This window comes from Mustelus asterias, chromosome 21, assembly GCF_964213995.1.
Source record: "Mustelus asterias chromosome 21, sMusAst1.hap1.1, whole genome shotgun sequence".
Lineage (NCBI taxonomy): Eukaryota > Metazoa > Chordata > Chondrichthyes > Carcharhiniformes > Triakidae > Mustelus > Mustelus asterias.
This window is the reverse complement of record NC_135821.1, coordinates 5985492-6057169: the sequence shown is the minus strand read 5'-3', so window position 1 is coordinate 6057169 and position 71678 is coordinate 5985492. Positions and strand designations below refer to the sequence as shown.

General features: G+C 48.5%; 1 protein-coding gene across 3 annotated transcripts; it reads left to right on the top strand.

The window, feature by feature from the left end:
* Nucleotides 1-15896: 15896 nt before the first annotated feature.
* Nucleotides 15897-69091, top strand: LOC144509042 (uncharacterized). Of its 3 annotated transcripts, XM_078237321.1 has the most exons (13): nt 15940-16027; nt 18588-18717; nt 32764-32881; nt 37532-37653; nt 39503-39578; nt 42887-43014; nt 44324-44460; nt 47441-47577; nt 50775-54794; nt 59823-59896; nt 60409-60672; nt 66715-66843; nt 68665-69091. In XM_078237321.1, exons 3-13 carry the CDS (start codon nt 32788-32790, stop codon nt 68845-68847), a joined length of 5364 nt encoding a protein of 1787 aa, XP_078093447.1. In that variant the 5' UTR covers nt 15940-16027; nt 18588-18717; nt 32764-32787; the 3' UTR covers nt 68848-69091. The 3 variants fall into 3 exon arrangements, with proteins under 3 accessions (XP_078093448.1, XP_078093446.1, XP_078093447.1); XM_078237322.1 differs by lacking the exon at nt 18588-18717 and having other exon boundaries at nt 15897-16027; nt 47444-47577; XM_078237320.1 differs by lacking the exon at nt 18588-18717 and having other exon boundaries at nt 15897-16027.
* Nucleotides 69092-71678: the final 2587 nt, after the last annotated feature.

The following is a 71678-nucleotide window of genomic DNA, read 5'->3' as shown; positions in this document are numbered from 1 at the left end:
GTAATCTCACAACACCCGATTAAAGTCCAACAGGTTTATTTGACATCACGAGCTTTCGGAGCACTGCTCCCTCATCAGGTGATGAAGGAGCAGCGCTCCGAAAGCTCGTGCCACCAAATAAACCTGTTGGACTTTAACCTGGTGTTTTGAGACTACTTCCTGTGCCCACCCCAGTTCAACGCCGGCAACTCCACATTAGAAAGTAGTCAATTTAACATCCACTCCAGGGACCTGGACACAAAAGCCAGGCTGCCAGTCCAGTAACAGTAGTCAGCACTGCTGCCTCACAACACCAGGGACCTGGGTTCGATGCCTGGTTTGGGTCACTGTCTGTGCGGAGTCTGCACGTTCTCCCCGTGTCTGCGTGGGTTTCCTCCCACAGTCCAAAAGATGTGCTGGTTAGGGTGCATTCACCGTGCTAAATTCTCCCTCAGTGTACCCGAACAGGCGCCAGAGTGTGGCAACTGGGGGATTTTCACAGTAACTTCATTGCAGTGTTAATGTAAGCCTACTTGTGAGGTTATCCACTTTGGTAGCAAAAACAGGAAGGCATCTGAATGGCTATAAATTGAGAGGGGAATGTGCAGCAGGACCTGGGTGTCCTCGTACATCAGTCACTGAAGGTAAGCACACAGGTGCAGCAGGTGATAAAGAAAAGTTAAAGTTTATTATTGTCACAAGTAGGCTTATATTAACATTAAAGTGAAGTTACTGTGAAAATCCCCCAGTCGCCACACTCTGGCGCCTGTTCGGGTACACTGAGGGAGAATTTAGCACGGCCAATGCACCCTAACCAGCACGTCTTTCAGACTGTGGGAACAAACCGGAGCACCCGGAGGAAACCCACGCAGACACAGTGAGAATGTGCAAACTCCACACAGCGACCCGAGGCTGGAATTGAACCCAGGTCCCTGGTGCTGTGAGGCAGCGGTGCTAACCACTGTGCCACATGCTGTCCTGGTATCCTCATTGACCTTGGTGTCCTGGTCCATATTTATCCTTCAATTAACATCACCAAAACAAGTTATCTGGTGCTCATTACATTGCTGTTTGTGGGATCTTGCTGTGCGTACACTGGCTGCCAGGTAGCAGGCCGGCACGGTGACACGGGTGGTGAGCACTGCTGCCTCGCAGCACCAGGGACCCGGGTTCGATTTCTGACTCGGGTCACTGTCTGTGTAAAGTCTGCAAGTTCTCCCCGTGTCTGCGTGGGTTTCCTCCGGGTGCTCCGGTTTCCTCCCACAGTCCAAAGATGTGCAGGTTAGGGTGGATTGGCCATGCTAAAATTGCCCCTTAGTGTCCAAAGATGTGCAGGTTAGGTGGATTGGCTATGCTAAATTGCCCCTTAGTGCCCAAAGATGTGTAGGTTAGGGTGGATTGGCCATGCTAAATTGCCCCTTAGTGTCCAAAGATGTGCAGGTTAGGTGGATTGGCCAAGTTATTGCCCCTTAGTGTCCAAAGATGTGTAGGTTAGGGTGGATTGGCTACGCTAAATTGCCCCTTAGTGTCAGGGGAACTAGCTAGGGTAAATGCATAGGGGTTATGGGGATAGAGCCTGGGTGGGATTGTTGTTGGTGCTGATTCGATGGGCTGAATGGCCTCCTTCTGCACTGTAGGGATTCTATGACATTCCCTGCAATACAGGGAGGGACTATCTATTGAAAGTGTTTTGGGATGGGGAGGTTGAAAGGGGCTATATAAATGCACGTCTTTCCCTCTCACACAGAATGAAAGTTGGGTGATGTTTGAAATTTGAGGCATTCAGTCTGGTGCCAGATGACACTTAATTCTAACCGCAAATGAGCTGCATTCTTAATTTAGCCATCACCCAATCTCCCCTCAGTAAACAGGAGCAGTGCTCGGGAGCAAATAGCCAGGATTGCGTTACCTGCCTGCCTGAGCACAAAGGGTCTGGGAAGCAGAACGTTTACTGACCTTGGCTACAAGAGGAAAGCGGTATCCTCTATCTTCCTCTGTTGTTTGCCCGCTCCCTTTAATTTGCCCAGTTAAGATCCCGAGTGTCTCAGATTCAGCATCCCTCTCATCCGAGGACTCCGCCGGCCCCAACTGATGGGAAGAGGTTATTTTCCAGTCGGCTTGTGTGAGAGACAGAAGGAGCGCAGAGGCTGCGGGGCTGGAGGGAAGTGTCACAAAAGGTATCAGCTGATCAATCAATTCCCATGGAAACAAGACATGGGTAGGACCCTTAAAGTGACGGCTTCAGGGCAAGTGGAGGAGGATTTTATTTTTGCCCAACGTCTGTGGCAGCACGAATTCTTCTTAAAGGGGAGGTGCCCGAACCAATAATGTTAACTGCAGGAGTGAATTGTCAGTCTTAACACGATTAGCTTTGGGATTAATAACCTGAGACAGCGAGGAGCTACAGAGGAGTCTCCACAACAATCCCGGAATACTAGGCAATATTAAGTTTTAAGTTTATTTATTAGTGTCACGAGTAGGCTTACATTAACACTGCAATGAAGTTACTGTGAGATTCCCCAAGTCGTCACACTCCGGCGCCTGTTTGGGTACACCAGGGGAGAATTTAGCACGGCCAATGCACTTAACCAGTCCAAAGATGGCGCAGGTTCAGTTGATTGGCCACAGTAAATTGTCCCTTAGGGGGATTAGCAGGGTAAATAAGTGGGGGTAGGGCCTGGGTGGGATTGTGGTCGGTGCAGGCTCGATGGGCTGAATGGCCTCCTTCTGCACCACAGGGATTCTATGATTTCTATGACTGTGGGAGGAAACCGGAGCACCCGGAGGAAAGCCACGCAGACACGGGGAGAACGTGCAGACTCCGCACAGACAGCGCCCCAAGCCAGGAATCGAACCCGGGTCCCTGGCGCTGTGAGACTGCAGTGCCAACCACCATGTCACCCTATACGTTTCATCTTCTCACTCAAGGAGGAGTAGGAGAGTGTCACAACTTGATTTTCTGTTTCCTACATCAAAAAACACAATCAGGGAATAATACGGACACTGAAGGAGGCCATTCGGCCCATCGTGTTCTTTGAGAGAGCTTTCCAATGAGGCTCTCCATAACCCTCCAATTTGTCCCCTCTAGTTTCCTCATGAATGTTCTTTTCTTGTTCGATTCATTCATGGGATGTGGGCATCGCTGGCTGGGCCAGCATTTATTGCCCATCCCTAATTGCCCTTGAACTGAGTGTCTCACTAGGCCATTTCAGAGGGCAGTTGAGAGTCAACCACACTGCTGTGGCTTTGGAGTCACATGTAGGCCAGACCAGGTAAGGACAGCAGATTTCCTTCCCTGAAGGATATTAACCTGGCGTTGTGAGACTTCTTACTGTGCTTACCCCAGTCCAACGCCGGCATCTCCACATCATGGATGTTAGTGAACCAGATGGGGTTTTTCCAACAATCGACAATCGGGTTTCATGGTCATCAGTGGATTCTTAACTCCAGAGTTTTTTTTATTGAATTCAAATTCCACCATCTGCCGTGGCGGGATTCGAACCCGGGTCCCCAGAACATCACCCTGGGTCTCTGGATTACTAATCCAGTGACAATACCAAGTCACTGCCTTCCCCCTATCTGCTACCACTGACCTTTCAGGCAACGCATTCCAGATCATAACAACTGGCTGTGGGAAAAAACAAAATTCTACTCATCTCCCCTCTGATTTACCTTAAATCTTGATGGAAAATTCTGGAAAAACTCAACAGGGCTGGCTGCATCTGTGGAAAGAGAAACAGGGTTAACGTTCCGAGCCTTCTATAAGACTCTTGGAAGAGTCATGTGGGAGGCGATGATCTAGTGGTATTATCGCTAGACTATTAATCCAGAAACTCAGCTAATGTTCCGGGGACCTGGGTTCGAATCCCGGCACAGCAGATAGTGGAATTTGAATTCAATAAAAAATGTCTGGAATTAAGAATCTACTGATGACCATGAAACCATTGTCGATTGTCGGAAAAACCCATCTGGTTCACTAATGTCCTTTAGGGAAGGAAATCTGCCTTCCTTAGCCGGTCTGGCCTACATGTGACTCCAGAGCCACAGCAATGTGGTTGACTCTCAACTGCCCTCTGAAATGGTCCAGCGAGACACACAGTTCAAGGACAACTAGGGATGGGCAATAAATGCCGGCCAGTCAGTGATGCCTATGTCCCATGAATGAATTTTCTAAAACTCTGTTTCTCTCTGCACAGAGGCTGTCAAACCCGCTGAGATTTTCCAGCACATTCTGCTTTTATTTCAGAGCTCCAGCAGCTGCAGAATTTTGCCTTTATTTGCCCTCGAACCCTCTTTTCTCTCTCTAATGTCTGCATGCTTGCTCTTCCGAGCAGGGGTTCAGAGGATTTTGGGTGTCCAAATCACCAACAACCTGTCCTGGTTCCCCCCACGCCGTCACTATAGTTAAGAAGCCCACCAACGCCTCTACTTTCTCAGAAGACTAAGGAAATTTGGCATGTCAGCTATGACTCTCATCAACTTTTACAGATGCACCATAGAAAGCATTCTTTCTGGCTGTATCACAGCTTGGTATGGGCTCCTGCTCTGCCCAAGACCGCAAGGAACTACAAAAGGTCATGAATGTAGCCCAATCCATCACGCAAACCAGCCTCCCATCCATTGACTCTGTCTACACTTCCCGCTGCCTCGGAAAAGTAGCCAGCATAATTAAGAACCCCACGCACCCCGGACATTCTCTCTTCCACCTTCTTCCTTCGGGAAAAAGATACAGAAGTCTAAGGTTATGTACCAACTGACTCAAGAACAGCTTCTTCTCTGCTGCCATCAGACTTTTGAATGGACCTATCTCACACTAAGTTGATCTTTCTCTACACCCCATTTTGCCAGCTCACCGCTGATCCTGTGCAACTTCACCTTCTGTACCAGTCTGCCATGTGAGACCTTGTCAAAGTCCATGTAGACAACATCCACTGCCCTACCCTCATCAATCATCTTTGTCACTTCCTCGAAAAACTCAATCAAGTTCATGAGACACGACCTCCCCTTCACAAAACCATGTTGCCTCTCACTAATACGTCCACTTATTTCCAAGTGGGAATAAATCCTGTCTCGAAGAATCCTCTCCAATAATTTCCCTACCACTGATGTAAGGCTCACCGGCCTGTAATTACCTGGATTATTCTTGCTACCTTTCTTAAACAAAGGAACAACATTGGCTATTCTCCAATCCTCTGGGACCTCCCCTGTAGCCAGTGAGGATACAAAGATTTCTCTCAAGGCCCAGCAATTTCTTCCCTTGCCTCTCTCAGTATTCTGGGGTATATCCCATCAAGCCCTGGGGATTTGTCTCCCTTAGTATTTCTCAAGAACCCCAATACCTCCTCCTTTTTGATCTCAACATGACCCAAACTATCTACACACCCTTTCCCAGACTCATCATCCACCAAGTCCTTCTCTTTGGTGAATACTGACGCAAAGTACTCACTTAATACCTCGCCCATTTCCTCTGGCTCCACACATAGATTCCCTCCCTTGTCCTTGAGTGGGCCAACCCTCTCCCTGGCTACCCTCTTGCTCTTTATATATGTATAAAAAGCCTTGGGATTTTCCTTAATCCTGCTGGCCAATGGCTTTTCATGACCCCTTTTAGCCCTCCTTACTCCTTGCTGAAGTTTCTTTCTACTTTCCTTGTATTCCACACTTGCTTCATGTGTTCCCAGCCTCATAGCTTTAACAAATGCTTCCTTTTTCTCTTTGACTAGGCTCACAATATCCCTCGTTATCTAAGGTTCCCGAAACTTGCCATACATATCCTTCATCCTTACAGGAATGTGCCGGTCCTGAATTCCTATCAACTTACACTTGAAAGCCTCCCACATGCCAGATGTTGATTTGCCCTCAAATATCTGCCCCCAACCTACATTCTTCAGTTCCTGTCTGATATTATTGTAATTAGCCTTCCCCCAATTTAGCACCTTAACTTGAGGACTACACTTATCTTTATCCATCAGTACCTTAAAGCTTACTGATTTGTGGTCACTGTTCCCGAACTGCTCCCCTATTGAAACGTCGACCACCTGGCTGTGCTCATTCCCCAATACCAGGTCCAGTATGGCCCCTTTCCTAGTTGGACTATCTACACACTGTTTCAAGAAGCCCTCCTGGATGCTCCTTACAAACTCTGTCCCATTCATGCCTCGAACACTAAGTGAGTCCCAGTCAATATAGGGGAAGTTAAAATTTCCCACCACAACAACCCTGTTGCTTTTACACCTTGCCAAGATCTGCCTACATATCTGTCCCTCTATCTCCCACTGGCAGTTGGGTGGTCTATAGTAAACCCCCAACATTGTGACTACACCCTTCCTATTCATATTGCCTCGCTGTATGAGCCCTCTGAGGTGTAGTCCCCCAGTACAGCTGTAATATTCTTCTTAACCAGTGCAACTCCCCCATCCCTTTTACATCCCCCTCTATCCCACTTGAAACATCTGGATCCTGGAATGTTAAGCTGCCAATCCTGTCCTTCCCTTAACCAAGTCTCTGTAATGGCAACAACATCATAGTTCCTCATACTAATCCAAGTTCTAAGTTCATCTGCCTTACCTGTTAGACTTCTCACATTGAAACAAATGCACTTCAGTCCACCAGACCCTCTCTGATTAGCAACTACACCCTGCCTGATCTTTCTCCGAGTCTTTACATGCGAATCACTTCAGTCACACCGGTAGGAAGAAAACAACGCGAATGGAGATCAGCGAAATGTGGCAACCCTGCACTTGGGGCAATGGTCAACAAAATGTCTCGTGGGGGCTGCACTCAGAACCCAGTTGGACCACATGTGGGCTATGGTGGCACAGTGGGTTAGCACTGCTGCCTCACAGCGCCGGTGACCCGGGTTCGATCCCCGGCTTGGGTCACTGGCTTTGCGGAATCTGCACATTCTCCCCGTGTCTGCGTGGGTTTCCTCCGGGTGCTCCGGTTTCCTCCCACAGTCCGAAAGACATGCTGGTTAGGGTGCATTGACCGTGCTAAATTCTCCCTTAGTGTTACCCGAACAGGCGCCGGACTGTGGCGACTAGAAACAATACTTTTCACTGTATGTTAACACATGTGACAATAATAAATCAAATCAAAAAATCAAAACTAGGGGATTTTCACAGTAACTTCATTGCAGTGTTAATGTAAGCATACTTGTGACACAAATAAACTTTTAAAAGTTTTATGTGGCACCCAGGCCGTCGGTTACCCACCTCCAATGTGGTGACTTTTTAATTCACCGTACTCCCTCTAATTTTCACAGCTGATTCATTACAGGTCCAGACTGCATGACAAGTTTAGCATCAGTGTGAATATTTCCACATCGCATCAAACTTAAACACTTCTGTCATCTGAATCCTGCGTCCAGCCTGAGTGCAGAGGATTGTGAAAGTGAGAATTCCTCCTCCATTCAGCTTCACGACCCCAGACACAGATAATGAAGTGGAAATGGTCGAGAGCCTCAAGTTTCTAGGTGTCCAGATCACCAACAACCTGTCCTGGTCCCCCCATGCCGACGCTATAGTTAAGAAAGCCACCAACGGTGGCACAGCGCCAGGGACTGGGGTTTGATTCCCAGCTTGGGTCATTGTCGGTGCGGAGTCCGCACATTCTCCCCGTGTCTGTGTGGGTTTCCTCCGGGTGCTCTGATTTCCTCCCACATTCTGAAAGACGTGCTGGTTAAGGTGCGTTGACCCGAACAGGCACCAGAATGTGGCGACTAGGGGAATTTCACAGTAACTTCATTGCAGTGTTAATGTAAGCCTTACTTGTGACTAATAAATTAACTTTAACTTTTACTTTCTCAGGAGGCTAAGGATATTTGTACGGATGCATCACAGAAAACATCCTTTCTGGTTGTATCACAGCTTGGTATGGCTCCTGCTCTGACCAAGACCTCAAGGAAGTACAAAGGATTGTGAATGTAGCCCAATCCATCACGCAAACCAGCCTCCCATCCATTGACTCTGTCTACACTTCCCGCTGCCTCGGCAAAGCAGCCAGCATAATCAAGGACCCCACGCACCCCGGACATTCTCTCTTCCACCTTCTTCCGTCGGGAAAAAGATACAAAAGTCTGAGGACACGTACCAACCGACTCAAGAACAGCTTCTTCCCTGCTGCTGTCAGACTTTTGAATGGACCTACCTTGCATTAAGTTGATCTTTCTCTACACCCTAGCTATGACTGTAACACTACATTCTGCACTCTCTCCTTTCCTTCTCTATGAACGGTATGCTTTGTCTGTATAGCACGCAAGAAACAATACTTTTCACTGTATACTAATACATGTGATAGTAATAAATCAAATCAACGCTGTGTGGTACACAACAACAACTTGCATTTGCACAGCACCATCATGCCCAAAGGCATTTCACAGGCTTGAGATTCTGATGAAATTTGACACCAGGTCACACAAAACAGACATTCGGACACTTGGACAAAGGGGTGCGTTTTAAGGAGCATGTTATAGCAGAGGGGAAGAAGCCGAGAATTTTAGGGAGGGAATTGCAGCACCTGGGGACTCGACAAGCCAAGGTGGAGCGATTAACATTTCTACAACCGAGACATTGGTGCAGCGGATTGAGTCACACTGCAGGGACAGTTCTGGGGGTTAGATCCACCCTCGGCTGTGACTTCTGTCCTTGCAGTACCATTTGAGGCCTAATGGGGGTGGTAATGGGCTCCACTGCACATGGCGCCACCTGCAAGGACAACAAGGAATTGCGCTCCTGGACGGCACGTACCCCATGCAACATTTATAACACCCAGAGACAAAAACAATTTGCAAATAAGTGTATCTCTAGTCGGATTTCCTACCGCAGTCGGTGAGTAATAAATTATATCTAAAAAGAGACATTTTCCCTTACAACTGGTCCATTTATACCATGACCGGGGATATGTACACACCTACTTATATCAAGTAAAAGACTCATAGGAACAGGAGGAGGCCATTCAGCCCCTCAACTTGTTCTGCCATTCAATGAGATCATTCTTGATCTGTGTTGGGGGCGGCATGGTGGCACAGTGGTTAGCACCGCTGCCTCACAGCGCCAGGGACCCGTGTTCGATTCCCGGCTTGGGTCACTGTCTGTGCGGAGTCTGCACGTTCTCTGTGTGGGTTTCCTCCGGGTGCTCCGGTTTCCTCCCACAGTCTGAAAGACGTGTTGGTTAGGGTGCATTGGCCGTGCTAAATTCTCCCTCGGTGTACCCCGAACAGGCGCCGGAGTGTGGCGACTAGGGGATTTTCACAGTAACTTCATTGCAGTGTTAATGTAAGCCTACTTGTGACACTAATAAATAAACTTTTAAACTTTTTCCATATATCCAGTATCCCCTACATCCCTTTCGTGAATAAAAAGTTTTCAATCTCAGATTAAGAAATTAAAATTGATCTAGTATCAACTTGCAGAAGAGTTCCAAATTGCTACCACAATTTGTGTGTAGACAAAGAACCACAGATTCCCTACAATGCAGGGAGAGGCCATTTGGCCCATCAGATCTGCACCTACTCTCCATAAGTTTAAAGTTTATTTATTAGTGTCACAAGTAGGCTTATGTAACAACTTTAATCAGGCGATGGGCCTACAAGAATATGAACTCCCTGATTAAGGGCCCCAGTGGAGGTCCCTCCACGGAGGGATCCTCCCCCACTATCTTGGAGACCTGGGGTGGAGGGTGGTGCACACAGCAGTCCTGTACAATCGTAGGTTGTACTGGTCCACGGGCTCCCAAGCCTGGCCTTTGTGCAACCTTGTGGAGTCCGTGGACCATGTCTATGTTGAGTGTTATAGGCTGCACTCCCTTTACAGTTTCCTCAAAAACCTTCTGTTGATGTTTTGTTTGCTCTTCAGCCCCACGCTCCTGATCTACGGGCACCCGGTGCGGAGGGGGGCGGGGAAGGAGGAGGACCTCCTCGTGAACCTGCTCCTGGGCCTGGCAAAGCTTGCCACCTACATGGTCCAGGCAGCGAGTGACCGAAGGGGGTCGTCCAACCTGACTGTCTGCCCCTCTACCGCGGCTATATTCACGGCTGGGTGTGGCTGGAGAGGGAGCATGGGGTGTCCGGGGGCACTGTCAACACCTTCCACGCCCGCTGGGCACCGCAGGGGCTGGGGTGCATTATTGACCCCTTTAATCACATTTTGATTTGATGTTTAATGTTTTCTTTCTACTTTGTCCTTTGTTTTGGACAGTTCCCCTCCTTTTGGGAGCTGCCCCTTTTAATTTGTCCCTGAGTTAATTTGAGTTTGTTTAATTGTTTGGATCAAAAAGAGATCCTGATTAAGGGCCAAATTGATTGTCCAATCAGGGAGCCTCTTGCTTTGTACTTAACCAGGCGTGTCAGTTCCTCTGGAACTCCAAGTACAGACTGCTAACGGAAAGCGCTCTGTACGCTGTTGTCAGACTTGTAAATAAAGGGATTTTGATGAAGAGACTTCTGCCTCCAAGGACTTATTACAACTTACATTAACACTGCAATTAAGTTACTGTGAAAATCCCCTAGTCGCCACACTCCGGCGCCTGTTCGGGTACACGGAGGGAGAATTTAGCACGGCCAATGCACCCTAACCAGCACGTCTTTCGGACTGTGGGAGGAAACTGGAGCCCCCAGAGGAAACCCACGCAGACACGTGCAGACTCCACACAGATAGTGACCCAAGTCGGGGTTCGAACCCAGGTCGCTGGCGCTGAGAGGCAACAGTGCTAACCACTGTGCCACCCCATTAGAGCATCTTATCCAGACCTTTCCCTGTAACCCAATGTTTTGACATTTTATTCCTGAAAGGTCTCCTCTAACTTTTAGCCTCTCTCCCAGTCCGATAGCAGAGTTTGCACGTTCTCCTCGTGTCTGCGTGGGTTTCCTCCGGTTGCTCCGGTTTCCTCCCACAGTCCAAAGATGTGCGGGTTAGGTTGATTGGCCGTGCTAAATTGTCAGGGGGATTAGCAGGGTAAATGTGCGGGATTACGGGAATAGGGTCTGGGTGGTATTGAGGTCGGTGCAGACTCGATGGGCCAAATGGCCTCCTTCTGTACTGTAGGGATTCTATGTTAGTTTTATGTACTCCCCAACCAGTGGAAATCATTTCACCCGCTCTCCCTGATCTGATCCCCTTAATGCCTTGAGCCCTACTGAGAAAACACCTCTTTAAACTCCAGGGAATATAACCCTAGTGTGGATAATGTCCCGTTGTGATTTAACCCTTTGGTGGGCAGATATCATTCTGGTAAATCCACACTGCATACCCTCTTCCTTCCTAAAGTGCGATGCCCAGAACTGCTCAGAGTGAGCATTGGGCGGCATGGTGGCACAGTGGGTTAGCACTGCTGCCTCACGGTGCCAGGGACCCGGGTTCGATTCCCGGCTTGGGTCACTGTCTGTGCGGAGTCTGCACGTTCTCCCCGTGTCTGCGTGGGTTTCCTCCGGGTGCTCCGGTTTCCTCCCACACTCCAAGGATGTGCGGGTTAGGTGCATTGGCCATGCTAAATTACCCCTCAGTGTCCTGGGATGTGTAGGTTAAAGGGATTAGCAGGGTAAATATGTGGGGTTACGGGGATAGGGCCCGGGTGGGATTGTGGTCAGTGCAGGCTCGATGGGCTGAATGGCCTCACTGTAGGGATTCTATGAGTCCGGTATAATCAAACTGGAGTTTGTATCACTGTAACATGACTTTTGCCCCTTCATCCAATCATCTGGAAACAGAGGAAAGCATTCCGTTTGTCACATTTGCTTGTGACTTGGAATTTTAAGACGTGAAGCTGGAATGATTCATGTGCCTGGACCCCAACCCAAGGCTGCTTTGGATGACAGAAGGAGGCCTTCAGCCCATCGAGTCTGTACCGACCACAATCCCACCCAGGCTCTATTCCCGTAACCCGACACATTTACCCTGCTAATTCCCCTGACAATTTGTCACAAAAGTAAAATACTGTAGATGCTGGAAATCTGAAAGAAAAACAGAGAATGCTGGAAACATGCAGCAGGTCAGGCAGAGAAACACAATTGTACAGGGCACTGGTGAGGCCACACCTGGAGTATTGTGTGCAGTTTTGGTCTCCTTATCTGAGGAAGGATGTCCTTGCTATAGAGGGAGCGCAGCGAAGGTTTACCAGGCTGATTCCTGGGATGGCAGGTCTGTCATATGAGGACAGACTAAATCGGTTAGGATTATATTCACTGGGGTTTCGCTGAGTGAGAGGGAATCTCTTAGAATTCTTAGAATCTTAGAATTCTTAGAAACCCTACAGTACAGAAAGAGGCCATTCGGCCCATTGAGTCTGCACCGACCACTATCCCACCCAGGCCCTACCCCTATATCCCTACATATTTTACCCGCTAATCCCTCTAATCTACGCATCCCAGGACACTAAGGGGCAATTTTAGCATGGCCAATCAACCTAACTCGCACATCTTTGGACTGTGGGAGGAAACTGGAGCACCCGGAGGAAACCCACGCAGTCACGAGGAGAATGTGCAAACTCCACACAGACAGTGACCCAAGCCGGGAATCGAACCCAGCTCCCTGGAACTGTGAAGCAGCAGTGCTAACCACTGTGCTACCGTGCCGCCCACGGTAGCATATCTCGTCGAAACTTATAAAATTCTAACAGGATTCGACAGGGTAGATTCAGAAAGAATGTTCCCGATGGTGGGGGGAGTCCAGAACTAGGGGGTCATAGTTTGGGGATAAGGGGTAAACCTTTTAGAACTGAGGCGAGGGGAAATGTCTTCACCCAGAGGGTGGTGAATGTGTGGAATTCACTCCCACAGAAAGTAGTTGAGGCCAAAACGCTGTGTGATTTCAAGAAGAAATTAGATCTAGCTCTTGGGGCTAAAGGGATCAAGGGATACGGGGGGGAAGGGGGGAATCAGGATATTGGATTTGATGATCAGCCATGATCAAAATGAATAACGGAGCAGGCTCGAAGGGCCAAATGGCCTCCTCCTGCTTCTAGTTTCTTTGTTAATATTTTTAGCTCAGAACTCCACTGTTTCTGACGAAGGGTCATCCAGACTTGAAACGTTGGCTCTATTCTCTCTCCACAAATGCTGTCAGACCTGCTGAGATTTTCCAGCATTTTCTGTTTCTGCTCCACTCTTTCTAGATTTGTCACGATTTATGAAGATTAATTTTTTTGGAAACCTGGACCTGAAGCTAAGCAATTGGACTAATTGTCCAATTGCGCCCAAAGTGGTCACAGCATCAGACATTTGAATGGACCTACCTCGCACTAAGTTGATCTTTCTCTGCACCCCAGCTATGACTGTAACACTACATTCTGCACCCTCTTCTTTCCTTCTCCCCTATGTACTCTATGAACAGTATGCTTTGTCTGTGTAGCGCGCAAGAAACAGCACTGTTCACTGTATCCCAATACATGTGACAATAATAAATCAAATCAACAGAGAGCAGCATGGTGGCACAGTGGTCAGTACTGCTGCCTCACAGCGCCAGGATCCCGGGTTCAATTCCTGCCTTGGGTCACTGTCTGTGTGGAGTCTGCACGTCCTTCCCCGTGTCTGTGTGGGTTTCCTCCGGGTGCTCCGGTTTCCTTCCATAGTCCGAAAGACGTGCTGGTTAGGTGCATTGACCGTGCTAAATTCCCGCTCAGTGTATTCAAACAGAAATAAACTTAAAACTTTACCCCTATGTACTCTATGAATGGTATGCTTTGTACAGCGCAAGAAACAATACTTTTAACTTTATCCCAATACATGTGATAATAATAAATCAAATCAAATATATTAAGTTGATCTTTCTCTACACCCTATCTGCAACTGCAATACTGTATTCTGCACCCTCTCCTTTCCTTCCCCCCATGTACTCTATGAACAGTATGCTTTGTCAGTATAGCACGCAAGAAACAATACTTTTCACTGTATCCCAATACATATGACAATAATAAATCAAATCAATTCAAGTCTTTGGAGCAGAGAAGACTGAGGGGCAACCTGATCAAGGTGTACAAGATTATGAGGGACACGGACAGTGTGGATAGGGAGCAGCTGTTCCCCTTAGTTGAAGGGTCAGTCATGAGGGGACATAGGTTCAAGGTGAGGGGCAGGAGGTTTAGGGAGGATTTGAGGAAAAACGTTTTTACCCAGAGGGTGGTGAGGGTCTGGAATGCGCTGCCTGGGAGGGTGGTGGAGGCGGGATGCCTCACATCCTTTAAAAAGTACCCGGATGAGCACTTGGCACATCATAATATTCAGGGCTATGGGCCAAGTGCTGGCAGATGGGATTAGGTGGGAGTTCAGGTGTTTCACATGTGTCGGTGCAGACTCGATGGGCCTAAGGGCCTCTTCTGCATGATTCTCGGTGTCCATGTGCATAGATCCCTGAAATTTGGCACCCAGGTTGATAGGGTTGTTAAGAAGGCGTACGGAGTGTTAGCTTTTATTGGTAGAGGGATTGAGTTTCGGAGCCAGGAGGTCATGTTGCAGCTGTACAAAACTCTGGTGCGGCCGCACTTGGAGTATTGTGTACAGTTCTGGTCACCGTATTGTAGGAAGGATGTGGGAGCATTGGAAAGGGTGCAGAGGAGATTTACTAGGATGTTGCCTGGTATGGTGGGAAGGTCTTATGAGGAAAGGCTGAGGGACTTGAGGTTGTTTTCGTTAGAAAGAAGAAGGTTAAGAGGTGACTTAATAGAGGCATACAAGATGATCAGAGGATTAGATAGGGTGGATAGTGAGAGCCTTTTTCCTCGGATGGTGATAGCTAGCACGAGGGGACATAGCTTTAAATTGAGGGGTGATAGATATAGGACAGATGTCAGAGGTTGGTTCTTCACTCAGACAGTGGGAAGGGCGTGAAATGCCCTGCCCGCAGCAGTAGTGGACTCGCCAACATTAAAGGCATTTAAGTGGTCATTGAATCATAGAAACCATAGAAACCCTACAGTGCAGAAAGAGGCCATTTGGCCCATCGAGTCTGCACCGACCACAATCCCACCCAGGCCCTACCCCCTTATCCCTACATATTTACCCGCTAATCTATGCATCTCAGGACTCTAAGGGGCAATTTTTAGCATGGCCAATCAACCTAACCCACACATCTTTGGACTGTGGGAGGAAACCGGAGCACCTGGAGGAAACCCACACAGACACGAGGAGAATGTACAAACTCCACACAGTGACAGTGACCCAAGCCAGGAATCGAACCCAGGTCCCTGGAGCTGTGAAGCAGCAGTGCTAACCCACTGTGCTACCGTGCCGCCCATTGGATAAACATATGGATGATATTGGAATAGTGTAGGTTAGATGGGCTTTAGATTGGTTTCACTGGCCGGCGCAACATTGAGGGCCGAAGGGCCTGTACTGCGCTGTAATGTTCTATGTTCTATGATTCTATACTCTATGAATGGTATGCTTTGTCTGTGTAGTGCGCAAGAAACAATATTTTTCACTGTATCCCAATAAATCAAACCCAATACTTTTCACTGTATCCCAATAAATCAAACCCAATACTTTTCACTGTATCCCAATAAATCAAACCCAATACTTTTCACTGTATCCCACTACATATGACAATAATAAATCAAATCAAATCAGCATCAGAATGGTGGTGGTGCCTGTCCCTTTAAGAGGCCAGTCGGGGGGGAGCTTCGTGGCTTTCCGCCAGATTCCGACGAGCAAGCCCCGCCCCCGCCTCCCTCCCTCCCGCCTTCGGCCGCTTCCGTCATCGCTCGGGTATTTCCGTCAATCTCCTCCCTCCTCCCCCCATCCCCTTCGTCCTTCGCCGCTTCCGTTCGGCTGCCCTCTCCCTCCCCGGCCCCGGCCCCACCCCCTGCCATGGGCGCGCGGCGCCCGCCGGGAGTTGTAGTCCAGCCGCCGGGCGCGGCGCCCTCCAACGGCGGCGGGCCGGACTACAAGTCCCGGCGTGCCGGGCGGCGCCCGCGCCTGCGCGCTGCGCGGGAGGGGGAGCCGACAGTGCATTGTGGTAAGATGGTGGCCGCTCCATTGTTCAGCTGTGTGTTTGCAAGAGGGAAAAAAACCCCTGAGAGCGACTGGCGCAGGAAATAAGGCCTGAAATTCACCTGTAAGGTAATATTAAACCCACCTGTGTGCAAATGGGTCAGGGTAGCTGGGTTTTATTGGGGGTTTTGGGGTGGGTTTTGACTGCAGTGGATTGGGAATATATTAATCTCAGTGGGGGTACAGCACCAGGACATCTTTGGGCATCTTCAGGTCGGAGAACCAGGCTCTTACAACCCACAGCAACTGAGGACACTTTAAACCATGGGGGGGCTGCTGCTGCTGCTAATTTTCTCCCTCTTTTGCTCCCCACTGGTTGGATCTGCGAGCCGCAATCATTGAGACCCAACTTTGCAAAAAATGTGCTTCAATTACCCCCACCCCCCCGGATGGCACCCCTCTTAGAGGGAACATGAAGACTCCCACCGTCATGCTTTTGATTTCATTTATTATTGTCACTGGCATACAGTGAAAAGTGTTGTTTCTCACGGGCTATACATACCGTTCATAGAGAAGGAAAGGAGAGAGTGCAGAATGTACCGAGGCAGCGGGAAGTGTGGACAGTGTCAATGGATTGGGGGTTGGTTTGATTTCATTTATTATTGTCACTTGTATTGTCATACAGTGAAAAGTATTGTTTCTTGCGCGCTATGCATACCGTTCATAGAGAAGGAAAGGAGAGAGTGCAGAATGTACTGAGGCAGTGGGAAGTGTAGACAGTGTCAATGGATGGGCGGTTGATTTGATTTGATTTATTGTCACTTGTATTAACATAGTGAAAAGTATTATTTCTTGCGTGCTATGCAGACAAAGCATACCGTTCATAGAGAAAGAAAGGAGAGAGTGCAGAATGTAGTGCTACAGTCATAGCTAGGGTGCAGAGAAGGATCAACTTAATGCGAGGTAGGCCCATTCAAAAGTCTGACAGCAGCAGGGAAGAAGCTGTTCTTGATTCGGTTGGTACGTGACCTCAGACTTTTGTATCTTTTCCCCAACGGAAGAAGGTGGAAGAGAGAATGTCCTGGGTGCGTGGGATCCTTAATTATGCTGGCTGCTTTTCCCGAGGCAGCGGGAAGTGTAGACAGAGTCAGTGGATGGGAGGTTGGTTTATGTGATGGACTGGGCTTCGTTCATGACTCTTTGTAGTGTGTGTGTTTTCTCTGTGTATGTGTTTTTGATTTAATTTGATTTGATTTATTATTGTTACATGTATTGGGGTACAGTGAAAAGTATTGTTTCTTGCGCGCTGTACAGACAAAAACATACTGTTCATAGAGTACATAGGGGAGAAGGAAAGGAGAGTGCAGAATGTAGTGTTGCAGTCATAGCTAGGGTGTAGAAAAAGATCAAAATATAAGGTAGGTCCACTGATGGCAGCAGAGAAGAAACTGTTCTTGAGTCGGTTGGTACATGGTACTCTTTTGCTCCCCACTGGTTGATCTGGGAGCCGCAATCATTGAGACCCAATTTTGGAAAAATGTGCATCGTTTTTCCCTCCACCCCTCTTAGAGGGAACATTAAGACTCTCCTCACTCTAATGCTTTTGATTTGATTTATTATTGTCACATGTATTGGGATACAGTGAAAAGTATTGTTTCTTGCGCACTATACAGACAAAACATACCATTCATAGAGTACATACGGGGGAAGGAAAGGATAGCGTGCAGAATATAGTGTTACAGTTACCAATAGGGTGAAGAAAAAGATCAGTTTACCATATGATAGGTCTATTCAAAAGTCTGATGGCAGCAGGGAAGAACCTGTTCTTGAGTCGATTGGTATGTGATCTCAGACTTTGCATCCTTTATCCAATGGAAGAAGATTTAAGAGAGTATATCCGGGGTGCGTGGTGTCCTTGATTATGCTGGCTGCTTTGCCGAGGGCAGCGGGAAGTGCGAATGGAGTTGATGGATGGGAGGCTGGTTTGCATGATGGACTGGGCTATGTTCACAACTCTTACCCAGTGGTTTGAGGTGGCGTTCTGCTGTTTGTTAGTGAGCGCGGTGACTTAAGTGTGAACCCCCCCCACCCAACTCGTCCCCACTCTGCCCCAGTATCCGTCACTCTCTCTGAAGAATTGTCAACTTGACCTTTTTCTTTGGAACAATGCCAAACAAAGGTGCATGCTTTTGAAAATAAAAATCATTGCCATGTTTCCTTTCGAAACCTGTGAATTAAAAGATGTCCCAAGTCACACGTGTCAGAAGTATTGAAGAATGTATGTGGATGGCTGGGATGCTTTTACAGGAACTTTGTGTCTCAGTTTGAAAAGCACCTGGGAGAGAGAACCTCTAATACTCGCAACAGATCTAATGTGCGATTTTATACTATTTCCAATACCTTTTTGTGCATTTTCTGCTGGATGTCAGAGGCTGGGGCAATGGAACATTGTTCTATTTCAGGCATCCAGATTTAGCATCATGTGTGCCCAGTGCAGTTAGTTACGGAGCAAATCTTCTTTGCCTCAACAAAGTTCCTCAGTTTAAAAACTCAACAGGACAATTCTTTACAGTGCAACATTCCTTTTTGCAACTTTACTACAACCTTATTGGGTGGTAGGACCATTCGGCAGGTAGCATTGTGCTGAGGTGCCACATCTGATTTTAAACTGTCCAAAACTCATTTTAAGTATTTTCACAGCCGTCATTTTGTCATGGTGCTGGTCTGGGCTAAATTGGAACTCGGGACCCAGAGATGAGATGCCAGTGAACTGGACTTCCAGAAGTGTTGTCTTTAAAGAGAAAGTGATTTAAAGAAAGGTAGATGACAATTTATTACAAGTTCCCTAACACACTAGGTACTTGACTATTGCAGGCGTATATTGCCTCCTGTTGCGCGTGGTGGTTAGATTATATTTGCACTCCCTCCCTCTCTGCTGTGCTGTTCATGTCCACAGGTTAAGCTGTGGTGTTATTAAAATTTATTTATTCGTCACAAGTAAGGCTTACATTAACACTGCAGTGAAGCTACTGTGAAATTCCCCTATTCGCCACACTCCAGTGCCTACTCGGTGCATCCTAACCAGCACGCCTCCCAGAATGTGGGAGGAAACCGGAGCACCCTGAGGAAACCCACGCAGACACGGGGAGAACGTGCAAACTCCACACAGACAGTGACCCAAGCCGGGAGTCGAACCCAGGTCCCTGGCGCTGTGAGGCAGCAGTGCTAACCACTACGCTACCGTGACGCCCACTGAGTTAACAGTGGGGATGTTCTTTCTCCATCTTGCAGATCACCCGCACCTCCTTCACTGCTCCCTTTAGCTAGCTACAGGTATTCTTCCAGGTGTGAAGCTGCACCATAAATATCACAAGGCTAGCCCAATCCCATCAGTATCACTGGGTAGTGATTGGAAAGTTGTGCATGTGTCTAACATTGCTGTAACAGTTGTGACACCAGACAAGCCACCTCAAAAGCTCTGAGTTCTGATCCCATCCTGGCAAATTGTGAAATTGAAATCAATGAATCTGGTAATATGTGGGCTGATGCAGAGAAAAAAATTAGTATGAAAGGTTTTTATAACGTTATTATTTTACCTTGTGGTTTAATGTTATTAAAAATGTTACTTAGGGAGGCACGGTGGTTAACACTGCTGCCTCGCAGCACCAAGGACCTGGGTTCAATTCCGGCCTTGGGCGACTGTGTGGAGTTTGCACATTCTCCCCGTGCCTGCGTGGGTTTCCTCCGGGTGCTCCGGTTTCCTCCCACACTCCAAAGCCGTGCCGGTTCGGATGATTGGCCATGGTAAATTGTCCCTTAGTGTATCAAGATGTGTAGGTTCGGAGGATTAGTGGGGTAAATATGTGGAGTTGTGGGGATAGGGCCTGGGTAAGATGCTCTGTTGGAGAGTCAGTGCAAACTCAACGGGCCGAATGGCTTCCTTTTGCACTGTAGATATTCTATGATTCTAATATTTAAAATAGTAAGAGGGATTGATAGGGTAAACAGAGAGAATCTATTTCCGATGGTTGGTGAATTTAGCATGATGCTACATAGATGTGGCACAAATGTTTTAAGGATTTCAGGCATAAAGTGCAGACACTGGCGTGCACACAGGATGATGGAAGTTTGGAATACTTTTCCATGGAGCACAATTGATGCGAAATCAGTGGTAAATTTTTAATGTGAGATTTTTGTTATCGATTTACATAGATGATCTGGAGTTGGGGACCAAGTGTAGTGTGTCAAAAATTCGCAGATGACACTAAGATAAGTGGCAGAGCAAAGTGTGCAGAGGACACTCAAAGTCTGCAAAGGGAGGGATATAGATAATCTAAGTGAGTGGGTGAGGGTCTGGCAGACGGAGTACAATGTTGGTAAATGTGAGGTCATCCATTTTGGGTAGGAATAACAGCAAAATGGACTTTTATTTAAATAGTTAAAAAATATTGCAGCATGCTGCTGTGCAGAGGGACCTGGGTGTCCTTGTGCATGAATCGCAAAAAGTTGGTTAGCAGGTGCAGCAGGTAATTAAGAAGGCAAATGGAATTTTGTCCTTCATTGTTGGAAGGCTGGAGTTTAAAAACAGGGAGGTTATGTTGCAGCTGTATAAGGTGCTGGTGAGTTTACACCTGGAGTACTGTGTACAGTTCTGGTGTCCTTACTTAAGAAAGGATATACCGGCACTGGAGGGGGTGCAGAGGAGATTCACTAGGTTGATTCCGGAGTTGAGAGGGTTGGCTTATGAGGAGAGACTGAGTAGATTGGGACTATACTCATTGGAATTCAGAAAAATGAGGGGGGATCTTATCGAAACATATATAAGATTATGAAGGGAATAGATAAGATAGAAGCAGGGAAGTTGTTTCCACTGGCGGGTGAAACTAGAACTAGGGGGCATAGCCTCAAAATAAGGGGAAGCAGATTTAGGGCTGAGTTGAGGAGGAACTTCTTCACACAAAGGGTTGTGAATCTGTGGAATTCCCTGCCCAGTGAAGCAGTTGAGGCTACCTCATTGAATGTTTTTAAGGCAAGGATAGATAAATTTTTGAACAGTAAAGGAATTAAGGGTTATGGTGAGCGGGCGGGTAAGTGGAGCTGAGTCCACGAAAAGATCAGCCATGATCTTATTGAATGGTGGAGCAGGCTCGAAGGGCCAGATGGCCTACTCCTGCTCCTAGTTCTTATGTTCTTATTATCCAAAGGTATATGGAGCAGTGACAGGTTAGGTCATAGATTGGCCTTGATCTCATTGAATGGCAGGACATGGTCCAAGGGTTGAATGGCCTCCCATTCCCCCGTTCAGGGATAGAAATCTGTCCTACCTCATTTGGTCAGCTTGTGGGAGAGGAGAAACCTCAGTGTCCTGAGTCACTCTGATCAGATGCCCAGCTGAAAATGGAGCAAACTCACCAAAGTGTGTCTGATTGTATACAGCCATCGAAGCCGAGGTATTAACCAGGAATGACTGGTTTTTCCAGGGCACAGAACCTGAGTGACACGCAGAACTTGAATCAAAGTGCCTTTGGTGTTAACCAGGAAATCTACACCCCCCCCCCCCCACCCCCATTAACACTGCAACGAAGTTACTGTGAAATTCCCCTTGTCGCCACACTCCGGCGCCTGTTCGGGTAACACTGAGGGAGAATTTAGCACGGCCAATACACCCTAACCCGCATGTCTTTCAGACGGTGGGAGGAAACCGGAGCACCCGGAAGAAAACCCACGCAGACACGGGGAGAAAGTGCAGGCTCCGCACGGACAGTGACCCGAGGCCGGGGATCGAACCTTCTGCACTGTAGGGATTCTGTGATTCTATGAAATAGGACTGAGTTGCTTCAGCATTGGGGATGGTACCCCGTGTGGGAGTGCAGTCCAGTGCCCCCTCATTTTCACCCCTTTGTAATAAAAAGACCACTTGGGCTAGATGAGTAGTGGGTGCGTGACAGCTATGAAACGATACCCTCCAACGACATTCAGCAGAGGAAGGGAGAAGATTGATCTGTTCCTGAGGTGCTGTCGGTTCAGTAGATGATCAGGTCTGCTGATTTTCTAACTCAGGGAATGTTTGAAGAGTAGCTTGTGTAGAAGAGAAAGAAGCTTCCTTGCTGGTCATTGCAGAGATTAGAATTTGAAATGGACCGGTCTCTGGCTAACTCATTCTTCCAGAACCCTGGAGTCCTTTTACCTCCTTCAGAATTCCGTGCCGCTAAAGTCATCGGGTTCCTCCTCCTGATTCACCTCATCTGTTGTCTCGTTCCTCCCAACCTTGGTGCTCCTGGGTGTGGGTTTTTTTGTGGGGGGGGTTTCTGAACTCATTGACAGGCAACTGAATTGAATATGTCCACTCTACCCAAGTGATTTTTGGCACCTAACCAGCCAGATTGTTCCAGCTACCTTAGTGTGCAGCAGTCTGGCACCCCTTCGAATTGACTTGACGTTGCAAGTTCCTGGGCCTTGGGAGATGGTCCGACAGCACCTGGTCCAAATAGCCATTCACGCCTGTGTGAGCCAAGGTAATGAGTGTTGGCAGTTCGCCCCACTGCTGACGGCATCAGAGACATGCCCCAATCCTGTCCTTCGCCCACCCCGCCTCGCCGATACTTTAAGATTGGGTGTTCTGACTGACCATTGCTCACCCTTCCCCAGGCAGCAGACTGGGGTGAGGGGTACCTCAACTGAGATCTTAATGCGGAGGATCTGGAAGTTCTTTCCAATTCAAATTGATGAGAATCTTTTCAAAGCGTCCGGGTTTGCACAAAATCCTTCCCCACAATCATTTGCATGAATCCTTTTCAGTACGTTTATCTCGCCATCGTATTTACTGTTGCTGTAATGTTTTCCCTGAGATCTGGGGCGGCACGGTGTCTTTCAGCTCCAGGGTTCGATTCCCGGCACGGGTCACTGGAGCTTGCACGTTCTCCCCGTGTCTGCGTGGGTTTCCTCCGGGTGCTCCGGTTTCCTCCCACAGTCCAAAGATGTGCAGGTTAGGTAGATTGGTCATGCTAAATTGCCCCTTAGTGCCCCAGGATGCGTAGGTAAGAGGGATTAGCAGGATAAATAAGTGGGATTACGGGGATAGGGCATGGGTGGGATTGTTGTCAGTGCAGACGCGATGGGCCGAATAGCCTCCTTCTGCACTGTGGGGTTTCTATGAGAAAATCCGAAAGACATGCCGGTTAGGGTGCATTGACCCGAACAGGCACCGGAGTGTGGCGACTAGGGGATTTTCGCAGTAACTTAATTGCAGTGTTAATGTAAGTCTTACTTGTGACTAATAAATAAACTTTACTTTACTTTATATGTGCCGGAATCTTCCGGCCGTTCATGCCTCGCTGCCGCCACAGGTGAGGACGGAGAATTTGGCGTTCGGCCAAAATTTTCATTCGTTGCAGCAGGACTGGAGAATCCCGCTGGTGTGAATGGCCGGAATGTCAGGTTGTAATTGGAAGGGATTGGGTTGGGATGGGTGGGATGTTCCAATTGGTAACCAGCGGGTGCTGAGGAATGACTGACCCACTCACTCGAGCACTCTGCAGCGATGTGTGTCATCAGGGTGCATGCACTGCAGATGAGAGTGAGGTGTTGGTCCCACCCCTTTCATTTCCGCCCTCCTCTCTGGAAACTCTCACTGCTGGCTGCTCTCGAATATCTTTCTCCACTGTCTACTCTTCAGCTGCGCTCACTTATCCTAGTGAGACCACATTTAGAATATTGTGAGCAATTTTGGGCCCTGTATCTAAGGAAGGATGTGTTGGCCTTGGAAAGGGTCCAGAGGAGGTTCACAAGAATGATCCCTGGAATGAAATGCTTGATGTATGAGGAGCGTTTGAGGACTCTGGGTCTGCACTCGGTGGAGTTTAGAAGGATGAGGGGGGGGATCTTATTGAAACTTACAGAATACTGAAAGGCCTGGATAAAGCGGATGTGGGGAAGACGCTTCCATTAGTCGGAGAGACTGGGATCCGAGGGCCCAGCCTCAGAGTAATGGGATGACCCTTTAGAACCGAGATGAGGAGGAATTTCTTCAGCCAGAGGGTGGTGAATCTGGAATTCATTGCCACAGAAGGCTGTGGAGGCCAGGTCACTGAGTGCATCTAAGACAGAGATAGATAGGTTCTTGATTGGTAAAGGGATCAAAGGTTATAGGGAAAAGGTGGGAGAATGGTTTTGAGAAACTTATCAGCCATGATTGAATGGCAAAATAGACTCGATGGGCCAAATGGCCTAATTCTGCTCCTATATCTTATGTTTTTCTGGATAATCCAGATCCAGGAGTGTTGGTGACCATTCAACCATCACATTGGATAGTATGGAATTCCCATTCAGCCTACACCCAGTAACACCTCCAGCAAGTGTTGTTAGATAGGTAGAAGATTCTCCTCCTGTACCCTCCCCAGATTAGGCCTGCAATAGTGCGTGCCAAGCTCGGTTAGTTAACTGATCCGTGTTGATCAGTAAAACACCAGGCGGTACAGGTAACAAATGAGCAGGAGATGAAGGCTGGTGGCGAGCCCTCATCGTGTTACTGGGTGTAGGCTGAATGGGAATCCTATATTATCCAATGTGATGGTTGAATGGTGAGCCAACACTCCTGGATCTGGATTATCCAGAAGAACGTAAGATATAGGAGCAGAATTAGGCCACTCGGCCCATCGAGCCTGCTCCGCCATTCAGTCCTGGCTGATGGTGGTGACATCACTGTTTACTTTGAGTTACATTCACCGTTGATGGGTTTTTGCACCAATGGAGCCTGACCTGTTCTGGGTTAGTCAGAGCATCACTGTGCCCATGCCAAAGAGTGGTACCACCAATGCCCCCCCTCACTCTGTGAACCACACCAAGACACTTTCTGACCTCAAGGTGAAATCTGAGGCAAATGTGCCTGCAGGGTCCGCCATGTGCCAGCTGGAATTGGCAGCTACCTTGGAGTGGGTTCCCCACAGACCATACCCTCCCTCTCCTCCCCACCCACTGGAGTCATGTAGGCTGCTCGAACACTCTGAAGCGTGTAGGGGTGTAAATACAGCTAGCACACAGGATTTTTACCCGGCGGTGTGAAGTCTGAGCTATTCCGACATAGTCAAGTCTCAAGATGTGGCTGAAAGCTGATAGTGTCGTGATGGACGGATTGACAAAGCAGTGGACGTGTGTGTAAAGACTGAGGTACAAGGATAGCAACTAAGTGGTGAGACTTGATTGCGGGTGTCTCTGACTCCACTTCCAAGGGCAACCTAAATCAGGTGACAAATGTAAAGGGAGTCACTAATAAATTCATCTGATCTGATTTGATTTATGATTAATGATGTGGAGTTGCCGGCGTTGGACTGGGGTGGGCACAGTAAGAGGTCTCACAACACCAGGTTAAAGACCAACAGGTTTATTTGGTAGCACGAGTTTTTGGAGCGCTGCCCCTTCATCAGGTGAGTCCAGGATTTGTTTCACAAACAGGGCATATATGGACACAAACTCAATTACAAGATAATGGTTGGATTATCTTGTAATTGAGTCTGTGTCTATATATGCCCTGTTTGTGAACCTACCTCTCCACGCACCTGATGAAGGGGCAGCGCTCCGAAAGCTCGTGATTCCAAATAAACCTGTTGGACTTTAACCTGGTGTTGTGAGACTACTTACCGATTTATTATTGTCACATGTATTAGCTTGCAGTGAAAAGTATTGTTTCTTGCACGCTATACAGACAAAGCATACCGTTCACAGAGAAGGAAAGGAGAGAGTGCAGAATGTAGTGTTACAGTCATAGCTAAAGTGTAGAGAAAGATCAACTTAATGCAAGGTAGGTCCATTCAAAAGTTTGATGGCAGCAGGGAAGAAGTTGTTACCTGGAGAAACTTAGAATGTGGAAGTCACTATCACAGGAAATAACTGAGGTGAATCATAGATGCATTTAAGCGGAAGTTAGACACATGCATGAGGGAGAAAGGAATAGAAGGATATAAATGCTGATAGGCTGAGTTGAAGTAAGGTAGGAGGAGCATAAACATCAATATAGACCAGTCGGGTCCAATGGCATACATATGTTCTTACAAACATACACATGAGGAGCAGGAGTAGGCCACTTGTCCCCTCGAGTCTGCTCCACCTTTCAATAAGATCATAGCTGATCTAATTCTAACCTCAACCCCAGATTCCTGTCTACCCCCAGTAACCTTTCACCACCTTGCTTATCAAGAATCTACCAAGCTCAGTTTAAAAATATTCAAAGACTCTGAATGGCTGTGTGGAGTCTGCACGTTCTCCCCCGGGTCTGCTTGGGTTTCCTCTGGGTGCTCTGGTTTCTTCCCACACTCCGAAAGATGGTTAGGGTGCATTGGCCGTGCTAAATTCTCCCTCAGTGTACCCAAACAGGTGCCTGGAGTGTGGTAACTAGGGGATTTTCACAGTAACTTCTTGTTAATGTAAGCCTACTTGTGACACTAATACTTAAACTTCCACCGTCTTTTGAGGAAGAGAGTTCCAAAGACCCACACCCTCCTGAGGGAAAAGAATTCTCCTCGTCTCTGTCTTCAATGGCCGACCCCTTATTTTTAAACAGTGACCCCCCAACCCCCTGTTCTAGCTTCTCCCACAAGAGGAAACATCCTCTCCACACCCACCCTGACAATACCCCTCAGGGTCTCAGAAAGATTTCAATCAAGTCATCTATTTCTGTACTATAAGTGTTTGTAATTCTCTATTCAGTTATTTATAATTATTTACGAGGTTTGTTTTTAAATCCCCCAACTTTTTGTTCCTTCTGTTCTGTCCTGCCCTTTGGAAGGTGCTCACTCCACCAGTGACAGCAGCGTTGCGATACCCCAGCCGAACATCTTGGGGGGTGGGGGCAACACGACCCTTACTGGGACAACACACACATGCAACTTTCAGACTGACCCTTCCATTTGTTCGCTACTGCATTGGTAATGAGGCAAGTTGGCCATGCCTGAGTTGCAATCCCAACTAAAATAGGCTAACCGAGCACTGACAAAACTTGTGACTCTCCTGATCTCCTCCGGACCTCATCGTTTCACTGCCCGGCCGCGAGTGGACTTCATTCCGTGAACTTGTATCGTCCATGAAAGACTGAAGTTGGTGAGGTCACACCTGGAGTATTGTGTAAAAAAAAAAAAATTTGACAAAGGGTCATCTGGACTCGAAACGTCAGCTCTTTTTTCTCCTTGCAGATGCTGCCGAGATTTTCCAGCATTTTCTCTTTTGGCTTCGAGTCTTGTGTGCAGTTTTGGTGTCCTTATCTGAGGAAGGGTGTTCTTGCTATAGAGGGAGTGCAGAGAAGGTTTACCAGGCTGATTCCTGGGGTGGCAGGTCTGTCATATCAGGAGTGACTAAATTGGTTAGGATTAGTCGGTAGGATTATATTCATTGGAGTTTAGAAGAGTGAGAGGGGATCTCATAGAAACTTATAAAATTCTAACAGGGTCAGACAGGGTGGATTCAGAAAGAATGTTCCCGATGGGGGGAGTCCAGAACTAGGGGTCATAGTTTGAGGATAAGGGGTAAATCTTTTAGGACTGAGGTGAGGAAAAGTTTCTTCACCCAGAGGGAGGTGAATGTGTGGAATTCACGACCACAGAAAGTAGTTGAGGCCAAAACGTTGTGTGATTTCAAGAAGAAATTGGACATAGCTCTTGGGGCTAAAGGGATCGAGGAATATGGGGGGAAGGGGGGGGATCAGGATATTGAATTTGATGATCAGCCATGATCATAATGAATGGCGGGGCAGGTTCGAAGGGCCAAATGGCCTACTCCTGCATTTGTTTTCGATGTTTCGATGTTAACATTTTTAGCTCGGAACTCCACTGTTTGTTATGAAGCTCTGAGAAAGGGTCACCCAGACTCGAAACATTGGCTCTATTCTCTCTCCAGAGGTGCTGTCAGACCTGCTGAGATTTCCAACTGTGTCAGTGTGTGTCAGTGTTAGTTATACACATTTTCTGTAGCATCTTGCACATCCTCAGGACGTGCCAAAGTATTTTCTAATGTGTCGTGAAGTTGTGCAGCAATTTCTTGGTATGAGGGACATGTTAGCTGGCCCAGCTTTGATTGAGAGCTGTCGTTCAGGCCACACCTCAAGCACTTCAATGGAGCTCTGGTCACTGACACACGAGGAAGGTAATCAGAGGCTGGAGGTGATGGTGGGAACAGGGGGTTTACAGATCTGGGTGCTTCGATTCGGGATTAATCCACCAACGAAGCAATCCCTCTCCAATCCTACACACACACACAGCACTTTAACAGAAACTCAACTGCAGAGCTCAGAGGCTGATGTTCTGAGAAAAGGCTACAGGAATGTGGCTATGGAGGTATAAGGTCTACAAATTATTCAGCGTTGTATCAAAGGTTTTCTGGCACACGTCTTTGAGCTAAACATGAAAGTGTGACACGTTGGGGAGGGCATCTGCTCGAATTGCTGAAAGTTAAATTGAGGGCTGGTATCAGGAAATTATGATTTGCCCCTCCGTGGAATGGAAGCAGTTAAGAGGCAGTTGAATGTTAAAATAAAGGGGCAGCAAGTTTTTTCTACATGGCCTCATGGCTTTCCTTACTGGTGTCAGGGGTCTGAAAGATTAACCACACCGAACACAGGTTACAGGTTCTGTTCTTATTAAGTAAATGTTGTCCTTTGATCACCAGACTGATAGAAGGATGATTGTTTGTGTCACTTTATTCTTGCTCTCACTATACTAACCAGTTACAGCAGAACTGATTAAATGGATGCTAAGCACAGACAACTCGGGAAGAAAAGGTGTGCATCGCTGTAGCATCTTTCTCTTCCTCAACACATGTCAAAGTGCTCTGCGACTAATCAGTTTAAGTTTATTTATTAGTGACACAAATGACGCTGCAGTGAAGTTACTGTGAAAATTCCCTAGTCGCCACGCTCCAGCACCTGTTCAGGTACAAAGAGCAAAGAAAAGTACAGCACAGGGACAGGCCCTTCAGCCCTCCAAGCCCTTACTCAGTCCGTATCCCTCTATTCCCTCCCTATTCATGCGCCCATCCAGCTGCTTCTTAAATGTTGTTAATGTGCCTGCTTCCACCACCTCCTCTGGCAGCGGGTTCCAGGCATCCATCACTCTCTGCGTTTGAAGCTTCCCCCACACACCTCCCTTAAACTCCCCCCCCCCCCCCCCCTCTCACCTTGAACCTGTGCCCCCTTGTAATTGACACTTCCACCCTGGGGAAAAAGCCGCGGACTCTCCACCCTGTCTATGCCCCTCATAATTTTGTGGACCCCTTTCAGGTCTTCCCTTAGCCTCCGTCTTTCCAGTGAAAACAATCCTAATTTATCCAATCTCTCCTCATAGTCAACACCCTCGAGACCAGGCAACATCCTGGTGAACCACCTTTGCACTCTCTCCAAAGCTTCCACCTCTTCTGGTAGTGTGGTGACTAAAACTGCACGCAATACTCCAAATGCGGCCTAACCAAGGTTTTATATAGCTGCAACATGATTTCCCAACTCTTGTACTCAATGCCCCGGCCGATGAAGGCAAGCATGCCATATGCCTTCTTAATCACCTTGGCCACCTGTGTTGCCACTTTTAGGGAACTGTGGACCTGCACACCCAGATCCTTCTGTATGTTAATGTTACTCAGGATTTTGCCATTTACTGTATAATTCACACTTAAATTTGATCCTCCAAAACGTATCACCTTGCATTTATCCGGATTAAACTCCCATCTGCCAATTCTGTGCCCAGATCTCCAATCTATCTATCTATATATATATATCGGGCGGCACGGTAGCACAGTGGTTAGCACTGCTGCTTCACAGCTCCAGGGTCCCGGGTTCGATTCCCGGCTCAGGTCACTGTCTGTGTGGAGTTTGCACATTCTCCTCGTGTCTGCGTGGGTTTCCTCCGGGTGCTCCGGTTTCCTCCCACAGTCCAAAGATGTGCGGGTTAGGTTGATTGGCCAGGTTAAAAATTGCCCCTTAGAGTCCTGAGATGCGTAGGTTAGAGGGATTAGTGGGTAAAATATGTGGGGGTAGAGCCTGGGTGGGATTGTGGTCGGTGCAGACTCGATGGGCCGAATGGCCTCCTTCTGTACTGTAGGGTTTCTATGATATATATATTTATATAGCCTATTGTATCCTCGGACAATCCCTGGCACTATCAGCAACTCCACCAATCTGGATACTGAGGGAGAATTTAGCATGGCCAACACACCTAACCAGCACATCTTTCAGACTGTGGGCGGAAACCCACGCAGACATGGGGAGAACGTGCAAACTCCGCACAGACAGTGACCCAAGCTGGGAATCGAACCCGGGTCCCTGGTGCTGTGAGGCAGCAGCGCTAACCCACTGTGCCACCGAAGAGGAGTCAGTGTTACAATGTACGGAAACACCAATTTGCACATAGTCATGAGATACATGACAATTAAACTGCTCTTAGTGTTTGTTGAGGAATAAATATTGTACAGAACACCGGAGAACACTCCTGCTATTCTTGGAATAGTGCCGAGGGATCATTTACATCCACTTGAGTGAGCAGAAGGGACATCGGTTTAATATCTCATCTAAAAGTTGCACCGCTGGCAATACAGTGCTCCCTCAGTACCACCCTGGAGTACTGAATCCCATCTGTCTTTACATTTCAGTGACGACTCATCTAAAGTACTTAATTGGCTGTTGAGTGCATTGAGACACCCGGTGGTTGTGAAAAGCACTCTGTAGGTACAAGTCTTTTCAAATGATGTTTAGGTTTGTCCCTGTCTGAATTTTGTCCCTCTGCAGGTTTGGAAAGGGCTCAGTAGAAGATAAATCCTAAATCAGAGCACCAAGACAGCTTGCTATCGGCAGCTTGGATAAATATAAATCAATGCAAGCGTGCATTTGAACTTTGTACTTGGTGCGTGCAGAGAAAAAGTAGGAGTGCCCCTGAAGGGGTTTTCCTTGCACACTGTTTTCTGAGAAGCGTCAGTGAGCGGTTGTTGTGGTCTCAATGCAATGAGGTTGTGCAGTAGTACATGTCCTAAATAAGTGTAACTGCAAACCAGGCCGGCACAGTGGTTAGCGCTGCTGCCTCACAGCGGCACCTGGGTTCGATCCCATCCTTGGATGACTGTCTGTGTGGAGTCTGCACATTTTCCCCGTGTCTGCATGGGTTTCCTCCGGGTGCTCCAGTTCCCTCCCACAGGCCAGAGATGTGTGGGTTAGGGAATTGGCCATGCTAAATTGTCCCTTAGTGTCCAAAGATGTGTAGGTTAGGGGATTGGCCATGCGAAGTGCATGGGCTTGTGGGGATAGGGTGGGAGGGAAGGCCTGGGTAAGATGGTCAGGAAGTCAGTGCAGATCCTATGGGCCGAATGGTTTCCTTCAGCACCTTAGGGATTCTGTGATTTATCCGTGATTCAGCCATGCAGAATTTCAATGAGGAAGAATGACTGTCGTGTGAAAAGTTTCCCTTGTCTTAATTATGTAAAAGGAGCAGTGGTACAGGATTTGAATTCAGTCGCGTGTGGGGAGAAGGGAACTGCTTTACCAACAGGCTTGAAGTACGGGTGGTGGTAATGGGTGGGTAGCAGTAAGCAATTCTGACTAACACACAAGGAGCGAACAAGTGCGTGATTAAAAGTTTATTGGAAAAACTTTTTGGTACAAAAAAAAGTTACAAGATATTGATGATGTGTTGGAAACGTGTTGTAGAGTCATCTTCCTTTAAAGTATGGGGATTCCTGTTATAATTTGATGTCACATTTCCGATACCATGTCTGGTGTATTCCCTGACTCGGAGATCAATGTTGGACTGGGGTAAACAACAGTAAGAAGTTTAACAACACTCCGAAAGCTTGTGTGGCTTTTGCTACCAAATAAATCTGTTGGACTTTAACTCGGAGATCAATGCCATCGGAGATCTGAGAACTCGAAACCTTTTGTAATAAAAGCAACTTGCCGCCTTTAACATCCCAAGTTGTTTCACAATTGTTATTCATCAAAGTTTGGCACTTGAACCAAAAGAGGGGGACAGACGACCAAAAGCTTGCTCGAAGAGGTAGATTCTAAGGAATGTCTTAAAGGAGAGGGGAGTAGAGGCCTTTAAGAAGGGAATTCCAGGGCTTTAGGTCCAGGCAGCTTCATGTGCAGTCACCAATGGTAATGCACAATGAAATCTTCATAAATAAATAATAAATCTTAATAAATCTTCAAATGCTGGTTGCCACTGAGTTTAAGTCTGAAACTGGCAAGTATTTTTCAATCTATAGGAATTAAAGTCTGGTTGAATGGAATGTGAGTTTACTCAATGCCAACTTTGTTGCCTTAAAGTGGTTAGCACTGCTGCCTCACACGGGGACCCGGGTCTGATTCCAGCCTCGAGTCACTGTCTGTGTGGAGTTTGCACGTTCTCCCCGTGTCTGCGTGGGTTTCCTCCGTGCGCTCCGGTTTCCTCCCACAGTCCAAAGATGTGTGGGTTAGGTGGACTGGCCATAATAAATGAATCATAGAATCCCTACAGTGCAGAAGGACGCCATTCGGCCCATTAAGCCTGCCCCGATGACAATCCCACCCAGGCCCTATCCCTGTAACCCAATGTATTTACCCTGCTAATCCCCCTGACACTAAGGGGCAATTTAGCATGGCCAACCCACCTAACCCGCACGTCTTTGGAGTGCATGGGGTTACGGGGATAGGGTGGAGGGGACAGCCTGGGTGGGATGCTGTTTCGGGGAGCCGGTGCAGACTGGATGGGCCGGATGGCCTCTTTCTGCAGTGTAAGGATTCTCTGATTCTAAAGGCCCTCGAGCTGCTCAATAATCCCATTCTTTTGCGCTCTACAGCACTCTTTATCGTTATCAAACATCCTTTCAACACCTTACTGATCAATTGTGTCTCATTTCTTTAGCTGTTCCTCTGCTGATCTGGAATTATGGGAGATGATGAAAACCAGGATCCACAGCAGAACGAGACTTCAGGGGACGAATCGGGATTAGATCAACGCACTGAATCGCGCAGGGAGAGAGGTACCAGAAACAACAACTCTGCTATTTTCTGTCCTTCTGCCAATTTCACCAGTATCAGCCTGGTAACTTACCCAAATGGGAATACTGCGGCCGGAATCTTACTACCGTTCACGCTGGCGGGATTTTCCCATCCTACTGCAGTGAACGGAGATTTGGCTGGGCCACCAAATTCTCCGACTTTGCCGCAGCGGGAGCGTGGCGTGAATGGCCGCCAAGATCGCGCCCTACATGTCTTGAGTTCAGATGGTTATCGCTGTGTGGAATTTTCCAAGGCTGGCGTTAGGAACAAGGTATAGGCTATTCAGGCCTTAAGCCAGTTCAGCTATTCATTTCGATCATGGCTGTTATGTATCTTATCTCCAGCGACCTAACTTGGTTCCGTAACCTTTCAGTACCACGCCCGGTGGCACAGTGGTTAGCACTGCAGCCTCACGTCGCCAGGGACCCAGGTTCGATTCCCGGCTTGGATCACTGTCTGTGTGGAAACTTTCCAGCGTTCTTCCCGTGTCTGCGTGGGTTTCCTCCGGGTGCTCCAGTTTAAGAACATAAGAAATAGGAGCAGGAGTAGGCCATCTAGCCCCTCGAGCCTGCCCCGCCATTCAATAAGATCATGGCTGATCTGAAGCGGATCAGTTCCACTTACCTGCCTACAGTTTCCTCCTCCAGTCCAAAGATGTGCAGGTTAGGTGGTTTGGCCATGCTAAATTGTCCCTTAGTGTCTGAAGATGTGCAGGTTAGGGGGATTAGTGGGGTAAATATATTGGGTTATGGAGGTAGGGCCTGGGTAAGATGCTCTTTTGAAAAGCAGGTGCAGACCTGATGGGCCAAATGGCCTCCTTCTGCACTTGGGGTTCTACGGATTCTATCATTCACAGGCAGTCCAGTGAGAGAAATGGGTAGCTGTCACATTGTATGTTATTGGCCATTCCTCTGGGGTTTGAGCAGGGTTGTGGGAGCTTCTCCCATGCTTCAAGCCATGCTTCACTGACCTGGGTATGCTGAAAGTGTTTAGTTTGATAACAATAACATCCCTTGCCTTGCTGAGACCACTAAAAGACTTTTTAAGCAATATTGATTATGGCAAGAACGCTCTTGCTGTGTTTGTGAACTGTGATTACTTTCCTCCTGAGAAAATGCTGGAAAATCTCAGCAGGTCTGGCAGCATCTGTGAGGAGAGAAAAGAGCTGACGTTTCGAGTCCAGATGACCCTTTGTCAAAGCTCCTTTGTCAGAGTTGCTACAGATGCTGCCAGACCTGCTGAGATTTTCCAGCATTTTCTCTTTTGGTTTCAGATTCCAGCATCCACAGTAATTTGCTTTTACTACTTTCCTTCTGCCTTCCTTGAACCTTACAGCAAAACTAGGAGGACAGAGGAGGCGTCTGCTCGGAGGCACCTGTTAATGGTGTTTGTGGAAGAGAGTTGCCTGTGTGAGCTAGCATACAGTTACATTTCTAGCTTTATTGCTCCCTGCTAAAGCACATAGACCATACACAGTTCATGTGGAGCCATATATTAACAGACGATGGGATGTCATACCACTGGGCAGTCCCTACTGAGATTAATCTTTAAATTCCAGAGAAGCTCAGGCTCTGAGAATAAATAAAATATTTATTGGGCTGAATACTGGCTGGTATTTACTGGGATATCGCTACTCAATCTTCAAGAACAGTTTGACGATTGTAGTGCAATAATTATAAGATGAGAAAGATTAAAATATTATTTAAACTTGTGCTGTTATTGTTTGCCAGTATTAAACTGGAAGGTGATAGCAGAGGTCTTTAAGATTACGAAGGTGTAGAGTTGGAAAAGATTTAGTCCCTCGAGCCTGTTCCACTGCCATTCAGTAAGATCGTGGATAATCTGTAACCTAACCCCATATATCAGTGTTGCCATCACTGAATCCCCCACTGTCAACATCCTTGGGGTTATCATTGACCAGAAACTCAACTGGACTCACCACATAAACACAGTGGCTACAAGAGCAGGTCAGAGGCTAGGAATACTGCGGTGAGTAACTCACCTCCTGACTTCCCCAAGGCCTAACCCCAAAAGCACAAGTCGGGAGTGTGATGGAATTCTTCCCACTTGCGTGGATGAGCGCAGCTCCAACAACACTCAGGAAGCTTGACACCTCTGCTGTTTGTGATATATATAAATGATTTGGAGGAAGACGTAGCTGGTGTGATCAGTAAGTTTGCGGACGACACAAAGATTGCTGGAGTTGCGGATAGTGATGAACATTGTCAGAGAATACAGCAGGATATAGATGGGCTGGAACATTGGGCGGAGAAATGGCAGATGGAATTTAATCCAGACAAATGCGAAGTGATGCATTTCAGTAGATCTCATGTAAGGGGGAGCTATACAATAAATGGCAGAACCATCAGGAGTATAGACACACAGAGGGATCTGGGTGTACAAGTCCACAGATCCTTAAAGGTGGCAGCACAGGTGGAGAGGGTGGTGAAGAAGGCATATGGCATGCTTGCCTTTATTGGACGGGGCATAGAGTATAAAAGTTGGCATATGATGTTGCAGCTGTATAGAACGTTGGTTAGGCCACACTTGGAATACTGCATCCAGTTCTGGTCGCCACCCTACCAGAAGGACGTGGAGGCTTTGGCGAGAGTACAGAAAAGGTTTACCAGGATGTTGCCTGGTCTTAGTTATGAGGAGAGAGTGCAGAATGTAGTGTTACAGTCATTGCTAAGGTTCAACACAGATGTCAGGGGGACACAGAGGGTGGTGGGGGCCTGGAATGCATTGCCAAGCAAGGTGATTGAGGCGGACCCGCTGGGATCGTTTAAGACTTATCTAGATAGCCACATGAACAGACTGGGAATAGAGGGATACAAACGAATGGTCTAATTGGGCATATGAGCGGCGCAGGCTTGGAGGGCCGAAGGGCCTGTTCCTGTGCTGTTTTGTTCTTTGTTCTAAAGCAGCCACATCCACAAACATCCACTCCCTTCACCAACAATGCTCAGTAGCAGCAGTGTGTACTATCTACAAGGTGCACTGCAGCAATTCACTAAAGATCCTTAGACAGCACCTTCCAAACCCACGACCTCTTCCATCTAGAAGGACAAGGGCAGCAGATACATGGGGAACACCACCACCTGCAAGTTTCCCTCCAATCCACTCACCATCCTGACTTGGAAATATATCGGCCGTTCCTTCGCAGTCACTAGGCCAAAATCCTGGAATTCTCTCCCTAACGGCATTGTGGGTCAACCAACGACACGTGGACTGCAGCGATTCAAGAAGGCAGCTCACCACCACCTTCTCAAGGGGCAACTAGGGATGGGCAATAAATGCTGGCCCAGCCAGCGACGCCCATGTCCCACGAATGAATTTTCTTAAAAACCTGTCTTTGTCCTGGATCCTTTAATACCTTTGATTAACAGAAATTTATCAATCGCAGATTTAAAATTAATAATTGGCCCAAAATCAGCCATCGTTTTTGGAAGAGACTTTCTGATGTCCATTGTCCTTGCTGAAAGATCTGAATTTTTATCCCCTAATCCTAGATTCCTCAACCAGCGGAAATAATTTCTCTCTAACTACCCTATCAGTTCTCCTTAATAGCTTAAAACTTTGATCAAATCTCTCCTTAATCTTCCAAATGCCGGTTTGTGTTAATCTCCTCATGTGATTTAACTCTTGGGAGTCCTGCTATCATTCCGGCAAATCTATGCTGCATTCTCTCCAGGACAATATGTCCTGAAGGTGCCGTGCCAGAACTGCTCACAGCACTTTTTGCTTTCCTATTTACCGGGCATTTGTTCCCTGACCTGTTTTCAACAGAAACAAGAGAAATTTATTAGTTGCTTTTTTTTTTCGGTGGGACATGGGCGTCGCTGGCTGGCCAGCATTTATTGCCCATCCCTGGTTGCTGTTGAGAAGATGTGTTGAGCTGCCTTCTTGAAACTTTGATACAACTGAGTGTCTCGCTCGGCCATTTCAGAGGGCAGTTGAGAGTCAACCACATTGTTGTAGCCCTGGAGTCACGTGTAGGCCAGACCGGGTAAGGACGGCAGATTTCCTTCCCTAAAGGACATTAGTGAACCAGATGGGTTTTTCCGACAATCCACAATGGTTTCATGGTCAGCAGTAGATTCTTAATTCCAGATTTTCTTTTTGTATTGAGCTCAAATTCCACCTCATTTTTGCACGGTGGCACAGTGATTAGCAGTGCTGTCTCTCAGCGCCAGGGACCCGGGTTCAAATCCAGCCTCGGGTGACAGTGCGGAGTTTGCACGGTCTCCCCGTGTCTGCGTGGGTTTCCTCCGGGTGCTCCGGTTTCCTCCCACAGTCCATGGATGTGTGGGTTAGGGTGGATTGGCCGTGCTAAATTGCCCCCTAGTGTCAGGGGGACTAGCAGGATAAATACGTGGGGTAGTGGAGATGGGGGCTGGGTGGGATTGTAGGGGCAGGCTTGATGGGCTGAATGTAGGGATTCTGTGATTCCATGATCTGCCGTGGAGGGATTCGAACCCGGGTCCCCAGAACATTAGCTGAGTTTCTGGATTAATAGCCTGGCGATAATACCACTCGGCCTTCACTTCCCCCTCGCAAGATAATCATTGCCGCGTTCCCGTTCCGCTAGATGTTAATTTAAAATGTGGCTTTGTTTCCATGTGTTGCAGGTGCTGAACATGCACGGCTGATCCTGCAGCCGCTGCGGGGGAGCCCACACAATAAATGGGCAGAGTGCAACACTTCGACACAGGCTAACTGCAGCGCCTCACCATGCGCCCAGCAAGTCAAGGTAACGCTTGCCATTGTAACGTTGCGCAGCAAGCCAGCGATACCGATCTTCCTGCTAGCTCAGTGGAACGTTTCACAGAGTTTGCAGTGAGCCGCAGGCCTGGTACTCAATCTCCGATTTGTACTTGGTCGTCCGTTCTCAGCTCAGTGAGATTATCGAGTCCCTGTAAGAGGTATTTTCTGAAGGGTGTCCCCCTTGGGGTGCCCTGTGTTGGTTGAACCTCACTCAACCAATGCATAGACTGCGAAAGACAGCATATATTTAAAGAACGAAAGGGAATTTATTTGTGAATGTATGCATCAGGAGAGACACAGTCATTGAGGGTTGACTGTGCTCTCTGACCTAATATTTCCAGGTAAAATTATTATTGGCCAAGGCGCACACTACAGGGTTAAAAATATAGTTTTAAGTTTATAATACTTGGTTAATTTGTGGATATACAGTTTATAATACCGTTGCAATTTATAATACCTTTGCATATATTGTTCCAGGCACATTGTGAATTCTTATTATATATAAATATAATATATATAAATAAAATAAGGCACTTTATAATTACCTTACCGTCGTCTGCTTATTATGGTAAATCTAAAATGAAGGGCCTCATACTAAGAATTCTATACTACCCCCCTGTATCACTACTTCAAAGGGACGTTGGGGCTGTGCATCCCAGTGTCCTGGACAATGTTTAAACTCAATTAACATCAAGAAAACAACTTATCTCAAGGCTGTTTGTGGAGTCTGCTTCGCCTTTCGCAACCTCAGGACGTCCCTGAGAACTTCACAGCTGGTGAAGTGGTTTCTGAAGTTAGGTGCTATTGGGATGTAGGAAACGCAGCGGGCAATTTGCACGCAGCACGTTCCCGCGTGGGACAGTGTCCTCGTGATCTGTTCTGGGTGTTAATTGAAGGATGAATATCAAAAGTGCCTTAAGGTCTTTTAGGTCCACTTGATAGAACAAATGGGGATCTTGGTTTCAAATCCCATCTGTGGGTGGCGCGGTGGCACAGCGGTTAGCACTGCTGCCTCACAGCACCAGGGACCCGGGTTCGATTCTGACCTTGGGTGACTGTGGAGTTTGCACGTTCTCCCAGTGTCTGCGCAGGTTTCCTCCGGGTGCTCTAGTTTCCTCCTACAGTCCAAAGATGTGCAGATTAGGTGCCTTGACCATGCTAAATTGCTCCTTAGTGTCCAAAGATGTGCAGGTTAAGTGGATTGGCCATGCTCAATTGTTCCTTAGTGTCCAAAGATGTGCGGGTTAGATGGATTGGCCATGCTAAATTGCTCCTTGATGTCCAAAGATGTGCAGGATAGGTGGATTGGCCATGCTAAATTGTCCCTTAATGTCAGGGGGTTATCAAGGTAAATATGTGAGGTTATGGGGATAGGAGCTGGGTGGGATTGTTGTAGGTGCAGACTCGATGGGCCGAATGGCTTCCCACGTACACGGTAGGGGTTCTACGATTCTATGAAAGACAACACAGTGTAAACACTCTCTCCATACTTCAGAATTGCCAGCCTAGACTTTGAACTCGAGTCCCTGGAGAGGGATTGGAGCCACAACCTTCTGACCTCGGGCAAGAGTGGGACTCAAATGAGCTGCGGCTGACAGCTGACACTGTGGCCTGGTAGCTAACCCATCATCTTGCGTTGTCAGTCATGGTAACGTAGCCATGTTTGAAGTAACTATTATATTGTGACGTGGAGCTGGAAGGAGGTGAGAGCGATATCAGAGTGCAGGATGTCACCTATTGAGTCATAGACAACAGCAACCATAGACAACAGCAAAAGAGCTGACTCTCTGTCACACCAACCCGCATTGACCAGAAACTCTTGACTTATTTCATAGAACACCCTGCAGCACTTAAGAGGTTTGAATGTGGCCACTCGAGAACCAAACGACTGTGTGAAGACATGTCAGCGAGGTACGTTTCGCTTTCCCTAGAGCACAAGTGAGCACGAATGCAACTAAAATTCAACCTGTGATCGGATTTAGCCGGTCGCTATGATTTCATTTATTTAGAGGGAGGCTGTCCAGAGTGGGAAAGCAGCAAATGCTTCACTCGAAGGGCGGAAGTCTCCCGCACAAAAAGCCGTGGACGGTGGATCAATAGATTTTTGTTGGGTGAAGACGCAAAAGGAAATGGAGTGATGGATGCAGAGGCCCAGACAGGATCTGCTAGAATGCTGGAACAGACTCGAAGGGCTGAATGGCCTCATCTTGTTCCTCTGTAAAGTGAGATTTCTGCAGTGTGCATGAGTGAGGCTGCAAGAATAGGTTTGGGTCCTGCACAGTGCCACAGTGGTTAGCACTGCTGCCTCACAGCGCCAGGAACTTGGATTCGATTCCGAGCTTGGGTCACTTCTGTGAGTTTGCACGTTCTCCCCCCCGTTTCTGCGTGGGTTTCCTCCGGGTGCTCCGGTTTCCCCTCTCAGTCCAAAAGACGTGCTGGTTAGGGTGCATTGGCCGTGCTAAATTCTCCCTCAGTGTACCCAAGCAGGCACCGGAGTGTGGCGACTAGGGGATTTTCACTGTAACTTCATTGCAGTGTTAATGTAAGCCTACTTGTAACGCTAATAAATAAACTTTAGCTTTAAATTTTAAACTTATGAAACTTCATAAGCGACATGGTGGCACAGGGTAGGTGGATTGGCCATGCTAAATTGCCCCTTACTGTCCCAAGATGTGCCGGTTAGGGGGATTAGAGGGGTAAATACATGGAGTTACAGGGATAGGGTAGGATTCTCTCGGAAGGTCAGTGCAGACTCAATGGGCCAAGTGGCCTCCTTCTGCACTGAAGGGATTCTATGATTCTAATGGGAGCAGTGTGCAGCTGCCGACATAGCTACCACACAAAGGTAAATATAGCAGGAATAACAAAACAAATGTCATTTATTATCGATTGAGGTAGATGTTGGCACCCGTGGAGCATCGGCGAAACCTGTAAATTTTAACCTATTGCCCACATTGTGTGTAAATTCTTTCTTGTGACCTCAATTTGCACCTGCTGCTTTTTTCTTATTTGATTGTGAGATGTGACTCACAGGAAAGACCAGTATTTAATGACCTTTCCCTAATTGCTCTACCATCACTGGTTGGTACGTGACCTCAGACCTTTGTATCTTTTTCCCGACGGAGGAAGGTGGAAGAGAGAATGTCCGGGGTGCGTGGGGTCCTTAATTATGCTGGCTGCTTACCCGAGGCAGTGGGAAGTGTAGACAGAGTCAATGGATGGGAGGCTGGTTTGAGTGATGGACTGGGGTTCATTCACTCAAAGAAGGTTTGGTTTGTGCTCACTGCCACCCTGATTGTCTTGTTCTGCTGAGTGCTGTCAAGTTAACACTGTGTGGACATGTCACACTCCAACCGTTATTCTTCAGTGGAGTCCAGGTGAACACGCAGGAGTTGTGTTGGTTTGTTAGAGGTTTACGGTGTCCACACGTGCTGGATATACACACACACACACACACATACGCGGTTACACACCAATACTCAGGCCTGCACGACAGAGCAAAACTGTGGTTCTACGGCTGTAACTATAGCACACGTCCCATTTATATTGCAGACCCAACGCGGTGGCACAGTGGGTTAGCACTGCTGCCTCACCGCTCCAGGGATGCGGGTTCGATTCCCGGCTTGGGTCACTGTCTGTACGGAGTCTGTACGTTCTCCCCGTGTCTGCGTGGGTTTCCTCCGGGTGCTCCGGTTTCCTCCCACAGTCCGAAAGAGGTGCTGGTTAGGGTGCATTGGCCGTGCTAAATTCTCCCTCTGTGTAACTGAACAGGCACCGGAGTGTGGCGACTGGGGGATTTTCACAGTAACTTCATTGCAGTGTTAATGTAAGCCTTACTTGTGACACTAATAAATTAACTTTAAACATTAAGGATGGGAGTGAACCTGGGTTCCTGCTGTGAGGCAACAGTGTTAATCACGGTGCCACCTTAGTATGCCTCTGGGTGCTCCAGTTTCCTCCCACACTCCAAAGATGGGCGGGTTAGGTGGATTGGACGTGCCAAATTAACCCTTAGTGTCCCGGGATGTGATGGGTTAGAGGGATTGCAGGGTAACAAAGCGGGGATAGGGCCTGGGTGGGATTGTTGTCAGTGCAGACTCAAGGGGCTGAATGGCCTCCTCCTGCACTGTAGGGATTCTGTGTTTCAAATGTGAACCTTTATTGAACTGCGTGGAAATCATATGTGAGATATAGAACCATAGAAAATTACAGCTCAGAAACAGGCCTTTTAGCCCTTCTTGTCTGTGCCGGACCATTTTATGCCTAGTCCCACTGACCTGCACTTGGACCATATCCCTCCACACCCCTCTCATCCATGAACCCGTCCAAGTTTTTCTTAAATGTTAAAAGTGGCATTTACCACTTTATCCGGCAGCTCATTCCACACTCCCACCACTCTCTGCGTGAAGAAGCCCCCCCTAATATTCCCTTTAAACTTTTCTCCTTTCACCCTTAACCCATGCCCTCTGGTTTTTTTTCTCCCCTAGCCTCAGTGGAAAAAGCCTGCTTGCATTCACTCTATCTATACCCATCAAAATCTTATACACCTCTATCAAATCTCCCCTCATTCTTCTCCGCTCCAGGGAATAAAGTCCCAACCTATTCAATCTCTCTCTGTAACTCAGCTTCTCAAGTCCTGGCAACATCCTTGTGAACCTTCTCTGCACTCTTTCAACCTTATTTACATCCTTCCTGTAACTAGGTGACCAAAACTGTACACAATATCCCTTGTACTATACCTTACATAGGGAAGGAAAGGAGAGAGTGCAGAATGTAGTGTTACAGTCATTGCTAGGGTGTAGAGAGAGATCAATTTAATGCTGGACAGGTCCATTCAAAGATCTGACAGCAGCAGGGAAGAAGCTGTTCTCGAGTCGGTCGGTACGTGACCTCAGACTTTTGCATCTTTTTCCCGACGGAAGAAGGTGGAAGAGAGAATGTCCGGGATGAGAGGGGTCCTTAATTATGCAGGCTGCTTTGCTGAGGCAGCGGGAAGTGTAGACAGAGTCAATGGATGGGAGGCTGATTTGCGTGATGGATTGGGCTTTGTTCACTCAAAGGAGAGTTGAGCTTCTGCCTGAAAGGGAACAGTTTGCCGGGCTGTGGCAAAAGAGCAGCAAACTAACCGGCAGCTCTTGCAAAGGGCCAGCATGGACAAAATGGGCCGAATGACTTCCCGCCTTGCAGTTTGATTTTATTTGTGGCTCTTCTTTCCCTAGACTCCCGAAAGCAGAAACAGATGAGGAGGAGGAAGACTTGTACACCAGCGGGTTCAAATGCCATCACTCGGAGCTCACCAGAGATAGCAGTGGCCAGTCTCCACGGTGCAGCCAGAAGTGGGAATCCGGTAAGATTTCTGAACAGACCTGTCACATCCTGGGAACATAGGGATTGTTGGACCATCTCTTTCGCCTTCATCCATTCTGCCCATCACTTGATACAGTGGTAATGGAGTTATTGAGCGGCATGGTGGCTCAGTGGTTAGCACTGCTGTCGCACAGGATCCCAGGTTCGATTCCGGCGTTGGGTGACTGTGTGGAGTTTGCACGTTCTCCCCATGTCTGCGTGGGTTTCCTCCAGGTGCTCCGGTTTCCTCCCACACTCCAAAGGGGGTTAGGGGGATTGGCCATGCTAAATTGCCTCTTCGTGTCCAAAGATGTGCGGGTTAGGTGGATTGGCCATGCTAAATTGCCCCTTAGTGTCCAAAGATGTGCTGGTTAGGTGCATTGGCCATGCTAAATTGCCTCTTCGTGTCCAAAGATGTGCGGGTTAGGTGGATTGGCCATGCTAAATTGCCCCTTAGTGTCCAAAGATGTGCAGGTTAGGGGGATTGGCCATGCTAAATTACACCTTGATATCCCAAAATGTATAGGTTAGGTGGATTAGCCATGGGAAATGTGTGTGGTTATAGAGATAGGGGAGGGGAGAGGTACTTGGTAAGATACTCTGTCAGAGAGTTGGTGCAGACTTGAAGGCCTCTTCTGCACTATGGGGGATTCTATGATGACCGATCATAGTGATCAATCTCTATCGGTGAATCTATAGACACAGACGTGAGGTGAGGAAAAGTCCCCAGTGGTGGGGGGATTGGGGAACCATAGTTCCAAAGTCACCTCGGGGAAGTGATGGCCAAGTGATATTATTGCTGGACTATTAATCCAGAAACTCAGCTAATGTTCTGGAAGACCCGGGTTCGAATCCCGCCACGGCAGATGGTGGAATTCAGTAATTTAAAAAATCTGGAATTAAGAACCTACTGAGACCATGAAACGATTGTCGGAAAAACCCATCTGGGTCACTAATGTCCTTTAGGGAAGGAAATCTGCCGTCCTTACCCGGTCTGGCTTACATGTGACTCCCGAGCCACAGCAATGTGGTTGACTCTCAGCTGCCCTCAGGCAACTAGGGATGGGCAATAAATGCTGGCCCAGCCAGCGACGCCCATGTCCCGCGAATGAATTTAAAAAACCTATTCCCCCTAAGCTGCACTCCCCGTTACGCCATGTCTGAAGTTATTCATCGATTGGATCCCAAAAGTGTATGTTGTAAGAACTGATATTTAACGTGTTTGAATGAATCGTCGCTGCCTGATTCTGCCATCGTCTGAGTCTGTTCCGTGGACTGACCACCCCTTTATTGTTGTTGTTCCTTTGAAGGAGAAGGAAGTGGTGTCTGTTTTACTGTCCCATCTCACCAACGCGCTGCAACACATCGGATCCACTTACGGAGCCACTTTCCGCACTCGACTGAACACAGTGCCCGAGCCCAATGCGCATCTTGGGGCATCTTATTTGTAAGGATAACTTTTCTTTCTCTCTTTTGTTGCTCAGTTGCATGCTGCAGCCTCCTTCCTTCACTCGGGTGTTAGTGCTGTTTTCGGTTTAGATTAAAAGCGAGGTAGTGCGGACCCTGGAAATCTGAAATCGAAACAGAAAATGCTGGGGGAAAAAAACCCAGCAGCATCTGTGGAGAGAGAAAAACAAGAGTTAATCTTTCGAGTGCAGTATGAATCTTCTTCGAAAGAAGACTCACGGGGACTCGATCGTTAACTCTATCCTTCTCTCCGCAGATGCTGCCAGACCTGTTAAATTTTTCCAGCACTTTCTGCGTGTTGGGGTCACTAACTAAAGAAGAAACTTGCGTTTGACTTTCACAACTTCAAGTTGTTCCGAAGTGCTTCCTGGTCACAAGTTGTTCCGAAGTGCTTCTCGGGCACTTCTTGTGTGTCGTCACTGTTGTAATGAAGCGGGGGGCAGGGGGGAAAGCAGAGAGTTCATACACCGCAAGATCCCGCAAACAGCAACGAGATAATGACCAGACTGTCTTTTTTTGAATTTTCTGTTCAGAGGAATATCAATATTGGCAGCCCTATCCTTCAGGTGCCCGGTGGCCTTGGGATCCTGTTGCCCAACTGGGAGAGCAGCTCACGGTGGTTAGCACCACTGCCTCACAGCGCCAGGGACCCGGGTTTGATTCCCAGCCTTGGGTCTCTGTCTGTGCGGAGTTTGCACGTTCTCCCCATGTCTGCGTGGGTTTCCTCTGGGTGCTCCGGTTTCCTCCCACAGTCCGAAAGACGTGCTAGTTAGGTGCATTGGCCACGCTACATTCTCCCTCAGTGTACCTGAACAGGCGCTGGAGTGTGGCGACTAGGAAATTTTCACAGTAACTTCATTGCAGTGTTAATGTAAGCCTACTCGTGACTAATAAATAAACTATAAAGTTTAATGTCCCTTGCGAAAATGGCACGCCTGACAGTGCCGTACTCACTCAATATCGGACTAGGATTTTGTGCGGAAGTCTCCCGACTTGGGGACTTTAAAGTTTATTTATTAGTGTCACGAGTAGGCTTGCATTAACACTGCAATGAAGTTACTGTGAAAATCCCCTAGTAGCCACACTCCGGCGCCTGTTCGGGAACACCTGAGGGAGAATTTAGCACGGCCAATGCACCCTAACCAGCACGTCTTTCAGACTGTGGAAGGAAACCGGAGCACCCGGAGGAAACCCACGCAGACACGGGGAGAGGGTGCAAACTCCACACAGACAGTGACCCAAGCCAGGAATCGAACCCGGGTCCCTGGCGCTGTGAGGCAGCAGTGCTAACCACTGTGCCACCGGGCTGCCCCTATGCTGCTGAATTCCCAACCTTCTGACTCGGACATGAGCATGCTGCCCAGTAAGCTACAGCGGCAACAATTACATTGTTATACAGCACCTTTTAACATGGTAAAATGTCCCACGGTGTTTACAGGAACTGCACAGGGAAATATTCGCACAGGTGGAAGAGGTAGGTTTAAGATGCATCCTCGGGGAGGGAAGGGAAGCAAAGTGCTTAAGATCGAGGCACTTGAAAGCACGGCTGCCAAACCGAGAACGCGCCAGAGGCCAGAGTTAGAGGAGCAGAGTTATCTCAGATAGTGGTAGGGCTGGAAAAGGTTACAGAGATAGTGTGTGTGTGTGGGGGGGAAGAGAATTAGGCCATTCAGCCCATCAAGTCCGCTCCGCCATTCGATCATGGCTGATATGCTCCTCCTCCCCATTCTCCTGCCTTCTCCCCATAACCCTTCACCCCATTCCCAATTAAAAATCTGTCTAACTCCTCCTCAAATTTACTCACTGTCCCAGCATCCATCGCACTTTGGGGCAGCGAATTCCACAGATTCACAACCCTTTGGGAGAAGTAGTTTCTCCTCAGCTCTGTTTTAAATTTGCTACCACTTATCCTAAGACTATAGAACAGTACAGCACAGAACAGGCCCTTCGGCCCACGATGTTGTGCCGAGCTTTATCTGAAACCAAGATCAAGCTATCCCACTCCCTACCATCCTGGTGTGCTCCATGTGCCTATCCAATAACCGCTTAAATGTTCCTAAAGTGTCTGAGTCCACTATCACTGCAGGCAGTCCATTCCACACCCTATAAACCTACCTTGGACATCCTTCCTATATCTTCCACCATGAGCCCGATTGTTATGCCCCCTTGTAATAGCTCCATCCACCCGAGGAAATAGTCTTTGAACGTTCACTCTATCTATCCCCTCTCGTCCTAGAATGCCCCACAGGAGGAAGCATCCCGCTCCAGGACATGTTCCTACTTCATGACAGGGACTGACTGTTTCACTCAGAGACCCTTAGATTAGTGAGTGTGAGAAATGGAAAAATGTCACCACGCTGTAAGATGATTAAAGCAGGTGATCGACTAGATAGAGAGAGACACTGTTCCCTCTGGTGGGAGCTTCCAGAACAAAGGGGCGGAAACTTAAAATCGGAACCAGGCCATTTTGGAGTGACGTCAGGAATCACCTCTTCACGCAGAAGGGTCGGGGAAATCTGCTCCCCACCCCCACCCCCCCTGCCCAAAGAGCTGTCGATGCTGGGGCTCAGTTGAAAATTTCAAAGCTGGGATTGATCAATTTTTATTGGGCCAGTGTCGAGCTTTTCGCAATCTCGGTCGGTAGGCGGCATTAAAGTACAGATGAAATGGGATAGCAGAATATAGCTGAGGGACTGAATGGCCACCTCCCATCTCTGCGTAACTGTCCTGAAGCTCTGTCCGTTCCCACCCTGGGTGTTGCCCAATCCATTCCACTATTAAGGAAACTGCATCCGTCATTTTTCAGCGGACAGGATGACGAGAGGTCGAGAGCTGTCCCGCTGTGGATGGAATTGGTCGGGTTGTGTTGATGGTAGTTGTTTCTGCGTTGGTTGAGTTCAGCTGCAATCGGAGTCCAGGGAGTTTTGTTTCTTTAATCAGTGCATTGGTATCTCTCCCAGCAGCAGGTTGGAGCCAGAAAGCACAGAGGCCGCCAGCGACCTGCAAGAAGACGGCATCTCGAGCCTTGGCATCCGCGTTGTACGTCACCAGGGGTTTACTCTGAAGAAAGACCGAGCCTGGAGATACAAGAAGTCAGGTGGGGAAATGCTTTGCTTTACTTCCTCACCACTGCCTCCCTGAAGGCACCAACTCGGAAGACATGGCCTCCACCATTTGTTCGCCTCACTCTTGAGTTGCGGCAGTGTGGTAGATCGGTGGCAGCACAGTGGGTTAGCGCTGCTGCCTCACAGCGCCAGGGACCCGGGTTCAATTCCAGGCTCGGGCCACTGTCTGTGCGGAGTTTGCACGTTCTCCCCGTGTCTGCGTGGGGTTTCCTCCGGGTGCTCCGGTTTCCTCCCGCAGTCCAAAGATGTGCGGGTTAGGTGGATTGGCCATGATAAATTGACCCTAGTGTCGGTGGGGGCGGGGGGGGGGTGGATTAGCAATGTAAATATGTGGGGTTACGGGAATAGGACCTAGGTGTGATTGTGGTCAGTGCAGGCTCGATGGGTCAAATGGCCTCCTTCTGCACAGTTGGGCTTCTATGATTCTGTCTGCAAGATGTGCTGCACCCGTCACGCACTCCTGTCCATGAATGTGGCTGATAAGCATTTAGTGAATTAGGAGCGACACGATGGCACAGTGGTTAGCACTGTTGCCTCAAAGCGCCAGGGACCCGGGTTCGATTCCTGGCTTGGATCACTGCCTGTGCGGAGTCTGCACGTTCTCCCCGTGTCTGCGTGGGTTTCCTCCGGGTGCTCCGGTGTCCTCCCACAGTCCGAAAGACGCGCTGGTTAGGGTACATTGGCCGTGCTAAATTCTCCCTCAGTGTCCCCGAACAGGCGCCGGAGTGTGGCGACTAGGGGATTTTCACAGTAACTTCATTGCAGTGTTATGACACTTGTGACACTAATAAATAAACTTAAACTGAATTAGTTGCCGCACTGACATATTGGCGGTGGGAGGTATTCAAAATTACAATACATGGAATTTACAGCACAGAAATAGGCCACACAGCCCGCTGGTCCGGGCTGGCAGTGTTCCACATGAACCTCCCCCAGCCTACATCATCTCTGCCGAGTATGCCCTTCGAATCCTTTCTCTAGTCTCCCGTTGAGGGCGTCTGTGCTATTCGCCTCAGCCATGCCACGGTTTTTTTGTGTCATTTATAGAAACTAGAAGCAGGAGGAGGCCATTCGGCCCTTCGAGCCTGCTCTGCCATTCATTCTGATCATGGCTGATCATCGAATTCAATATCCTGATTCCATCCCTTCCCCCTCATATCCCTTGTACACTTTAGCCCCAAGAGCTATATCTACTTTCTTCTTGAAATCAGTCAACGTTTTAGCCTCAACTACTTTCTGTGGGAGTGAATTCCACACATTCACCACCCTCTGGGTGAAGAAATTTCTCCTCTGTGTGATCTGTCAATTTTGTGTTTGTACATTGAAGACTACCCTGTGTAAATGAATCGGCTCCACAGAGCTGTTACTGCCTGTGTATGTAAAGGCTAGTTTCTGTGCTAGGAGCGTTTGCGTGAAGTGTAGGGCTGTTGTGGGAATCTACGTAAACAGGAATGTATTTAATATTATTCCCCTTTATAATAATATATCAGATCCCTTCTGATATTCAACCATACTCTTCCGGAAAGACCTCGTTCAACTCTTGCTCTTCGCAGAGTTGGCTGTTTTTCAGGGCGATTCAGAGCATTGCTGCCTCACAGCTCCAGGGACCCGGGTTCAATTCCCGGCTGGGGTCACTGTCTGTGTGGAGTCAGCACGTTCTCCCCGTGTCGGCGTGGGTTTCCTCTGGGTGCTCCAGTTTCCTCCCACAGTCCGAAAGACGTGCTGGTTAGGGTGCATTGGCCGTGCTAAATTCTCCCTCAGTGAAACCGAACAAGCACCAGGGTGTGGCGACTAGGGGATTTTCACAGTAACTTCATTGCAGTGTGAATGTAAGCCTACTTGTGACACTAATAAATAAACTTAATAAAAGCAAATTACTGAGGCTGCTGGAATCTGAAACCAAAAGAGAAAATGCTGGAAAATCTCAGGTTTGATTTGATTTATTATTGTCACGTGTATTAGTATACAGTGAAAAGTATTGTCTCTTACACACTATACAGACAAAACATACCGTTCATAGAGAAGGAAAGGAGAGAGTGCAGAATGTAGTGTTACAGTCATAGCTAGGGTGTAGAGAAAGATCAACTTAGTGTGAGGTAAGTGCATTCAAAAGTCTGACAGCAACAGAGAAGAAGCTGTTCTTGAGTCGGTTGGTACGTGAACTCAGACTTTTGTATCTTTTTTCCTGAAGGAAGAAGGTGGAAGAGAGAATGTCCGGGGTGCGTGGGGTCCTTAATTATACTGGCTGCTTTGCCGAGGCAGCGGGAAGTGTAGACAGAGTCAATGGATGGGAGGCTGCTCAGAATCTGTAAGGAGAGAAAAGAGCTGACGTTTCGAGTCCAGATGACCTTTTGAGGATATAAAAGTTGGCATGTGATGTTGCAGCTCTATAGAATGTTGGTTAGGCCACATTTGGAATACTGCGTCCAGTTCTGGTCGCCACACTACCAGAAGGACGTGGAGGCTTTGGAGAGAATACAGAAAAGGTTTACCAGGATGTTGCCTGGTATGGAGGGTCTTAGCTATGAGGAGAGATTGGGTAAACTGGGGTTGTTCTCCCTGGAAAGACGGAGGATGAGGGGCGACCTAATAGAGGTGTATAAAATTATGAAGGGCATAGATAGGGTGTAGAGTGGGAAACTTTTTCCCAGGTCGGAGGTGACGAACACAAGGGGTCACGGGTTCAAGGTGAAGGGGGGCAAGGTTCAACACAGATGTCAGGGGGACGTATTTTTTCACAGAGGGTGGTGGGGGCCTGGAATGCACTGCCAAGCAAGGTGATTGAGGCGGACAGGCTGGGATCGTTTAAGACTTATCTAGATAGCCACATGAACAAACTGGGAATAGAGGGATACAAACGAATGGTCTAGTTGGGCACGTGAGCAGCGCAGGCTTGGAGGGCCGAAGGGCCTGTTCCTGTGCTGTTTTGTTCTTTGATAGGATTACACTTGGCTCCAATGCTGTCCAAAAGCTCAACATTCACTGCTTGGGTTCACATGTGAAGTCTAGCCACTTGGTTAAGGGGCTGGGCATGCAGTTGTAAACGTGTAGAAATTGACCCCCACCGGAGAGAATTAGAGGAGGAAGGGATTGCACAAAGGGTAAAGATATGGCAGCATGAGTCAGTGGCGACTTGGTATTACAATTCCTGTGTTTCTCCTCCTTGCAGTGTCTGCTGGCCTTCCGTCTTCATCGCAGAGGGTACCCTTTCACACCATCTTGGGAGAAGCTGCACCTTACAGAGATTGCTTAAGCAGTGGCGGCCTGTCCAGCGTAAGAAACAATGGAAACCAATCCGGGGCGTCCCATGGTGTTAAAAAGACAAGCGATGGATTGAGTTTATTGGATCCGTACCTCTTGTCACCGGCATCCTTGGACTGTTTGAGGCAGGGCTTGCTGAGGGACATGGGTAATCTAGAGGAAACTAATGCACTGGGGGCCTCTAGAACGAGAAGCACAGAGTTAAGGACAGAGATGGGTGGAGAGCCGGGGACTAAAGCATCAGTTTTCTCCCTGGAGAGAGACTTGGCAATGAAGAGAAAGTTGGATCCATTGGACAGCTGTCTGTCTCAGAGGGGCAATGGCCATGTGAATTCGCACACCCGTCAACAAGAGTCAGCAGATTCGCCCTTAAGAAGGCTGGTGGGTGACGCGCAGGGCTTGCGTCCTTCGGATGGAGCCAACTGGGGTCTGGTCCTTGGGAATGGCAGTGGCATCTCGAACGGCCAGCAAAGACCACTGAATGGAGGCGGATGCTCCAACTCGGGGAACCAACCGAGCTCGTCGAGTGTGTCTCAAACGTGCCCCGAGAAGGCCGAGTCCAGCTCCGTCTCCTGCCAGCAGAGCGTGGCGAATCGGATCAGCTGCGCCGGCGCTCGACTGGGACCCGACACCTACGACCCGTTCAGCCCGACTGACGAGGAGAACATCAACGGCGAGTTCACCAGCGGCGACTACTCCCCGAAAGACCGGGCTGAGGAGGAGGAGGAGGAGGAGCCCGAGGAGGAGGAGGAGGAGAAATACGACCCCTTCGACCCCACGGGTTCCGTCGCCAGCTCCAACAATTTGAGTCCGTTGGGCGATGATTCTGAGGGTGAGCTGAAAATTGTGAGCGACGCGGGAATGACGGAGGAGGAGGACTGCATGAGCCCCGAGTACGAGGAAGATCAGTCGCCTGAATCGGCGGCGTGTGCGCTGTCAGACATGGAGTTGCAGATTGACTGTACGAACATGGTCAAGTCCAGCATGGAACCTGACCTTTACAGCTCTCCGGAATACAGAGATTTGGAAGCTGAATCCCAGACTGGCTTTGCTCAGGGGTTAAGCTCCTCGATGGAGAACGAGTTTGAAAGTGATTCTAAACTGCAGATCGACGTCCAGCTCGACTCCATCTCGCAACAGGGGACCGAATCCGTTGACTCAGACGTCCAATCCCAGAACGAACTGGCTCGGGAAGGAGCTGCCGACGCGATGCTGGAGGAGGAGGAGCCGGAGTTATCACCAGCCGGGATCGATTACGGCTTAATGCAGAGTCCTGACCGCAAGGTACAAATCGAGAGCGAGGCGCTGAAGGCTGCTCAGCAGGAGGCCTTGGTCTGCTCCTTGCAGGAGGGGGACCGTTGGAAAAGTGAGCAATCAAAAGTGTCCGCCCTTGAAGCGAAGGCCGCCTCGGGAACCACGGAAACAGGGAAGCAAGAGACGGGCGCGAATTCGCAAAGCGCAGCCCGGTATCAGAAGAACTCTGAAAGAACCGTCTCTGCCCCGGCGGAAGCTCTGGAATCCCAAAGTCGGCTGAAGGCAAAGACCAGTAGCCGCGTGGTATCCAAGTCCGCGTCCAGGCAGCGGTCGAGAGCGGAAGCGGTTCGGAAGGACAAATCTGACTCCAAGCAGCATTCGAAGGCAGAACACAAGAGCAAGTCTGCTTCAGCCTCCAGGTACCATCACAAGTCCCACCGTACCGTGGAGAGGAAGGACAACCTTGTTTTCACGGTCAACGTCTCCAAGTGGCCCGAGGACTCGCACAAATACGAAGATTCTGAGATCGAGGAGGGGGAGATTGTGCAGCAGGATGACGAGAACTTCAGCCCGGCCCGGACCTTCCGCAGTCGGGGCCGAATCTTCGAGCGGCTGAGAGGTGTCGAAGGAGACGATTTTATCTCGCTCCACGCCGACTCCGACGAGGGGGCGCTGCAGATCGACCTGGGCGAGAACCCAACGGACGGAGGGCGGAAGAAGGCGGACCCCCGGAGGAAAGTGTCGAACCAGCAGAGGGAGAAGTACGTGAAGCACTCCCGGTCGCCCGCAGAGTCCAAGACCCAGTCCGGCTCGCACTCCGAGTCCAGCTCCCGCAGCAGGAAAAAACGCAAGCGGGAGCACAAAAAGGCTCGGTCCAAGGATCGGAAACGATCCAGGTCCCAGTCGCGGGAACACAAAAGATCCAGGTCCAGAAGCAGATTGCGAATCCACCGCAAAAAATCCAGGTCCAGGTCCAGATCCTGGGAGCGAAGGAGATCCGGTTCCAGGTCGCGCCATAAGGTATCGCGGTCCCGCACCCGCTCCAGGGAGCATCGAAGATCTCGATCGTGGTCACCAGCCAACAGCACCAGCATCTCCGCCATTGGGTCTATGAGAGCTTCTGCCGAAAGGTGGAAAAACCGCCTGCCCCAGTCAAAGGAAAGCAGCTCGTTCCGCCGCTCCCGGTCAAGCAGCAAGTCACGGAAGGAGAAGCGCAAGAAGGAAAAGCATCGGGAGCTGGAGGCAGCGAAACAGCGGAGGCACTCGAGGTCCAGGTCAAGATCCAAAGAGCGGTCGCAGAGGGAGAAGAGACCACTCAGCCCTTCCCCCAGAAGGTCGAAGGAAAGGAACGAGAAAGAGAAGGACAGGAGTAGGGAGAGGAACCCTGCGAACGAAAAGAAACATGAGAAGACTGTGAAAGGAAGGCGGGACAGCAGAATAGTGGTTCCCCCTTCGATCCAAGACCTGAACGATGACGATATCTTAATCAAAGCTCGCTCAATTACCAGAACCATTACTGTGAATCCAGGCGAGTCTTTGGAAGACCAGGAAGATTCCATGGAGGTGGCAGTGCTGTCTCCAAACCGGGAAGCCTTGTACGACTCGGACGAGTTGGGTTTTGAGAACAGTTTCTCTGACGTGGAGCCTGGGGACCACCAGGAGGGCAGGGTTTCCGAGAAGGGCCAGGGGGGCAAGAACGAGAGGAGAAGCGGCCACGAGAAAAGCCACCGGGCAGGCGAGCCCGGCTCCAAGCTGGTCAAAGTCAAGGACAGGAAAAGGGCTCACCTGGACGAGAAGTCGGGCAAAGAGAAACGGAGGAAAAAGCTGGCTGACGGGCCGAAGGGCCCAGTGGGGGTGGACAGCCTGAAGGCCGAGAAGAAAGGGAAGGAGCATTTGCTCGGGAGCCAGTCTGATAAAAAAGTCAAGTCACTGCCCAAGGAAAGCAAGCAGCAGGTGCCAAGGAAAGTGAAGCTCCAGTCCAAGGTGGCGGTTCTGATCCGGGATGGGGTGAGCTGTGCTGCCTCAATGAAGGACGATCGCGGGAAGGGGGGAGGTTTGATTGGCGTGAAGTTCAGTCGCGACAGGGAGAGCAGATCCCCGTTCATGAAGACCGAGGACAAGAGCCACGACCCGAAGCAGGGCCGGCATCGAGTGGACAGCTCGGACAACAAAGCCATCCCGTCGCGGGTGCCCAAGGTAAAGGCGGTGACCAAGCCCCGCTCGGCGGCCAAGAAAGCCAAAGTGACCGGCGGCAAGGCAAAGGGCTCCGGCAAGAAGAAGAAGGAGGCCAAGCCCAAAGTGGCTCTCAAGAAAGTAGCCACCGACAGCGGCAGCAGCAGCAAGGACTCCAGTCCGTTCAGGATCAAGGAAGAGCTGTCGTGGTCTTCCTCGGAGAAGTCCGATGACAAGGGCGCCCTCCCGAGCCCGGCGAAGGACGTGGTGGAGCCGGGGCTGTCCCCGCTCTCCCAGATCTCAGAGAGCGCCCCCCAACCGCTGGAGGCTGCCTTCATGCCAAAGGAGCCCCCGCAGCACCAGCCCCCTCCCCCGCCCCCTCCGCAGCAACAGAAGGACTATCAGGAGCACAGCGACACTTCGAAGGTCAACGGGGACAAACCCAGAGTGCCGGGCAAACCGTTGTCGTGGGACCTCCAAACCGGCGGAGGAATGTTAGCACGTAAGTCACGTCTTGACACAGTCTTGGAGAGGAGGCCTTTGTCATAAATCTCACAGTACTGAGCTAAACGGTGGTCGGGAAATATCTTCCTTATTAGATTGGTTTATAAATCCTCCTGGTTGCACTTGATATTTCGTGCTGAAAGTCCAACCCAGCGCTAGAAAAGCGAGTGTTTTCATGATCAGAGTTTTAACCCTCACCTCAAGATGTTATTTAAGTCTTAGATGAGATGTGACTACCAAACAGGGAGAGATACAATTGTTTCACACAGAGGGTGGTGAGTGCCTGGAACGAGCTGCCAGAGGCAGTAGTAGAGGCGGGTACAATTTTGTCTTTTAAAAAGCATTTAGACAGTTACATGGGTAAGATGGGTATAAAGGGGTATGGGCCAAATGTGGGCAATTGGGACTAGCTTTGGGGTTTAAAAAAAGGGCGGCATGGACAAGTTGGGCTGAAGGGCCTGTTTCCATGCTGTAAACCTCAATGACTCTAAATGTCTCCATCGAGTGGCATGCCTTGGGTCGAGAGGCTTGTGTAGAATTTCATTGGGCTACTCAAGCTGGTAGCTGATACCTGGGGAGAGATGAGTGAGGCTCCTTGTGTTATGGTTCAGCTCAGAAACTCCAAAGTGTTTTATGGAGCCCGCCTGGATCATAAGGTTTGCCTCTTGAGTTTGGCTAGGGTGAGCATGAGATGTTTCACTTCAGGTATGATTCAAATGACCCGCTAGGGAGCTTTTATCAAACAAAGTTTTATTTAAGAATATAGTTAACATGTATAGTGAGAAAATTAACAAGAACTTTTCTCAATTACGAACAAGAAACAAACCAACCAGTATAATGTATAACCCTTAATGAATATGTCTAATCTGCTCCAATCAAAACCATCCCCATAGACAAAAGACCCTTTTCACAGGTTTAACCCGGCAAAAACTAATGCTCACGTGATACTGGACTTGAGTCCTTTGGCTGAAGTTTGCGGTTCTCTGGATAGACTCAGAACAGTTTGAAGTCAGAACAGCTTCCCAAAACACCAGGAAAACACGTGGGCAAGTGCGAGGTCGTGCACTTTGGAAAAAAGAATAGAGGCATGGACTATTTTCTAAACGGTGACAAAATTCATAATGCTAAAGTGCAAAGGGACTTGGGAGTCCTAGTCCAGGATTCTCTAAAGGTAAACTTGCAGGTTGAGTCCGTAATTAAGAAAGCAAATGTAATGTTGTCATTTATCTCAAGGGGCTTGGAATACAAAAGCAGGGATGTACTTCTGAGGCTTTATAAAGCACTGGTTAGGCCCCATTTGGAGTACTGTGAGCAATTTTGGGCCCCACACCTCAGGAAGGACATACTGGCACTGGAGCGGGTCCAGCGGAGATTCACACGGATGATCCCAGGAATGGTAGGCCTGACATACGATGAACGTCTGAGGATCGTGGGATTATATTCATTGGAGTTTAGGAGGTTGAGGGGAGATCTGATAGAAACTTACAAGATAATGAACGGCTTAGATAGGATGGACGTTGGGAAGTTGTTTCCATTAGCAGGGGAGACTAGGACGCGGGGGCACAGCCTTAGAATAAAAGGGAGTCACTTTAGAACAGAGATGAGGAGAAATTTCTTCAGCCAGAGAGTGGTAGGTCTGTGGAATTCATTGCCACAGAGGGCTGTGGAGGCCGAGACGTTGAGCGTCTTCAAGACAGAAATTGATAAATTCTTGATTTCTCGAGGAATTAAGGGCTATGGGGAGAGAGCGGGTAAATGGAGTTGAAATCAACCATGATTGAATGGTGGAGTGGACTCGATGGGCCGAATGGCCTTACTTCCGCTCCTATGTCTTATGGTCTTATGGAGTCTAGGCAACCCACCAGCAGCCGATTTCGCCCCCCCCCCCCCCCCCCCCCCCCAAAAATCAGAAAGGCAAGAACTTGCTTTCAGCTAACCAGCAGAATTACCAAAACCAGGGAGAAAGAGTTCTTTTCAGCTTGGTGCCCCTTCTAAAACTAAACCTCAAACTCGCAGCTCCAAACTGCAAATGAAAAAAACTCTCGCCAACCAGAGTTTCTCCTAACAATGCAGAGCCATAAACATCCCAGTAAAACTAAACAAATCCCCCTTTAAGAAGCATTAAAAGGACATCTCCAGTGAAACCGGTGCTGTAACGACATCAGCTAAGGCTGTGAGCTGAGAAACACTGACTGTGAGAGCTGCAGAAATCATGATTTTAAAAAAAAACATCTCTTAAAGGTGCACTAATGTCACATTTATCCCCAGCAACAAATGGCAGTGAGGTCAGTCCAAACACTCCTGTTTGTCCCTCCTACCAAGATTTAGTTGAATATCGTAGTTAGGGCTGGATTTATTCACAGCCATTGCAGGGACGTCAAACAATCTGTTAACACTTTGTTACTCCTGGCAGTGAGGAGGAGAATACCATCATCATCAGCTTGCCAACTATTGCGCGCACATTGTCACTGAACATCTGATTTCAATTGTGGCGCAAAGGATTGAAAGCCGTACATAAAAGGGCTCAGACAGTAGGCGCGTGAGCAAGAAGCCATAGATGTGGATGTGTGTGGCACCTGTACCTGCTTAGGTCAACACCTGTCAAGTGTTCTTGCTTGTGCTGAATGACTCCTCCAGTCAGGTAAACCTTGGGGCAGGAACAGCGTCCCCTTAGTCAAACGTTTGTCCAGCTGGGAGTTTACAACGGGTTCTCGTTGATGGGTTGCCTCACAATTGGGTAGTTTAATTCTCCAAGTCCAGCTCGTTCTGCCAGTGGGTAATAACAGGACACTTCTGGGCCTTTGCTGCCTATCTTGGTGTTTATTTTTTTTATTCATTCCTGGGAATCGCTGGCTGGGCCAGCATTTATTGCCCATCGCTAGTTGCCTGAGGGCAGGTGAGAGGCAACCACATTGCTGTGGCTCTGGAGTCACATGTAGGCCAGACCGGGTAAGGACAGCAGATTTCCTTCCCAAAAGGAACCAGATGGGTTTTTCCGACAATCGGGTTTCATGGTCATCAGCAGATTCTTAATTCCAGATATTTTTTATTGAATTCAAATTCCACCATCTGCCGTGACGGGATTCGAACCCGGGTCCCCCAGAACATTAGCTGAGTTTCTGGATTAATAGTCTCGGATAATACCACTAGGCCATCGCCTCCCCCGTGTTTGCAGGTTACCTAATATTACACATGAGAAGGGCAAAAACAATTCAATTGAACACCCGTAAGAATGCCCTTCCTATTTCAAGATTCTATAGCTGGGGAGAGAGACAAATGGAATAGCTCTTTCAACAAGCCAACATGCATGATGGGCCGTATAGTTTGATTTGATTTATTATTGTCACATGTATTAGTATACAGTGAAAAGTATTGTTTCTTGCGCGCTACACAGACAAAGCATACCGTTCATAGAGAAGGAAAGGAGAGAGTGCAGAATGTAGTGTTACAGTCATAGCTAGGGTGAAGAGAAAGATCAACTTAATGCAAGGTTGGTCCATTCAAAAGTCTGATGGCAGCAGGGAAGAAGCTGTTCTTGAGTCGGTTGGTACGTGACCTCAGACTTTTGTATCTTTTTCCCGACGGAAGAAGGTGGAAGAGGGAATGTCCGGGGTGCGTGGGGGTCCTTAATTATGCTGGCTGCTTTTCCCGAGGCAGCGGGAAGTGTAGACAGAGTCAATGGATGGGAGGCTGGTTTGCATGATGGATTGGGCTACATTCACAACCTTTTGTAGTTCCTTGCGGTCTTGGGCAGAGCAGGAGCCATACCAAGCTGTGATACAACCAGAAAGAATGCTTTCTATGGTGCATCTGTAAAAGTTGGTGAGAGTTGCAGTGGACATGCCAAATTTCCTTAGTCTTCTGAGAAATTAGAGGCATTGGTGGGCTTTCTTAACTATAGTGTCGGCATGGGGGGACCAGGACAGGTTGTTGGCGGCCTTCTGTACTGTATCATCCTGGGACATAAATTCAAGACTGAGATCAGAGGAAGCCACCTTTCTCGGTGCGTCTGAAGCGTTCAACAATAAACGTCTGGATTTTTGAAAACACTAGATGTGTTGAGACAAAGCTGGTCACTTGAAATTTAAATTTTCAAAATAATAGAATGATGTGGCACAAGAGGCCATTCAACCCATCATGTAGGTGCTGGCTATTTGGTAGAATCATCCGGTTAGTCCAACTTCCCCCTGCTCTTTCCAGTAATTCCTTTTCATAAAATCCCCACAGTGCAGAAGGAGGCCATTCGTCCCATCGAATCTGCACTGACTGGGGAGGTGATGTCCGAGTAGTATTATCGCTATTAATCCAGAAACTCAGCTAATGTTCTGGAGACCCGGGGTTCGAATCCCGCCACGGCAGATGGTGGAATTTGAATTCAATAAAAAAAGAAATATCTGGAATTAAGAATCTACTGATGACCATGAAACCATTGTCGGAAAAACCCATCTGGTTCACGAATGTCCTTTAGGGAAGGAAATCTGCTGTCCTTACCCAGTCTGGTCTTCGTGTGACTCCAGAGTCACGGCAATGTGGTTGACTCTCAACTGCCCTCCAAGAGCAACTAGGAATGGGCAATAAATGCTGGCCCAGCCAGCGACACCCATGTCCCATGAATGAATTAAAAAAACTCTCCCAAGTGCATCCCACCCTATCCCCATAATCCCACATATTTGCCCTGCTAATCCCCCCTCATCTACGCATTTTGGGACACTTAAGAGGCAATTTAGCACGGCCATTCCACCTAACCTGCACATCTTTTCTCTTCAAGATTTTATCCAGATAACTTTTGTCTGCTCTTTGCTGAGTGCATCCCCCGTTGGAACTCCTGGGCTGGCGGAGGGGAAAGGAAAAGATACTTGGGGCGTCCAGATCCCAGCACTTGGCACAGTGCAGGCACTAAACTGCTGCAAGTTTGCTGCTGCGGTTATATTCCGGCGGTGGCCAGGGCTGGTTGTTGAGTCCTGAGACTGGTGTTGGTGCCTTACGGATATAATTGTGAACATTTCCCTTGTGTTTTGATTTTAAGTTACTGCACTGCTGTTCAAGATGGAGGAGGCCAACCGAGCAAAGGCCCAAGATTCGATTCAAGCGATCACTCAGGTACTGCGGCCGGTGCCAACTCATGGCTCGACTGATATTTATCACCAATAGCGGTTAGTTTTGAACTTGCTTGAAGTTGGCCCTTCCGCACACAGACCTGTATCACTCAGGCCTTGCGTGCGAGCGCGAGGCCTTGCGTGCGAGCGGGTTATCTTTCTGTGTGCGCGCGTGCCCTGTGTGTGTACGTAGTCATAGATGACGTATCAAGAGCATCCCAAAAGCAATATAGTTACATGACTTTGAAGCAAATTAATGTGAAATTTTAGTTCCTGGAATGACATGTTAAATTTATGGGATTATGGGGAAAGAGCAATGCTGGGTGGGGCTAATTGGATATTACTATCAAAGCTAGCACAGAGAGGCTGGGCTGAATGGCCTCCTGTGCTGTGATTAACGTGTCTAATGAAGACGCTGAATATTGTGATATTGCAAAATAATTTCTGATGTTGAAGGAACTACAATAAAATGCAAAGCACTCACCCATACTTGATAACTGATCTGTTACCCTGCAGATTCTCAGTCAGACTAAGCCCCCTGCACCACCAGTGCCGACCAGTCTCTCCGCCCACCTTCCTGCCAGCCAGCCCGCACCCAAGTTTCTCCGCCAGGGCTCCTTGTCGATGTTGGGCTGCTCTGCAGGACCCCCCGCACTGTCCGGATCCACGGTCAATCCTCCAGCCACCAGCTCCGGGAAGCTGTACAGCATGTTGGAGAGCACTGAGCCTGCCAAGGTGGAAGGGACCACCAGCACAGATGGCAATATGGACAGCGACAGGGTAAGCCTCTCGTGTACATCGCACTCTGGAAGAACCCCGTCCCTTTTTCTATTGATACAAGTGTGCAAAAAGAAGGGAGCGTCCAGATGGTCAGTGCCTCACACCATCTCGTAGACACCCTCAACTCCAGGTACGGTTCACGCCCAAGGGGATTGGCACAGCAGCAGAACGATTGGTGGGCAATTTCAAGAGGAGCCTTGCTGTGTGAGCAAACTGAAAATGGCCACCTTTACACATGAGCCTTCACCATAAGATATCGGAGCAGAATTAGGCCACTCGGCCCATCGAGTCTGCTCCGCCATTCAATCACGGCTGATAAGTTTCTCAACCCCATTCTCCCGCCTTTTCCCTGTAACCTTTGAAACATAGAAACCCTACAGTACAGAAAGAGGCCATTCGGCCCATCGTGTCTGCACCGACCACAATCCCATCTCGGCCCTACCCCCATCTCCCTACATATTTTACCCGCTAATCCCTCTAGTCTACGCATCCCAGGACACTAAGGGGCAATTTTAGTATGGCCAATCAACCTAACCCGCACATCTTTGGACTGTGGGAGGAACCGGAGCACCCGGAGGAAACCCACGCAGACACGAGGCGAATGTGCAAACTCCACACAGACAGTGACCCAAGCCGGGAATCGAACCCAGGTCCCTGCAGCTGTGAAGCAGCAGTGCTAACCACTGTGCTACCATGCCGCCCTTACCTTTGATCCCCTTACCAATCAAGAACCTATCTATATCTGTCTTAAAGACACTCAGTGACCTGGCCTCCTCTGTGGCAATGAATTCCACAGATTCACCATCCTCTGGCTGAAGAAATTCCTCCTCATCTCAGTTCTAAAGGATCATCCCTTTACTCTGAGGCTGTGCCCTCGGATCCCAGTCTCTCCGACGAATGGAAACGTCTTCCCCACGTCCACTCTATCCAGGCCTTTCAGTATTTTGTGTTGCAGACGCACTGAGTTACCCCCATCCCCCGAATGTGCACACTATTTTCAACACAGTATTAGTCAACAGTTCATTAGCGCGTATGAACTAGCAGCAGGAGTAGGCTATGTGTCCCCATTGAGCTATTCATCCATGAAATATAATTGGCTGATTTTCAGCTTCTCTTTCCCACCCTTCCTCGATATAAAGAACAAAGAACAGTACAGTACAGGAAACAGGCCCTTCGGCCCTCCAAGCCTGTGCCGCTCCTTGGTCCAACTAGACCAATCGTTTGTATCCCTCCATTCCCAGGCTGCTCATGTGACTATCCAGGTAAGTCTTAAACGATGTCAGCGTGCCTGCCTCCACCACCCTACTTGGCAGCGCATTCCAGGCCCCCACCACCCTCTGTGTAAAAAACATCCCTCTGATATCTGAGTTATACTTCGCCCCTCTCAGCTTGAGCCCGTGACCCCTCGTGATCGTCACCTCCGACCTGGGAAAAAGCTTCCCACTGTTCACCCTATCTATACCCTTCATAATCTTGTACACCTCTATTAGATCTCCCCTCATTCTCCGTCTTTCCAAGGAGAACAACCCCAGTCTACCCAATCTCTCCTCATAGCTAAGACCCTCCATACCAGGCAACATCCTGGTAAACCTTCTCTGCACTCTCTCTAACGCCTCCATGTCCTTCTGGTAGTGCGGCGACCAGAACTGGACGCAGTACTCCAAATGTGGCCTAACCAGCGTTCTATACAGCTGCATCATCAGACTCCAGCTTTTATACTCTATACCCCGTCCTATAAAGGCAAGCATACCATATGCCTTCTTCACCACCTTCTCCACCTGTGTTGCCACCTTCAAGGATTTGTGGACTTGCACACCTAGGTCCCTCTGTGTTTCTATACTCCTGATGACTCTGCCATTTATTGTATAACTCCTCCCTACATTATTTCTTCCAAAATGCATCACTTCGCATTTATCCGGATTAAACTCCATCTGCCACCTCTCCGCTCAATTTTCCAGCCTATTTATATCCTGCTGTATTGCCCGACAATGCTCTTCGCTATCCGCAAGTCCAGCCATCTTCGTGTCATCCGCAAACTTGCTGATTACACCAGTTACACCTTCTTCCAAATCATTTATATATATCACAAATAGCAGAGGTCCCAGTACAGAGCCCTGCAGAACACCACTGGTCACAGACCTCCAGCCGGAAAAAGACCCTTCGACCACTACCCTCTGTCTCCTATGGCCAAGCCAGTTCTCCACCCATCTAGCCACTTCTCCTTGTATCCCATGAGCCTTAACCTTCTTAACCAACCTGCCATGTGGGACTTTGTCAAATGCCTTACTGAAATCCATATAGACGACATCCACAGCCCTTCCTTCATCAACCGTTTTTGTCACTTCCTCAAAAAGCCCCACCAAATTTGTAAGGCACGACCTCCCTCTTACAAAACCTTATCTCTTGATTTCCTTAGGGTCCAAACACGATCGGTCTCAGTCTGGATTGTTCTCGAGTACTGAGCATCCTCTGATCTCTGGGGCAAAGAATTCTAACCTCCTGAGTGAAGAAACCTCTCCAGACTAGATCTTAAATATGAACCATAGAATTTCTACAGTGCAGAAAGAGGCCATTCAGCCCATCAAGCCTGCACCAACAACAATCCCACCCAGCCACTATCCCCGTATCCCCAAGTATTTACCCTGCTAATCCCCTATTTAAAATTTGTTTATTAGTGCCACAAGTAAGCTTACATTAACACTGCAATGAAGGGAAAATCTCCGAGTCGCCACACTCTGGCACCTGTTCGGGTACACCGAGGGAGAATTCAGCATGGTCCATGCACCTAAGCAACACGTCTTTCGGACTGTGGGAGGAAACCGGAGCACCCAGAGGAAACCCATGCAGACACGGGGAGAACGTTTTAAAGTTTATTTATTCGTGTCACAAGTAGGCTTACATTAACACTGCAATGAAGTTACTGTGAAAATCCCCTGGTCGCCACACTCCGGTGCAAACGTGCAAACTCGACGCAGACAGTCATCCAAGGCCGGGAATCGGACACGGGTCCCTGGCGCTGAGAGGCAGCAGTGCTAACACTGTGCCACCGTGCCGCCCATAAATGCGTTCCCCCTTATCCTGAGGCAATGACACTGAGTTCTAGACTCTGTAGCCAAGGGAGCCAGCCTCACATTGTCTGCCCTGGCATGCCCTCGTAGGAATTTCATACATTTCAATGTGATCACCCCTCATCCTCCTAACCACCACATAATGTAACCCTCGTTCCCTCCCCACCTTGCTCTTGCCTTCTCTCTTTTCTCTCCCCCTCCCACACTCTACCCCTCCCTGTCAGGTCTGGTCACCGCTCCCCCTTTCCCCCTCCACCCCTCCTGTAGACCGTCTGCAACCCATCCAATTCCTCACCCTCACACAATCCTCTCTCGTACAAGATGGTTTTTGGAAAAAGCACTGGGCCGGGCTTCCTGCTTCCTCTTCCCTCCCAGCAATTACTTTTTAAAAAGATTGCGTTAGCCTTGGAGAGGGTTCAGAGTAGGTTCGCGGAAATTAAAAGCTTGACTTATGAGGAGCATCTGAGGACTCTGGGTCTGTACTCTATGGAGTTTAGAAGGATAGAGTCATAGAGGTTTACAGCATGGAAACAGGCCCTTCGGCCCAACTTGTCCATTACGCCCCTTTTTTTTTAAACCCCTAAGCTAATTTCAATTGCCCACATTTGGCCCATATCCCTCTATACCCATCTTACCCATGTAACTGTCTAAATGCTTTTTAAAAGACAAAATTGTACCCGCCTCTGGCAGCTTGTTCCAGACACACTCCACCCTCTGTGTGAAAAAATTGCCCCTCTGGATCCTTTTGTATCTCTCCCCTCTCACCTTAAACCTATGCCCTCTAGTTTTAGACTCCTCTACCTTTGGGAAAAGATATTGACTATCTAGCTGATCTGTGCCCCTCATTATTTTATATCACCCCTCAGCCTTCTACGCTCCAGAGAAAAATGTCCCAGTCTATCCAGCCTCTCCTTATAATTAAAACCATCAAGTCCCGGTAGCATTCCTAGAAAATCTTTTCTGCACTCTTTCTAGTTTAATAATATCCTTTCTATAATAGGGTGACCAGAACTGTACACAGTATTCCAAGTGTGACCTTACCAATGTCTTGTACAACTTCAACAATTCATCCCAACTCCTGTATTCAATGTTCTGACCGATGAAACCAAGCATGCCGAATGCCTTCTTCACCACTCTGTCCACCTGTGACTCCACTTTCAAGGAGCTACGAACATGTACCCCTAGATCTCTTTGTTCTGTAACTCTCCCCAACGCCCTACCATTAACTGAGTAAGTCCTGCCCTGGTTTAATCTACCAAAATGCATCACCTCACATTTATCTAAATTAAACTCCATCTGCCATTTGTCAGCCCACTAGCCCAATTGATCAAGATCCTGTTGCAATTGGAGGTAACTTTCTTCACTGTCCACTATGCCATCAATCTTGGTATCATCTGCAAACTTACTAACCATGCCCCCTATATTCTCATCCAAATCATTAATATAAATGACAAATAACAGTGGACCCAGCACTGATCCCTGAGGCACACCGCTGGTCACAAGCCTCCAGTTTGAAAAACAACCCTCTACAACCACCCTCTGGCTTCTGGCAAGAAGCCAATTTCGTATCCATTTAGATACCTCACCCTGGATCCTGTGAGATTTAACCTTATGCAACAACCTATCATGCGGTACCTTGTCAAAGGCCTTGCTAAAGTCCATGTAGACAGCATCAACTGCACTGCCCTCATCTACCTTCTTGGTTACCCCTTCAAAAAACTCAATCAAATTTGTGAGACATGATTTTCCACTCACAAAGCCATGCTGACTGTCCCTAATCAGTCCTTGCCTCTCTAAGTGCCTGTAGATCCTGTCTCTCAAAATACCTCCCGGCAACTTACCCACCACAGATGTGAGGCTCACTGGCCTGTAGTTCCCAGGCTTTTCCCTGCAGCCCTTTTTAAACAAAGGCACAACATTTGCCACTCTCCAATCTTCAGGCACCTCACCCGTGACGATCGATGATTCAAATATCTCGGCTAGGGCAATTTCCTCCCTAGCCTCCCACAATGTCCTGGGATACACTTCATCAGGCCCCGGGGATTTATCTACCGTCCAGCACCTCTTTTTCTGTAATATGTACACTCCTCAAGACATCACTATTTATTTCCCCAAGTTCCCTAATATCCATGCTTTTCTCAACAGTGAATACTGATGAGAAATATTCATTTAGGATCTCGCCCATCTCTTGTGGATCCGCACATAGATGACCTTGTTGATCCTTAAGAGGCCCTACTCTCTCCCTTGTTACTCTTTTGCCCTTTATGTATTTGTAGAAGCTCTTTGGATTCTGCTTTGCCTTATCTGCCAAAACAATCTCGTGTCCCCTTTTTGCCCTCCTGATTTCTCTCTCAACTCTACTCCTACACCCGCTATACTCTTCAAGGGATTCACTTGATCCCAGCTGCCTGTACATAAGGGGGGGGATCTCATTGAAACTTTCAGAATACTGAAAGGCCTGGATAGAGTGGACATGGGGAAGATATTTCCATTAGTCAGAGAGACTGGGATCTGAGGGCACAGCCTCAGAGTAAAGGGATGACCCTTCAGAATCGAGATGAGGAGGAATTTCTTCAGCCAGAGAGTGGTGAATCTGTGGAATTCGTTGCAACGGAGGAGGCTGGGTCATTGAGTGTCTTTAAGACAGAGATAGATAGGTTCTTGATTGGTAAGGAGATCAAAAGTTACGAGGAAAAAGCGAGAGAATGGGGTTGAGAAACTTACCAGCCGTGATTGGATAGCAGAGCAAACTCGATGGGCTGAATGGCCTAATTCTACTCCTATATCTTCTGGTCTTAAATGGATCCAGGGGCAAAAAGAGTATGGAAATCTGTATACTATACGTTATTGACATCAAGTGCATAGCCAGCCTGTGCTCGCATCCGAAAGGGTTTCCCAGTTTGGGCTGGGAAAGGAGGCGCGGGGTTCCGCGGTGAGAGGGTGTACGCTGACCCTGTTGTTCCTTTGCTCGCAGTACCTGAAGAAGCTGCACACACAGGAACGGGCTGTGGAGGAGGTGAAACTGGCCATCAAACCCTTCTATCAGAGAAAGGAGATCAACAAGGATGACTACAAAGATATTCTTCGCAAAGCTGTACATAAGGTAATCACCACTCCGCTTTCACAAGTTCCCTGTTTTGTGGAGCAGTGCAAAATAGCGAGAGATGTGACATCCTGCCCCGACTGAATCCTAACATTTGGTATTCTCATTCTCTTGAAGTACAAGGATTGAAGTATTAATTTGCCAGGGCAAAGCCTGAGTATTACTGTACAATGAGACCATAGAACCATACCATAGAATCCCTACAGTCCAGAAGGAGGCCATTCAGCCCATCGAGTCTGTACTGACCACAATTCCACCCAGGCCCTATTCCCGTAACCCCACGCATTTACCCTGTTAATCCCCCTGACACTAAGGGTCAATTTAGCACGGCCAATCCACCTAACCCGCACATCCTTGGAGTGTGGGAGGAAACCAGAGCACCCGGGAGGAAACCCACGCAGACACGGGGAGAATGTGCAGACTCCACACAGACAGTGACCCAAGCCGGGAATCGAACCCGGGTCCCTGGTGCTGTGAGGCAGCAGTGCGAGCCACTGTGCCACCATGCCGTCCCAAGACGTAGAATCATGGAGCGGCATGGTGGTACAGTGGTTAGCACTGCTGCCTCACAGCGCCAGGGACCTGGGTTCGATTCTGACCTTGGGTGACTGCCTGTGTGGAGTTTGCACGTTCTCCCCGTGTCTGCGTGGGTTTCCTCCGGGTGCTCCGCTTTCCTCCCACAGTCCAAACATGCGCAGGTTAGATGGATTGGCCATGCTAAATTGCCCCTTCGTGTCCAAAGATGCGTAGGTTAGGTGGATTGGCCATGCTAAATTGCCCATTCGTGTCCAAAGATGCGTAGGTTAGGTGGATTGGCCATGCTAAATTGCCCATTCGTGTCCAAAGATGCGTAGGTTAGGTGGATTGGCCATGCTAAATTGCCCATTCGTGTCAGTGGGACTAGCAGGGTAAATACGTGGGATTACGGGGCTAGGACCTGGGTGGAATTGTTGTCAGTGCAGGCGCGATGGGCCGAATGGCTTTTGCACTGTAGGGATTCTATGACTCATTCAGTGCAGAAGAGGCCCTTCGGCCCATCGAGTCTGCACCGGCACATGAGAAACACTTGAACTCCCATTTACCAGCACTTGCCCCAGTAGCTCTGAACGTTATGATGTGCCAAGTGCTCATCCAGGTACTTGGTAAAGCATGTGAGGCATCCCGCCACCACCCTCCCTGGCAGCGCATTCCAAAGCCTCACCACATGTTGAAGCTTTTTGTCTTGCATGCATCAGAACACTTTGCAAGAATGCATCCTTCATAGAATAGAATCCCCACAGTGCGGAAGAGGGTATTTGACCCATTGAGTCTGCACCGACTATCTTACCCCCTCCTCCACCTTATCCCTGTAACCCCACAAATTTACCATGGCTAATCCACCTAACCGACACATCTTGGGACACTAAGGGGCATTTTAGCGTGGCCAATCCACCAAACCTGCACATCTTTGGACTGTGGGAGGAAACCCACGCAGACACGGAGAGAATGTGCAAACTCCACACAGACAGTGACCCAAGGCTACAATTGAACCCGGGTCCCTGGAGCTGAGAGGCAGCGGTGCTAACCCACTGAGTCGCCCATCCTCATGCTGTATGAATTGTTGTTTCCCCCTTTTATACCGGCAGTCTCCAAGAGTCATTCAGACTCGCAACGCTCGCTCTGTTTTTCCCTCCCTCTCTCTCTCTCTCTCTCTCCACAGATGCTGTCAGACATGCTTGAGGTTTTCCAACATTTTCTGTTTCTAATCCAAACTCATGTCACGTCTCTCTCTCTCTCTCTCTCCCCCTGCCCCCACCCCCACCCACCACTGACCCACTATAGATCTGCCACAGCAAAAGTGGTGAAATCAACCCCGTCAAAGTTGCCAACCTGGTGAAAGCTTACGTGGAGAAATATAAGTACGCACGGAGGCACAACAGGAGACCGGACGAGGGCGGCCACCAGAGTAACGGGAAGGAAGCCGGAAAGTTAGAAAAACACGGAAAAGCGTCGGCGCAGACGTAAACGGTGGGGGGGGGGACAGACGAGAGACAGTTTTTATTATTTACCAGAATTCAATAATTTTGCGCACCTCTCCTTTTATTTTCATTTTAATAAGTGTGAAGACTTTTTTTTTTAAAAAAAAAAAAGAGAAAACTTTAGACAAGTCCGTTCAGACGTTCCTGGATTATCCCTCATTGTGGCAGTGCCTAATGGGTCCTAAATTAGATGTAAGAAACTTGGGACACTTTTAATGAAATGTTGAGGGGTGGAGAGGGAGGGGTGGGGTGGGGAAGGTGGGGAAGGGGGGGGAGCGGCTGCGTTGGCTGGGGAGCGGGGGAGCAAGGGGAGTGGGAACAGAATATTCTTGGAAAGTAACGGGCGGAGGGGGGGGGGGGGGGGGGGGAAGATGAAAAAAAGAACCTTTTTAAATAAAAACTTTACTGTATCTCCTGATCGGTGTATATAAGCTAGGAGCCACTGACGAGCTTTCTCATTCCCCCTCGTGTCCTGTTGATTTTTGTCCGTCTCTTCCTCCGACCCCTCCCTCCCCTCCATTTTCTGCATGCATGAAGTTTTGTTTTTGTAGGTCGGTGATTTCCACAGAGCTGCGCTGTCTTTTAAACAGTAATAAAAAATATATATATATTACACGGTCAGCTGTTCTGAGAGAGGGCAATGTGTCAAGAAGAGAATGATTTTTTTTTTCCCCCCCTCCCGTCGATGTCTATGCTGTTCTTTACTCTTTTTTAAAAATATATATATATATGTGTGTATAGTTCAACATTGGAAAGGAAAAAAAAGGCCTCGATTTTAAGTATTTTCATTTGCGCATTTTAATTAGGGATGGGGACTGTACTGGTGGCCACTGTCCCACGGTTGCAGTCTCTGGACACTTTCTCCTTTTCCTATCAATGTAACTTGCGTTTTACCATCCACCCGATTAAATAAATGGAGTTGGTGACCCTCGAGGCTGTTCAGTGGCCAGACACTTTCTTCCGCTACAGAATCAATGTTGTAAAGTTAGCGTTAGGCTCTCGGAGAAAGGGAAGGTCTGTATACGGCGGGGAGGTGTTGCGGGGGGGGGGGGGGTTTCTTAATCCCACGCGTCCACTTTGTTGTAGTCCTCCCCCTGACCCCCCCTCCCCGCCACCCATCTCTCCACAACCCCCCCCCCCCCCTCTTCATCCCCCACCACCAACGACCCTCTTAGAGCCATGTTTGAGCATCAGGTCCAAGGACACAAGGGCTGCAGAAGGGACAGTGGGAGACTCGCTGAGGACCTCTGCCAGGTTCCCTGATCCAAGGCAGCGAGTGTCGCTCGCAACAGCGCGTCGGGGATCACTTGTGAAAATTGTCCTTCTGGCAACTGTTCTTCCAGCAAAACTTTTATTTTTTTTTTCCTTTCAATTTTGACCCCCAGATATTACATTGTAAGTTTGGGCAGTCAGGAAGCGGTGAAAGTCTCTCCTTTTTGTGGGGGGGGGGGGTTGATGGTGGGGCGATATTGTGTTTTTAAGCTGTTTTAATTTTTGCGCTTTTAGTCCGTAACCATCGTACCATCCACTGCCCAGACCCCACCTCCCAGACTCACTCGATCTGCTGCCAATCATGTTCTAGAATACTTGACTAAACTCGGGGCAACTTGCTCGTCCGTACCCCAAATCAGTCCCCCCCCCCCCCTTCCGCCCCGCCCCATGGCCGAATTTGCCACGTCCGACTCCCCGCTTGTCGCTGTAATTTGCTTTAGTTTCTGAAGCAGGCTGAGTCTCCGGTTCGAAAGGAACGCAGCAGAGCGCGCGATCTGCCTTTATGGCAGCGCGGATGGGGTTTAAAAGGTTTGAACTGGGGTTGTGACTTGAAGGGGCTGTTTCAAGGAGGTAGCGGGAGGGTGGGTCGGGGTGGGGGGTGAAGGATTTGTGGAGGGCGTGATGAGAGCACTGTGTTCCCAGCCTTTAGCTGTTTCTTTTGATGCCGGTCTATATTTCTGAATGGATTTGCTGAATGGTGTGAATGCATTGAAAGGTGAATGAGACTGTGCGCATATATATGTGTGTGTATGTGTGTGTGTGTGTGTGTGTGTGTGTGGGGCCAAAACAGGTTTCACTGACCCAAGGAGTATATAAATATTTGATATTTTGGGCTTGGCTGGCCTTTTTAAAAACACAATGATAAAGAATGCACATTCAAAAGGAAGCGATAGGGTCCCTCTTGTCAAGTTATAGTATCTCCTCTAAAATGCGCTTTTTAAAAAAAAACAAGCTCACTGCCTGAAGAAAATTGGACAACTGTTTTGTAAAACAACTAATTTATTTGGGCTGTTTATATTCGCAGTTGAGGTCCCTGCCCGAGCGTTTTTCTCCCGCCCTGAGAATAATTTTTTTTAAAAAGCAAGCTATTAACAGTATTAGCACAGCTGAAATGAGGAACACATCGATGTTAGGATTTGCTGAGCTATAGGAGATAGGTTTGTATTCTGAGTTTTAACTGTTCTTCCTCTGTATCCCAGTGTGTCCCTTTTACCATTATGACCGACCACCTCAGATATCACAGCGCCTTGACTAAGTAAATCCCTGGGCAGGGTGGGGGTAGGGTGATCTGATCTGATCTGATACTTGATTTATTATCGTCACGTGTATTAGTATACGGTGAAAAGTATTGTTTCTTGCGCGCTATACAGACAAAGCATACCGTTCATAGAGAAGGAGAGGGTGCAGAATGTAGTGTTACAGTCATAGCTAGGGTGTAGAGAGAGATCAATTTAATGCGAGGTAGGTCCATTCAAAAGTCAGCAGGGAAGAAGCTGTTCTTGAGTCGGTTGGTACGTGTCCTTAGACTTTTGTATCTTTTTCCCG

What these genes read in the sequence shown, in the direction of transcription:
- LOC144509042 (XM_078237320.1), top strand. Translation starts at nt 32,788, where the DNA reads ATGGGAGATGATGAAAACCAGGATCCACAGCAGAACGAGACTTCAGGG. An exon ending in TGAATCGCGCAGGGAGAGAG is followed by an intron (nt 32,882 to 37,531) that starts GTACCAGAAACA and finishes CATGTGTTGCAG; the next exon opens with GTGCTGAACATGCACGGCTG. An exon ending in CTGGAGATACAAGAAGTCAG is followed by an intron (nt 47,578 to 50,774) that starts GTGGGGAAATGC and finishes TCCTCCTTGCAG; the next exon opens with TGTCTGCTGGCCTTCCGTCT.